Source organism: Bombina bombina, chromosome 7, assembly GCF_027579735.1.
Source record: "Bombina bombina isolate aBomBom1 chromosome 7, aBomBom1.pri, whole genome shotgun sequence".
NCBI lineage: Eukaryota > Metazoa > Chordata > Amphibia > Anura > Bombinatoridae > Bombina > Bombina bombina.
The window spans coordinates 211,559,509-211,631,597 of NC_069505.1; positions in this window are offsets into that span (position 1 = coordinate 211,559,509).

A 72,089-nucleotide genomic window follows, 5' to 3' on the forward strand; every position below is an offset into this window, starting at 1 on the left:
CCTCTTCATCCTCCCCAAAGCCACATTCCTCCTCTGACTCCTCTTCCTCACAATCCTCTTCCTGCGTTGCCGCAGGTCCAGCAAGCAATGCTGATTCGGCTGTTTGTGGGGGTGATGGACACCACAACTCTTCCTCTTCACGCTCATCTACTGCCTGATCCAGCACTCTTCGCAGGGCACGCTCCAGGAAGAAAACAAATGGTATGATGTCGCTGATGGTGCCTTCGGTGCGACTGACAAGGTTTGTCACCTCCTCAAAAGGACGCGTGAGCCTATAGGCATTGCGCATGAGCGTCCAGTAATTTGGCAAAAATATCCCCAGCTCCCCAGAGGCTGTCCTAGCACCCCGGTCATACAAATACTCATTAACAGCTTTTTCTTGTTGGAGCAGGCGGTCAAACATTAGGAGTGTTGAATTCCACCGTGTCGGGCTGTTGCAAATCAAGCGCCTCACTGGCAGTTTGTTTCAACGCTGGATATCAGACAAGTGCGCCATGGCCGTGTAGGAACTCCTGAAATGGCCACACACCTTCCTGGCCTGTTTCAGGACGTCCTGTAAGCCTGGGTACTTATGGACAAATCGTTGTACAATCAGATTACACACATGTGCCATGCACGGCACATGTGTCAACTTGCCCAATTTCAATGCCGCCACCAAATTACTTCCATTGTCAGAAACAACCTTGCCAATCTCCAGTTGGTGCGGAGTCGGCCACTGATCCACCTGTGCGTTCAGGGTGGTCAGGAGTGCTGGTGCGGTGTGACTCTCCGCTTTCAGGCAAGTCAACCCCAAGACGGCGTGACACTGCCGTACCCGGGATGTAGCATAGTACCTGGGGAGCTGGGGGGGTGCCATAGATGTGGAGCAAGATGCAGAAGTTGAAGAGGACTCAGCCGAGGAAGAGGTTATGGAAGAGGATGGAGTAGGAGGAGTAGAGGAGGTAGCAGCAGGCCTGCCTGCAAGTCGTGGCGGTGTCACCAACTCTTCTGCAGAGCCACGCATTCCATGCTTGTCAGAAGTCAGCAGGTTTACCCAATGCGCAGTGTAGGTGATATACCTGCCCTGACCATGCTTTGCAGACCAGCTATCCGTGGTCATATGGACCCTTGCCCCAACGCTGTGTGCCAGACATGCCATAACTTCCTTTCTCACAACAGAGTACAGGTTTGGGATTGCCTTTTGTGAAAAGAAATTTCTGCCAGGTACCTTCCACTGCGGTGTCCCAATAGATACAAATTTTTTGAAAGCATCAGACTCCACCAGCTTGTATGGTAAAAGCTGGAGGGCTAAGAGTTCAGACAAGCCAGCTGTCAGACGCCGGGCAAGGGGGTGACTTTGAGAAATTGGCTTCTTACGCTCAAACATGTCCTTGACAGACACCTGACTGTGGGCAGATGACCAGGAACTGCTACGTAAGAGAGACTGAGTGGAGGATGGTTGAGAGGGGGCAAGGAGGACAGCACTGGTTGACGTGGCTGAAGATGCTGGAGCAGGAGGAGGAGGGCGGCTTTCACTTTGTGTGCTGCTTCTACTCATGTGTTCTTCCCATCGGCCTTTGTGATGGGAGACCATGTGCCTTCGCAAAGCAGTTGTACCTAGGTGGCTGTTGGACTTCACACGACTCAGTTTCTTTTGGCACAGGTTGCAAATGGCATCGCTGTTGTCAGAGGCAGACACACATAAAAAATGCCACACTGCTGAGCTCTGCGATGACGGCATTCTGGTGGTGGCAACAGCATGCGTTGATGGGCGTCGGCGGGCTGTCTGGCTGACCCCTGGTGACGATGCATGCTGTCTGACTGTGCCACTAGCTCCTTGAGACGACCTCCCCGTGCTTCCAAATCGTCTCCTCCTCCTCTCTGTCTGCCCATCTGAACTTTCCCCCTCTTCTTCTTCTCTTCTAGCAGGCACCCACGTGACATCCACCGACACATCATCATCAACCGCTTCACTTGTATCTGAAACATCAAGAAAGGAAGCAGCAGCGGGTACAACATCACCATCATCATCACACCGTACCTCCATGTCGGTAATGCTGCCTGACTGAGACTGATCACCATTATCTACATCCTCTGTCAATGATGGTTGCGCATCACTCATTTCTTCAAAATGATGTGTCAATAACTTCTGTGACAGATCAAGTGAAGCGGCTGTGGTGCTAGTGTTGGTGGTGGCGACAGGCGGCGGAGTGTCACTGGTCACTTGAGACCTGCCCAAAGCACAGCTGGACTTAGATGGTGCGTCAAGGTTAGGAGGACTAGCAGCGGAAGCTGAAGAAGATTGGGTTTCCTGTGTTAGCCATTCAACTAGGTCCTCCTCAGAAGTTTTTGCATCCCCCCTGGCACCCGGCGTCTGAACAATGTGCATATTTGTAGGGTCTAAAGGAATCACAGCACCACGACCACGGAACCTGCGGGGTGGCCTGCCTCTGCCTGTCATTTTTTTTTAAATGGACACTAACAATACTATTACACCAATTGAGTGGTGGCACTGTGAAAGTGGGCACAGTATACGCTGTGAGACTGACAACAACAAAAAAGACAGATGTTTTAAAAATCACAAATTGTTAATTTTTTGAAATATTACTAGTACTGTGGCAACAAATATGATTGTTTGGCACTATTTGGCAAATGAGCCTGTCTGGCACACACGATAGGAGAAAGGAAACTGCAATTCAATGGCACCAGGAGACTGAAGAATCACAGTCAAAACAGTTATGATTAACAAAAATTCCAATCCTGTTACAATAAATATGAGTGGTGGCACTAATTGGCTAGTTGGGACTGGCACACAGGCAGGCAGGCAGGAGGAAAATGCAATTCAATGGCACTAGTAGACTGCAGATTGACAGTCAAAACAGTGTTGATTGACAAATTTTGCAATACTGTTAAAAGAAATATGATTGCTAGCACTAATTGGATAGTTGGGCCTGGCACACAGGCTGGCAGGCAGTAGAAAAGTGCAATTCAATGGCATAAGCAAAATGAGGATTAAGATCAACCATCAAGATTTTTTTTATTTAAATTAGTAACTATACTGTGACAACAATTAGGATTGGTGTAAATAGTTGGCAAGACGGCCTGGCACAAAAGGATGGCAGGCAGGAGGGAGATGCAATTCAAGGACACTAGGAGACTGATTAATGACAGTCAAAACAGTGATGATTGACAATTTTTGCAATACTGTTAAAAGAAATATGATTGCTGACAACAATTGGCTAGGTGGGCCTGGCTCACAGCAGGCTGCAAGGCAGGAGGAAAGTGCTATTCAATGGCACCAGCAAACTGAGGTTTCAAATCACAGCAACTATTACCAAAAATTTTAATTTTTAATTATTAGAATACTGTCACAACAAATATGATTGGTGTAAATATTTTTTAAGTAGGCCTGGCACACAGGCTTGGAAGGCTGTAGAAAAGTGCAATTCAATGGCACGAGCAAACTGAGGGTTAAGATCATCAACAATAAAGATTTTTTTAATTTTAATTAGTAACTATACTGTGACAAAAAATTAGGATTGGTGTAAATAGTTGGCAAGACGGCCTGGCACAAAAGGATGGCAGGCAGGAGGGAGATGCAATTCAAGGACACTAGGAGACTGATTACTGACAGTCTAAACAGTGATGATTGACAATTTTTGCAATACTGTTAACAGAAATATGATTGCTGACAACAATTGGCTAGGTGGGGGCCTGGCTCACAGCAGGCTGCAAGGCAGGAGGAAAGTGCGTTTCAATGGCACCAGCAAACTGACGATTTAAATCACAGCAACTATTACCAAAAATTTTAATTTTTAATTATTAGAATACTGTCACAACAAATATGATTGGTGTAAATATTTTTTAAGTAGGCCTGGCACACAGGCTTGGAAGGCTGTAGAAAAGTGCAATTCAAAGGCACGAGCAAACTGAGGGTTAAGATCATCAACAATAAAGATTTTTTTAATTTTAATTAGTAACTATACTGTGACAAAATATTAGGATTGGTGTAAATAGTTGGCAAGACGGCCTGGCACAAAAGGATGGCAGGCAGGAGGGAGATGCAATTCAAGGACACTAGGAGACTGATTACTGACAGTCTAAACAGTGATGATTAACAATTTTTGCAATACTGTTAACAGAAATATGATTGCTGACAACAATTGGCTAGGTGGGGGCCTGGCTCACAGCAGGCTGCAAGGCAGGAGGAAAGTGCGTTTCAATGGCACCAGCAAACTGACGATTCAAATCACAGCAACTATTACCAAAAATTTTAATTTTTAATTATTAGAATACTGTCACAACAAATATGATTGGTGTAAATATTTTTTAAGTAGGCCTGGCACACAGGCTTGGAAGGCTGTAGAAAACTGAATTCAAAGGCACGAGCAAACTGAGGGTTAAGATCATCAACAATAAAGATTTTTTTAATTATAATTAGTAACTATACTGTGACAAAAAATTAGGATTGGTGTAAATAGTTGGCAAGACGGCCTGCACAAAAGGATGGCAGGCAGGAGGGAGATGCAATTCAAGGACACTAGGAGACTGATTACTGACAGTCTAAACAGTGATGATTGACAATTTTTGCAATACTGTTAACAGAAATATGATTGCTGACAACAATTGGCTAGGTGGGGGCCTGGCTCACAGCAGGCTGCAAGGCAGGAGGAAAGTGCGTTTCAATGGCACCAGCAAACTGACGATTCAAATCACAGCAACTATTACCAAAAATTTTAATTTTTAATTATTAGAATACTGTCACAACAAATATGATTGGTGTAAATATTTTTTAAGTAGGCCTGGCACACAGGCTTGGAAGGCTGTAGAAAACTGCAATTCAAAGGCACGAGTAAACTGAGGGTTAAGATCAACACTAAAAAATTTTTTTATTTAAATTAATAACTATACTGTCTGACTGTGACAACAATTATGATTGGTGTAAATAGTTGGCTAGACGGCCTGGCACAAAAGGCTGGCAGTGGCAGGCAGGAGGTAAATGAAATTCAATGGCCCTAGGAGACTGAATATTTGCAGTCCAAAAAATTATGTTTTTTTTTTTTTTATTACTGTTACATGAATTGTGATTGGTGCCACTAATTGGCTACTTGGGCCTGGCAGACAGGCTGGCAGATATGAGTCGTGGATGGTAGGTAGGGCAGTAATTTAACACAGTATGCTGTGTAAGTGACAAAAACACAGGACTGATAGAAAATTAAGTTACATTACACTAGCAAAATATTTTAAAATTTTAGATTTTAATATTAAAATTATGTTAAGAAGTGCAATGCACATATGACTCTATGAGTGGTCGCACTGGCTGGCTGCTACGTAGGGCAGCAATTATAACAACAGTATGCTGTGTAAGTCAGATAGACAGTTAGACACAGGCCTGATAGAAAATACAATTAGATTACACTAGCATAATGATTTAAAGACTTTTTTTTGGAAATTTTAAGAAAAAGGTTAAGCACATACATATGAGTCGTGGCTGATAGCCTTGGAAGGGCAGCTATTAAAAACAGTAGGCTATATATGTCGGATACACACACGACTGATAGAAAATACTATTAGATTACACTAGAAAAATGATTGAAATTATTTTTTTTGGGGGGGGGATTAAAAAAAGGTTAAACACATATGAGTCGTGGCTCATAGACTAGGGAGGGCAGCAAGTAAACACAGTAGGCTCTCTATGTCAGCAAAACACACACGCCGGATAGAAAATTAGATTTGATTACACTAGCAAACAAATTTAAACTTTTTTTTTTTTATATTAAAATTAAGGTGAAAGAAAAATAGATATGAGTGCTGGGTGGCTGCCTGGCACAGACCAATTAACCAAAAGACTGAAAAAAAAGAGGTATATTAATGCTGAGTGAGCCTGACAGACACAGGCATGATAGTAAATGTAATTAGATTACGCTAGAAAAATATTTTTTTGTGTTTTTTTTTTAAAATTAAAAATAATGTTATAAACGGATATTAACACTGCTGGCTGGCACCGAGCAATGAACCAGAGTATATGCTGTGTGACACTGGCCTGATAGAAAATGAAAAAAAATTACACTAGAAAAATAATTATATTTTTGGGTTAGTTAAATTTAAACTAATGTTGTTAGGGAGATATCAGTGGTGGCAGTAGTCACAGCATATGCTGTGAGCCTTAAACACACAGCTGAAAGCCAGGCAAATGCTAATAAAAAACAAACAAACAAAAAAAAAACGGCACGAAATATAGCCCTAAAAAGGGCTTTTTGGGGTGCTGTGCTTGCAGCAGAGATGAGTGGAGTCCTTCTGGACTGTAAATACACTAGCCTAGCTATGTTTTTCCTATTAATGTCAGGAGCAAAAACACAACACGTCCTCTCATTAAAAAAGCAAGGTCGTTATGAGTCTAAAATGGCGGATTCCGAGTAGCTGGGAGTGTCTGTGAGGGAGTGTCTGATGTTGATTGGCTCTAATGTGTCAGGCGGCTGTGACATAAAGGGTCAAAGTTTCCACAATGATGACACATAGGGGCGGATCGAACATCGCCATGTGTTCGCCCACAAACGCGAACGCGAACAAGCTATGTTCGCTGTGAACCGTTCGCGGGCGAACAGTTCGGGACATCACTAGTAGCCAATAGACGAACAGATCTTAGTTTAAATAAGTGCTGTAAATACACCCTTTTAAGTGTGTACTCAGTATCTACAAAGTGAAAACCAGCTGATACTTAGTCATCTTATTTAGCAGTGACAATATATATCAATATTTTATCTGGAACTATTTTGTATTTTTTGAACTATTCCCTATCATTTTTTAGCAGTTGTGGCCACAACACTAATTAGAGGATATTGTAATACTGTGTTTTATATGTATTAAATTAAAATATATTTTATCTATGTTTGATTAAGATATGTTTTTTAGAGTACATTTTACAGCGTATTTATACATATACTATTAGGAGATTGCAGATTTTATATAGATTTAATATATTTCCATGCAGTGTATGGATAGTTGAGTCATCCTTATATATAATATTATCTACCTTCAGCCCATATGTTATATGGGCGCCACTCTCTATACTTTAATTGAATTTATTTCTATTTTGAACGTGTGTGAGAGGATAACGTTTTTCAAGAGTGTGCATTGAAGGTCCTATAGTTCAGTGAGGTCTAGAGAAAAAGTTTTTTGAGTCTGTATCTAGATCCCTTGATAGAATATTATATTTCAAAGCTTTATTAAAAAGAATTGCCACCCCTTTTTTTTTTCTAGTCAAACATGGCATTGCTATAACTTCCCCCACCCATCTCCCTTGAAGTTTAATTATTTCTAGCTGTTTAAGATGCGTTTCCTGCAACATAGAAATATCTGACCTGCATTTTTTAAGTTGTTTTAATATGCCTGTCCTTTTAATGGGGAGGAGATACCTCTCACATTCCACACAAAAAATGAATTTGTTCTTTCATTCAACAGCATTAATAGAATACATCTCAAAATATCCCAGTGAGAAAAAAAGAAAAGAAAAAAGCCTAAAGGCTAAATAAATAAGGAAAAAACACAGAAAACCCCCCACAAAAAACTTAAAATCTTTCCCCATTCAGGGATTACCACATTGTAAACCATAGGCAGAATTTATTTTCCTCAATATTTTAGACATAACTGCTAGGAAGCATTTTCTGCATTTTAACCCTTACTGGTACTCATTCTAAGTTTGTTCACTTTGGGCTTTTTCAGCAAATTTTTTAGCTTCCACTGCATTACTTAAAGGGACAGTTTACTAAAAAAAATTCTCCCCTTTAATTTGTTCTCAATGATCCACTTTACCTGCTGGAGTGTATTAAATTGTTTACAAGTAGCTCCTTTACCCTTATATTGGCATATGAAATTGTTAATTTAACATGTGGTATCCCCACCTATTCTGAAAGTTTGTGGCCGCGCGTACCAGCTATATAAACACAGCCAGCAGAAGAAATTACACTCCCAGTGAGATATAGCAGAGATAAGGTAATAAAATGTTGATTTTCCATTGTTCTCTCAAAGTACAGGTGATTGTTTTAAGGACAGATATAAGATAAAGAAGCAGGTATATGTGCACAATGTGATACAGTAATGAGATCTGATTATATCTACAAGCTCAACCCATTTTATGAGGTTGTGGCTTCAAAACACAAAATCAAAGCTTTAATATACACAAATAAACCTTAAAAATCTAATTTTCATATATTTTTTACTCTGCAGTTGGTAAAAAAAGCAATTGTAAACACATTAAGGGAAAAACTATTTTACAGTATACTGTCCCTTTAATATGACATTTCCCTGCTCGTTAAAGATTTTGATTTTAGCTGGATATATTATTGCTGCTTTAAACCCATTTTGAATTAAGTTTGTGCACCAAGGTGCCCTTTCTCTCCTTTTCTGAGAGGTCTTATCAGAGAAGTCCTGAAAGAGAAAAATAGTTTTACCTCTCAATGTGACTAGCATTTTTTGTTTGTACTGTCTCAAAATACATCATTTATCCTGATAGTTAAGACATTTAACAATTATTGGTATATCTCTTGTATTACCATCTGCATATTTTCTTATACTCCCTAGTCTATGTGCTCTTTCCACCTGGATACCTTGTTGTACTTGTAAACCCAGAAGTTGGGGGAGCTGGAAGGAGGTAAACTTCACCAAGTCCTGGAATTCACTGGACTCTGGTATGCCCACAATTCTAACATTGTTGCGTCTTGAGCGGTCTTCCAGCTCCTCCAACTTCATCTGGATCCCTATCAATTGGCTGGTTTGTTTTTTAATTGTTTCTTCCTGTCTAATATTCACATCTTCGAAGTCGGATATTCTATTCTCAACTTCAACTAGTCTACTTGAAAATTGTTTAACTTCCTGAGACAATAGTGATATCTCGTTTTTAACCTGCTCAAATTGAGGTAGCATTAAAGGGACGCTGAACCCAATTTTTTTCTTTCCTGATTCAGATAGAGCATGCCATTTTAAGCAACTTTCTAATTTACTCCTATTATCAATTTTCTTTGTTCTCTTGCTATCTTTATTTGAAAAAGAATGCATCTAAGCTTTTTTTGGTTTAGAACTCTAGACAACACTTTTTTATTGGTGGATGAATTTTTCCACCAATCAGCAAAAATGGGCCGGCATCTAAACTTACATTCTTGCATTTCAAATAAAGATATCAAGTGAATGAAGAAAAATTGATAATAGGAGTAAATTAGAAAGTTGCTTAAAATGTTGTGCTCTATCTGAATCACGAAACAAAAATATTTGGGTTCAGTGTCCCTTTAAGTCTGACATTTGTCTAACCAACTCTTGTGAGTCTACAGAGTACATTCTTGCTGGCTCAGATATGGTTTCATTTATTGGCTTATTGCCTGGTTTAGTTTTCCTCTCCCCCTTAGCTTTAGGCGGCATCACAGGTGACTTATTTTTAGAAGCAGTGATATATCTCTCCATGTGTGGGCAGACATCCCACAGAGAGAACGAAATATAGGCTTATATTTAATATCAAGGCTCTATTGACCTACGTGCCAGTGAATCTAACCTTATAGAGAAGTGACGTGATAAAGAAGTGCCGAAAAAGAAGAGAGAAAAAAAGAAAGAAAGTGATAATCAAAATATAGTGATATCAGCCGCCTAATCTGTTGATTTCTTAACACATATAATCTCTCCTGGGGAAAATCTAAGCTTAGATAGAGTTTAAACTACTTCTTCAGACAATCAGCGTTCTGTGATTTCAACCTCTCTCCCTCTTCCCTATCCAACCACTCAATTTAGACAGTTAAGCAATCCAGATAAAACATCTAAGCCCAAGTGTATAGTTCCAATACTTATAATCAATCAATCAACTCCCCTTCCACCAAATCCAGGAACATATATTATTACCCAGCTTTTAACATAGCATATAACATTACATGTAGCTTCTAAATCCAGCCTTAGTCATGTTAAATTAGACTCTTATTTTGGCTTTTGCATCAGCCACACCACTTATTCCACCTTACTACTTCTAATCTTTTAAACACAACCTCTTGATCTTGGTACTCTCCTATTTGTAGATACCACTAAGCAGTGTAGCTTGGCCAAGGAATGAACTTCTATCAACCACCCAGTCCTCACAACTTTAAAGTCCAGTTTAGAGTAGGTAATCCTCAGTAGCAGCTTAGTAGGTTTTCTTTATGTCCCAGGAAGAGAAAACACAAAAATAATAATAAAAAAAATCATCTCTTTCCTTCCTTCTCCCCCTTTTTCTTTCCTTTTCTTCCCTTCTTCCTCTTATAAACCCCTGTGGGGTAGACAAATAACGTCAAGCCAAAAACCTCCTGCGTGGTGTGTATTGGGGGGCCAGGGCTATATCTAGTGTAGCCTGTCCATATGAGTCTTTATGCCACCCCCAATACAGCTGTAGTCTCTAGTTGGCGTTTACCTACAAACCCAGTGGGAGGCCAACCAACTGCAACCAATTTCCATTGGGAGGTTCACACCTAGAATCCGTATCAGTCGCTGTCCTGCATCTTAGTTTACAAGCAAACCTTACAAAGTAAATGTTGCAGCTCCATAGAAGGATTCTTTCCTTTTAACCTCTTCTTCTATTATGTCCATTACGTATCTCAGACACAGACACTATCCACATATAAGCAGCTCTATAGCTAGGCAGCAGTTTTAAGTAGTTTTCCTTTATGCGTACTCATACATAGTTCACCGCACTTTAGCCCTCCCTCGGGCTTACCCCTATGTGGGCGTACACTGTTTAACTGCCTTGCTCCTATGTCAGCTCGTTGTCCCCAGCCTGTGGGTCTGTTTCGCTGAAGCTTGCACTAACCCTGTGTGTCTCCACTCACCCACTGCAGCACTTCTCTTCGATAACCAGCTTGGATAGTGTTTCCTGCTATTCTTGTCCTTGCCTTCTGCCTAGTACTTTGGCAAGTCGCTATGCTTCTGCCGCTGGCCCCGACTATAGGCCATTGGTAACGTCTGTTCTGGGATTTGGAATCTCCGCCGTCAGTGACGGCTTTGCAAGCCTCCCGTGGATCAGGGTATCGTAGGCAGGATTGCTGCCACCGCTAGCTTGTCTTCAGGCTCCTTTAGTTTGTGGGGTGTTTTTTGGCTTGCTCTCTCCCTTCACAGAGCACCGCTACACGCCGCCAGTCACATAGCTCCTCCCCTTCCTTTCGCCAAGCCTGCTTCTAAGTCGGGAGACACGTGTTAAAGGGACATTATACACTAGATTTTTCTTTGCATAAATGTTTTGTAGATGATCCATTTTTATAGCCCATACAGTTTTTAAATGTATAGTTTTGCTTATTTTTAAATAAAATTGCTCTGATTTTCAGACTCCTAACCAAGCCCCAAAGATTTAGGAGAATACCGACGTATTCCTACTCCAGCTTGCTTCTGTTTGTGTAAAGGGTCTTTTCATATGCAGAGGAAGGGGGAGGGGGGTGTCTGCTATTTCCCACTTACAGTAACCTTTTAAACAGAGCTAAACTGGAAGCTTCTAAGTAAGTTTTTAAACGGTTTTATACTGGACAAAGGCGGAATTAGCCTACCGATCTTTTTGTAATATATAATAAAGCAGCTTTAGCTAAATATGTGATTGACTGGCTAACAGAAGGAAATTATTATACAGATACAGAAGTTGAACAAGGAATTGTCTTTCCTTTTACAATGTCTGCTCTACCCCATATACAAATTAGAAATGTACCTATTATTTGTAAAAGAATGTCTGTTTTTAGAGAACCCATAAAAGAATGGCAAGACCTTTGCTCCCTAACTAATTCGAATTTCAGCTTATCAGAGTATTACCTCATACAGGGAAATCCCCAATTTATAGCTGGACTCACAACAAAGCCGTTTAAAGAATGGGCAAAATGGGACTGGTAAACTTTGCACAACTAATTAATACAAGAGATAATTCATATAAAACTTTTCAAGAACTTAAAGGGAGATTATACACTCATTTTTTCTTAACGCTATCGTGTGCAGCCTGTTACGTACATTAATTGAATCCCTGAATAACTTTTTTAAACCTAAAGGAAAAAGAAAATATTTGCAGCTGAATAGTGTGAATTTTTTGTTACTTATCAAGCCCATTGATGTTTTCAGAATACGTTCAGCTGCTTCTTGTATGCACACTCCTGTACAGACTCCTTCTTTTGCGCATGCGTGCCATTAGCTCTGCCATCATTTTCTCTTCAGCATGCAATTGCGGCTCTGCTGTGCGCGCTGCCGTGATCCAATGCTTCTCAATGGTGGTGATGTCAGTTCTATTGTGAGGAGCGCAATCAAATGATCCTCGCAGTAGAACTGTCAGCAGAATTTTTTTAATTATAGGATATTGTTGCTACGGAGCATACGGATCATCAGAATCCAAAGGATTTGTCTGGACTTAGCGACAGATAAAGTTTTGATAGGGACTCCTGCCATGGGATAGCCCTTTTTTATAGTGTATATCTTTCCCACACTTTCATGTCTTTTATCACAATTCCAGCTCCAGATGTGGTCAGAGGTCTGAATTATTGAAAAATACAATTCCCAAAGTTGACAGTTCCTTTGCGGGTGTAATACATGTGAATGAAGTGCAGGGTTTTCATATGTACACCCTATTTTCATATAAGTAGGTCTACATATGAAAACGCTGCACTTCATTCACATGCATCACACCACACAGCTTCTGTCACAGTCAGCGCTGTCTTTAACACAGGGCAAAACGGGCAGCTGCCCAGGGCCCAGTCTCTGTTGAGGGGCCCAAGAGTCCTTAAAAAAATATATATTATTTTTTTTATTTTATGGTTCATACCAGACTGCTGATGTGACATGGGGAACACACACATTCAGTCCTAATACTGTCACAGTCAAAAGTACTCTGCTTATATTTTTTTTTAAAAAAACTGTGCCAGACCGTGCCGGTGTCATGTGACATGCCAAGCTATTGCCATGTGCTGTTTTAGATGGGCACTGTGCAGCACTGAATGCAAAGTCCTAACTCGGCATCCAGCCATTTCCACTGCATCAGAAAAGGTCCTACTGGGGTTACCACTGTTACCAGGTAACTTCTCTGGTTGTGGGGATTGTTTCTGGGTAGGGCTGACTGTAGGCGCATGCAGCAGAAAGGAGGAGCGACAGGCACGTGAGGATTTGAGCATCTGTGCAGCTGCATACACTGCTCTCTTCAGTCTTGAGGCTGTGTGACTCATCTCACACTGTATCCATGCAGCCTTGGACAGACAGCATCCAGTCTACTGGTCCCCTTAGCCCTGCTCTTTCTGCTGTGGCCCTAAGATCAACTAACTGAAGTTTGTTAGGGGAACAGTGCTTTGTAGAAAGGTGTCAGTGGGAAGAATAAGTGAGTGCACACACGCCCCTACCCATGCAGTATTGTCTAGTGCAGGGTGAGAGAGAACTTGTTCCTAGCAAAGAAGCAACATGTGCTGCTGTGGCTGATGTATAGTGTCATGCTGATACTTCACACATTAATGTAAGGTTTATTTTTATAGTTTTTATTTTCTCTCTGTCTCAGATTTTACAGCTTCCCATAGAAGTTCTGCTGTTCCAGTCAGTAAACTTATATTTGTCTGCACCTACATGCTGCCTCCTCAGTCTTTGCCTTGCTTTGCTCCTGTTGGCTGCCCTAAATCTCTTTAACCAGCTAACCTCACACCAGAATCACATTCAAAAGAATATTAAATGAATCCACAGTGGAGTAATTTATATATTTACTTATTAGTACTGCTTAGGTCCAGTTTCACATATTGCAATTTATTTCATTTTTTTAAAATGATTAGCCCAGCAGTGGTCCAGTCAATATTAAAGACGGCCCTGGTCACAGTGTGTCAGTCAATCTTGAATTTGTGTGACAGCTAGCTAAATTTGAAGCGTAAATCAAAGCCGTGCGCGAGCGTGTCAGAGTGTACTTCAATGCGCAAAAGTATACCGTGCACGATAGAGCAGTGCACGTAAGTTATAGCACATGCGCAAATGTGAGGGGGAGTTTCAACAAATTCATTTGCATAAAACGTCCTTATTGGTCAGTTACTGATGCGTCAGCGTTTTAATCCTCCTACTTAGATCTCCCATTCCAGGAAGGCAGAGCATTATGGCGACGGCCAAACTGTGGAAATGTAAGTTATATTTTAACTTTGACATCGATTGCAATTACGTTTTAACACTGCATTGGGACACATTTAATAAACAAGATGCAATGTATACATACAGTCTGTATGAATATGAGTATATAATGGTCCTTCAAGCAGGAATTCGGAATTACAAATCATCATTGATTCGCTTATTATCAAACAAGAAGCTATATAATAAGATTACTAGAACAGTGTGGAAATAACTGGAACTCTGAATTTATGGGTAGAGTTTTCTCTCAATTCAGAAATAGAATTTTCTCAATATCTTTTCTTTATAAATTTATAATATATAAAAAAAGCAAGAAAATAACCGTGCAAAGCCATAATAAATGGGAAAACTTGCTCAATGTAACTCTTGCAGATAATATAATAACTAAACGTATTATAAGAGTAAAGAAGGCCTCACTTGCAGCCTATTATATGGAAGAACAAATAAAAATGATTTGTATGGCTTATTTAACACTTGAGATACTGACAACATTTGCTAGAACTAGAATGATTCATTGTAATGAATGTGGTCATAGTAGAGCAAATATATATTACATTGCTTCTGCTACTGATATAAAACATTTTGCCACGAAACTTTTAACTGGTTAAAGGGACATTAAACACTAAATACATGCTAGATAGGATGATGCATTCAAAGAAAAGATTAGTCCATGACTAACATGTAGATGTATTTTTTAAAGTTTCATTAGTTGTTTAAATAGTGACAAAAAAGTGTAAAGTTTTAGTATCTATAAAACACTGGGAGCTGCCATGTTGTAACTTGTGTTACCTTCTCTGCTGTGGCCAATTAGGGACCGTTATAAATAGGTCACTAGAGTGTGCAGCCAATGGTTGTGCTGGATTTAACAGTGTTCTGCACTTCCATTTCTAACAGGAACTGAAAAGCTTACAATTTCAGAATGGAATAACAGGCAAAGATGACAAAATAAATAATGAAAGTATATTGCAGAGTTGTTTTATATATACAATTTATCATTTTATTTTACCATCTCAAAGTGTTTAACGTCCCTTTAAGTACTATACCCCGGAAAAGAATTGACATGGAACGGAACTTGAAGATATTTTTTTTCTTTTGCATGGCTCTAAATTTACAGAGAATACCAAATTTCTGAATCTAACACAGTATTAATAGGAAGGAAACTGATTCTCTGACTTTGGAAATCTCGGAAGGCTCCTATGTTAAAAAACGTATTATCTGAACTCTGTAGTCAGCTAGTAATAGAACAACTAGATACCTTGGGGCCGATTTACTAATGTCTGTCCGACATGATACTCTGCAGCGTACATCCGCATTCAGCATTGCACAAGCAGTTCTAGTAAACTGCTTGTGCAATGTCGCCCCCTGCAGATTCAGGGGGTGTCAATCAACCCGAGCGTATAGGATTGGGTTGATTGCTGTACGCCGCTCAGAGGCGGTGGATACAGTTAAGGAGCAGCGGTCTTAAGAGCTCGCGCGGAAACAGGGTGATATGGCCCCATTCGAGCCATCATAAATTGGCCCCCTTATCTCTTCCAGATAACGGCCTAAAATATTTTATTCAGAAGTGGGAGCAATTTATTCTGGTGCAAGAACCGGGATTCCTAAAACAAATTCTGTATCCTTTTATACATACAGATTTGCTGATGAACTTTAGACAGAGGACAATGGTTATTTTTAGATGAATGACCTGAAGGGAAAAAGGGGGCAGAGTGAGGCGAAATCATTATTATTATCTATATATATATATATATTTATTTTTTTTATTTTTATTTTTCCCTCCCCTTCTTTTTTTTGCAGCTGGAATAAGCTGAAAAATGCATCATTCATATTTTTCTTTACCATTATACAGATAATAATGAGTATATCTGAAAAGATTTATGTTTGTTTTTTTATTTTTATGTTTGTTTTTTATTTTTCTGATAATTAAGTGAATATTGATGCAGTTTTGTTGGATGTTATGTTTCAAGTGATCTGCGCATCATCACTTCTGTGAAAAATTGATCTCGCAATAAAAAGAATAAAAAAAAAAGGCTGTAAAATCTTATGTAGTAGAGCTGAGATCTTATTGTTTGTAGAGTTGTAATTTTATTTGTTGTAGAGCTGTGATGTTATTGGTTGTAGAGATGTGATGATATTGGTTGTAGAGCTGTAATCTTATTGGTTGTAGAGCTGTGATATTATTGGTTTTTAGAGCTGTAATCTTATTGGTTGTAGAGCTGTGATCGTATTGGTTGTAGAGTTGTGATCTTATTTATTGTAGAGCTGAGATAATATTGGTTGTAGAGCTGTAATCTTATTGGTTGTAGAGTTGTGATCTTATTGGTTGTAGAGCTGTGATGTTATTGGTTGTAGAGCTGTGATCTTATTGGTTATAGAGCTGTAATCATATTGGTTGTAGAGCTGTGATGTTATTGGTTGTAGAGCTGTGATGATATTGGTTGTAGAGCTGAGATATTATTTGGTTGTAGAGCTGTGATGGTATTGGTTGTAGAGCTGTGATCTTATTGGTTGTAGAGCTGTGATATTATTGGTTGTTAGTTATTTCTGTTATGATGTCACTGTGTGTTTGCTGCTACTTGGGATTTAGTAAATCGTCCTCTCTTGCAATTAAATGGTTTGCTGATAGTTTAATTGTAAGATAGTTTATGTTGTCAGATAGTTTAGTTGTCATATAGGAATATGGGTTATTATAAATAAGTTTAACAAAATTTAGGAACCCTCCTGTGAACCTAAATAAGTGCTCCCAACTAATTGAATCAAAGGCTTTTTCAGCATCTAGTGTCAGTGTCTTCATATCTTGTTTGGGGGCTCTCTGACCATTTTTAAGCCTATTGCAAAAACATTTTTAGTTGAGCTTCTACCTCTAATAAATCCTGTTTGATCTATGTGAATTAAATCATTTATGTATTTCTTAAGTCTATCTGCAACTATGGATGTTAATAACTTATAGTCAATATTCAATAATGAAATAGGGTGGTAAGCACTAGGCATCTCCGGATCTTTGTCTTTTTTTGGAATAAGAGTAACTACAGACGCCGTAAAGAAACTCGAGTCCATCTTATTATTATAGTAATATTTGTTAAAAAGATTAAAGGGACAGTCAACACCAGATTTTTTGTTGTTTAAAAAGATAGATAATCCCTTTATTACCTATTCCCCAGTTTTGCATAACCAACACAGTTATAATAATACACGTTTTACCTCTGTAAATACCTTGTGTCTAAGCCTCTGCAGACTGCCCCCTTAACTCAGTTTTTTGACAGACTTGCACTTTAGCCAATCAGTGCTCACTCCTCTGTAAATTCACGTGTGTGGGCTCAATGTTAGCTACATGAAACACATGTGCCCTCTAGTGGTGAAAAACTGTCATAATGCATATAGATTAGAGGTGGCCTTCAAGGTCTAAGAAATTAGCATATGGACCTCCTAGGTTTAGTTTTCAAGTAAGAATACCAAGAGTACAAAGCAAAATTGGTGATAAAAGTAAATTGGAAAGTTGTTTAAAATTACATTCCCTATCTGAATCATGAAAGTTGTTTTTGGACTTGACTGTCCCTTTAACCAATATATCAAGAATATTTCCCTTCATCATTTTATAAAATTCAGCGGGAATCTGGTCGGGGCCTGGGGATTTGTTAATTTTGGCTTTCTCAAAAGCTGTCAAGACCGCTGCTAGAATTGATTGGTTTAACTCCTGGAGATCTTCAAGGGACAATTTAGGAAGGATAATTTTACTCCAGAAAGATTCTTTCGATTTATCGTTGACTTTCCCTGACAAATAAATTTCTTGGTAATATTCATACATTATTTTTCTAATATCTTGAGATAATTTCAATCTTTTATTACCATTTTGTATGCTAGCTATATTTTTCTCACCTTTCCCTGTTTTAATTAATTTAGACAGGAACTTAGCTGACCTATCATGATAACAGGAGAAAAAGGCCTTTTGTTTTTAAGTCTTCCTTGAGACTTTTTGCTTAAGAAACATATCTCTCTCTGTTTGGTCTCTCCTGTATTTATCACACATAATCTCACTAGAATTAATTATATATAAGCTTTATAGGAGTTCCTCAACTGGTTAGTTAGTTAAAGGTCCCTAGCAGTTTTTTCTTTCATTTCCATGATCTAATCGACCCACAGAGGACCGCATTGGCTGCTTTCCAAAAAATCTAAATTTTGTGGCAATATTCCCTATTATTAATACAGTATTCTTTCCAGCTTTGTTCTAAAAATGGTTAAAATCATTATCATGTGTAGAAGGTGTTTAGGAAAGAAAAAAATATTATTTTGATCACACTGACTTCTAGCTCATTCTATGTAGAACGTAATAATTGTGTGATCCAAAATCAAAATATCCCTGATATTGGGATTTTAATTCTAATCTTAACATTTTGGGGTAGATTTATCATGCAGCATATGCTGCTGTTTCCACGCAAGCGTTCAGGCTCGCCGGAAACATAACTGAAGAAGCAGTGGTTGTAACTAGTTTATGTTGTCAGTTTATGTTGTCTGATAGTTTATGTTGTCAGTTTAGTTGTCAGATAGTTTATGTTGTCAGTTTATGTTGTCTGATAGTTTGCCATATAGTTTAGTTGTCAGATAGTTTATGTTGTCAGATAGTTTAGTTGTCAGTTTATGTTGTCAGATAGTTTAGTTGTCAGTTTATGTTGTCAGATAATTTATGTTGTCAGTTTATGTTGTCTGATAGCTTAGTTGTCAGATAGTTTAGTTGTCAGATAGTTTAATTGTCGGATAGTTATGGTGTCAGATAGTTTATGCTGTCTGATAGTTTAGTTGTCAGTTTATGTTGTCAGATAGTTTAGTTGATAGTTTATGTTGTCAGATAGCTTAGTTGTCTGATAGTTTAGTTGTCAGTTTAATTGTCAGATAGTTTAGTTGTCAGTTTATGTTGTCAGATAGTTTATGTTGTCAGATAGTTTAGTTGTCAGTTTATGTTGTCAGATAGTTTATGTTGTCAGTTTAATTGTCAGATAGTTTAGTTGTCAGTTTATGTTGTCAGATAGTTTATGTTGTCAGTTTAATTGTCAGATAGTTTAGTTGTCAGTTTAATTGTCAGATAGTTTAGTTGTCAGTTTATGTTGTCCGATAGTTTAGTTGTCAGTTTAATTGTCAGATAGTTTAGTTGTCAGTTTATGTTGTCAGATAGTTTATGTTGTCAGCTGCTATGAGTTATGGTCTGTGCAGTATCAGCTGTGGCTTATTTGTTTATGACAGAACAATAAAAAGTTTCTAGGTAGGTATCTGGAACACTACATGGCAGGAAATAGTGCTGCCATCTAGTGCTCTTGCAAATTGATAACATTCTTGCAAAACTGCTGCCATATAGTGCTCCAGACATGTGCACGCTCTTGAGCTTACCTCCCTGCTTTTCAACAAAAGATACCAAGAGAACAGAAAAACATGCATCCTCTATCTGAATTGTGATTTTTTTTTTTTTATTTCCTTTTAACATTTGATGCTACTATCCAATGAGCCACTGTTCTCTTTCTTAAGTGATGAACTCATAATTTATTAGTGAATATGAAAATGTTATTAGCTATAAATTATGTTATGTTAGTTATGAGCCAGGCATCTGACCTTCACCACTTGACTTGCATATATGTTGCATGGTCCTAGACTGACGTTTGTACACATCCAGATGGCCTAGAAACATGTGGGCTGTTACGGTTACCCTTAGTCTCGCTGAGAGATGGACCGCTTAGTAGCCTGGATCCCTATTGCTAAAGAGGGGAGAAGCTGCTTTCCATAGTATTCTATATGAGTCTCGCAAATATAGAATAATCTCCCTTAGCTGCAGTACAGCTAGGATACCCTTCTGCCCACAAAAACGAGTCAACGCTGCGATTGAGGGTCAAACAAGAACTCAGGACTGGGATGCCCAGCCTGCTTTTTATTAAGGTTACATGCACACAGGGCACTCCCAGGGGGAGAGGGGGGGAAGCACAAAATCCCCCATCACACATTTAGATAGAGAGCACTGTCCTTTGACAGGCCACAATAGGATTACAGTACTTAAGATAACAAGTTTACAAGTTCATCTTATCAATTAGCAGTCTGGCTCCAGAGGTGATTAGACAATAGTTTCTAAAAGCTGAAAAAAAAGAGTTAACTCTTTATGAAATGAAACTTGTTACGGTTTTCTTGGAGCCCTTCTTAGGCGCTGGCTTGCTGGTTCAGGCATTGCTGCTGGGAAATAAGCTCTTCACAACAAAATAACTAATGCTTCTGTAACATTGCTCCCTTTCTGTGGAACACTCTGGCAGACACGGTCTGACCCCTTTTCGGGGCAGACTAAGGCTGTCCAGACCGCTGGTTATGCGGGGCTGAGGTCGGTTTGTCTGGACAACCCGTCGGCGTTGCCATTCTGTTTCCCAGGTCTGTAAGTAATGGTGAAATTGAAGGTTTGCAACGATAAGCTCCAACGTAATAGCCTGCCGTTATCTCCAGAGACCCGGTTCAGCCACACCAACGGGTTATGGTCGGTGACCAGAGTGAACTCCTGACCATATAAATAGGGAGTCAATTTCTTTAATGCCCACACCAAAGCCAAACACTCCTTTTCGACCGCTGCATAGCTGACTTCGCGGGGCAGGAGCTTCCGGCTGATGTAGGCAACTGGATGCTCCCCTCCATCTTCGCCTACTTGGCTGAGGACGGCTCCCAGCCCGAACATGGAAGCATCTGTATGGACGATAAAACGTTTGTTAAGGGCTGGGGCCGCCAAGACAGGAGCGTTAATTAGAGCATTTTTGAGAGCCTGGAAAGCCGTTTCACAGTGGGGAGACCACAGGACCTGTCGAGGTAAGTTCTTCTTGGTCAAGTCAGTCAGGGGTTTGGCAAGTGTGCTGTAGTCTGGTACGAACCGTCTATAGTACCCTGCCGTGCCCAGGAAGGCTAGGACCTGAGTCTTAGTGATGGGGGTTGGCCAATTGGCGACAGCTTCTATTTTGGCCGGCTCTGGTCGCTGCTTTCCACACCCCACCCGGTGACCCAGGTACTGTACCTCGGCCATCCCAAAGTGGCATTTTTCTGGCTTCAGAGTCAGGCCAGCAGCCCGGATCTGATCCAGAACCATTCCCACATGAGCTAAGTGGTCCTCCCAGGACTCACTGTGGATCGCTATGTCGTCCAGGTAGGCGCAAGCAAAACTCTGGAAGCCATCCAGGAGCCTATCCACCAAGCGCTGGAATGTAGCTGGGGCATTCTTCATCCCAAACGGCATTACCCTAAACTGATATAAGCCGAATGGGGTGACGAATGCCGACTTGGGGATAGCCTCCGGGGCCAGGGGAATCTGCCAGTAACCTTTGCAGAGGTCAATAGTGGTCAGGTAATTTCCCCTGGCTATACGATCGAGTAGCTCGTCTACCCTGGGCATAGGGTAAGCGTCCGTCACAGTATTTTCATTGAGCCTCCGATAGTCTACGCAGAACCGGGTGGTCCCATCTTTCTTGGGCACCAAGACAACTGGGGAGGCCCAGGGACTATCGGAGGGCTCAATTACCCTGAGCTGGAGCATCTCATCGATCTCCTTCTTCATTCCTGTCCTAACTGCTTCGGGGATTCGGTACGGAGCCTGGCGCAAGGGAGCTTGTCCCGGAGTATCTACCTGGTGGGTGGTTAAAGTAGTGTACCCTGGCTTCGGGGAGAAGGTGAGGTGTTTGGACTGGAGGAGTTGGTTGAGCTGCTCCCTTTCAGTGGGGCTAAGTCGGTCCCCTATCTGAACCTGCGCCACTATACCTGTGGGGAGGCTCTTTTCTAATAGGTCTGGAATGGGTAAACTGTCGGGGTCTTCCTGAGGGGAACAACATACGGCCGTCACGTTCTCTGGTCGCTCAAAATATTCCTTGAGCATGTTTACATGGAATGTCTTTCTAAGATTGTTGTCGTGGCAGCTAGCTATCACATAAGTGGTGTCTCCCCTTTTCTCTACGATCTGGTAGGGACCCTGCCAGGACGCCTGCAATTTGTCTGTCTTCACCGGCTTAAGTACTAACACCTTTTGTCCTATGGTGAAGATTCTCTTTCGGGCCCCCCGATCGTACCATACTTTCTGTCTTCTCTGGGCCAACTGGAGATTAGCCCGCACGGATTTGGCTAATTGCTCCATTCGGTCCCTGAGTTCCAGCACGTATGGCACAATTGGGACAACGTCAGCCTCCATCTCTCCCTCCCAGTGCTCCCGGATCAGGTTTAGGGGTCCCCGTACCTTTCTTCCGTAGAGCAACTCGAAGGGAGAGAACCCTGTCGTTTCCTGGGGCACCTCCCGATAAGCAAATAGGAGGTGCGGCAGGAAGCGTTCCCAGTCTCGGTATTCCTGAGTGAACGTCTTGAGCATTTGCTTGAGGGTCCCATTGAACCTCTCACACAGCCCGTTCGTCTGGGGGTGGTATGGGGAGCTTAGGAGGGACTTAATTTTGCAAACCTGCCAGAGTTGTTGGGTCAATTCAGCCGTAAATTGGGTGCCTCGGTCGGATAGGATTTCTTTTGGAAATCCTACCCGGGAGAACACCTGTACTAGTGCATTCGCTACCGTATCCGCTTGTATGTTGGATAGGGCGACAGCCTCTGGGTACCTGGTAGCGTAGTCCACTACGGTAAGAATGTATCGCTTACCGGAGGGACTAGGGGTAGCCAGTGGTCCCACTAGGTCAATAGCAACCCGGCTGAAGGGTTCCTCTACAATGGGCATATTTACTAGCTGGGCTTTAGGGTGATCGCCTCGCCTTCCTACTCGTTGACACACATCGCAGGTGTTACAGTAAGTTCTAACGTCAGCGTGCACCCCTGGCCAAAAGAACGTGTGAGTAATGCGGTGTAGGGTACGGGTAACGGCTAGGTGGCCTGCTAAGGGGATGTCGTGGCCTATTTTGAGGATTTCTTGACGGTATTTGTGGGGCACTACCAGCTGTCGCCTATGCTGTCCCCTTTTCTCTGTCCAGCGGTATAGTTTCCCTTTTTCCCATAAGAATGTTTCGTTATCTGCCCCGCCCCCTCCGGTCTCTGCTCGTTCCCGGTACTTTTGTAAGGTCGGGTCAGTCTTAGACTCTGCCTCGAAAGCATCTGGGGTGTCCCAGGGTATGGGGCCTAACCTGTCAGGCAAGGTCGGGGTAGGTCTTACCTGTGTCTCCCGCACTGGTGAAAGCTCTCGCTCCGTCCGGGCTTGGGCCCGTGTAGTCACTGGGTCCGCCTCGTTGTTGCATACTGGAGCATAGGCAGAAGTCATGGGGCCCAAATCGTTGCCCAGTAGTACTTCGGCAGGTAAATTATCCATTAGGCCCACGTTCACAGCCCCCTTTCCCGCTCCCCAATCAAGATGCACTTTAGCTGTTGGAATTTTGTACACATCCCCCCCCGCCACTCTAACGGCCACCGTCTGTCCGGATCGCTTGTGCTCTGGCACCAAATGACTCTGTACCAGCGTGATAGTAGCCCCTGTGTCTCGCAATCCCTCGGTAGATCGCCCCTCGAGCCATACCCTCTGCCGATGGTGCTGGCGGTTATCTGAGGCAGCATATACAGGGTCTGCCTCGTGAAGCGGCCCCACATATCCCTCCATAGGGGCCTCTTGGTTAACACAGAGGGCCCGGGCCGGACGATAGGACCCAGAGGGGTAATTGTAATTCCTGGGTGTCTGGTGCGTATTAAGGGGGCAGCTAGCCATGAAATGCCCTGGTTGCTTGCATCGGTGGCAAGTCGGTCTGGGACGCTCAGAGCTGTTATTGGGTGGTCCTGAGTGTCGGACGGGCCCTGTGGGCACCGGGGCTCGGAATTCAGCACGAGGGGGTGCACGGTAAACCTCTCTGGGTTCGACCCGTGCTGGAGCTCGGTAGTTCATGGGTTCGTGAAGACGGGAGTCATAATGTTCATCGGCCAATTTGGCTGCTTCTTCTAAGGTAGAAGGCCGCCTGTCTCGCAGCCATTCCTTCCCTTGCTGTTCCATGCCATTATAAAAATGTTCTAAGAGAAACAATTGTAAAATTTCCTCCCCAGTCACCGCTTTACTTCCGCTCAGCCAGTGATTTGCCGCTCTCCGCATTCGGTGCGCCCATTCCATATGGGTATCGTTAGGCTTCTTTTCCGTGCCCCGAAACTGTCGGCGATACGTGTCCGGAGTTACAGCGTATCGTCGCAACAGTGTCTCCTTAACTAGCTCATACTGTGTCACTTCATCAGCACCCAGAGTACGAAAGGCTTCCAGGGCTCGCCCGGATAGTTTCCCAGACAATATCGTGGGCCACTCTCTGTTGGGAATCTGGTGCAGGGCACATTGCCTTTCGAAGTCCGCCAAATATTCATCAATCCCTGTCTCGCTCTCTAGGAAGGGTCGAAATGCCGCATAGGGTATCTTGGGCCTCCCAGCATTTTCGACAGGGATGATTACCTGCGGGGCTTCAGCATTGCGGTGTGCGTTCGCTAGGTTGAGTTCGTGGGCTCGAGTCTCTCGTATATCCTTGTCCGCCTCCACCATCAACTGCTGTACCAATTCCATGGAGGGGTTCGGCCCGTATAATGAGAGCCTTTCCCGAACAATCCTGGTTTTTTCGTCACTAATCGTGGTCGGTGTTTCCGCCATTGTGAAGCTCTGATCCAGTTCGGTCAATTCTGTGATCAGCTCTCTCCTCGGCCGGTTGCTGGCGTACCCCCCTATGCTTTCAAGTAAATCCTTTAGGGTTGTACGCTTCAATTTTTCGTAAGCGCTCTCCATCCGTTCTGTACCTCTCCTAGGAAATCCAGGAAAATCCCGCCGCTGCCGCCAAATGTTACGGTTACCCTTAGTCTCGCTGAGAGATGGACCGCTTAGTAGCCTGGATCCCTATTGCTAAAGAGGGGAGAAGCTGCTTTCCATAGTATTCTATATGAGTCTCGCAAATATAGAATAATCTCCCTTAGCTGCAGTACAGCTAGGATACCCTTCTGCCCACAAAAACGAGTCAACGCTGCGATTGAGGGTCAAACAAGAACTCAGGACTGGGATGCCCAGCCTGCTTTTTATTAAGGTTACATGCACACAGGGCACTCCCAGGGGGAGAGGGGGGGAAGCACAAAATCCCCCATCACACATTTAGATAGAGAGCACTGTCCTTTGACAGGCCACAATAGGATTACAGTACTTAAGATAACAAGTTTACAAGTTCATCTTATCAATTAGCAGTCTGGCTCCAGAGGTGATTAGACAATAGTTTCTAAAAGCTGAAAAAAAAGAGTTAACTCTTTATGAAATGAAACTTGTTACGGTTTTCTTGGAGCCCTTCTTAGGCGCTGGCTTGCTGGTTCAGGCATTGCTGCTGGGAAATAAGCTCTTCACAACAAAATAACTAATGCTTCTGTAACATGGGCTTTTCCAGCTCCCTAGTAACTTGTGTACTGTCCCTTGAAACACCCAGAGAAGCTGTTACATAACACAGCATGACAATAACCAACTTTGGATTTTGACGTACAGTCCTTAAAGAGTTAATTAGCGAGCTGACTAGCAATAAACCTGAAGGTTAAATAAGGTAAGACCTCCCATAGCAACTGGTCTTATTAAAGGGAAGTAAAGCTGCAATACAAAATGAGCATTTTCTTTTTATGCTATTGTTTGCTTATATATGCTCAGCTGCTGTGAAGCTAAACTTAAAGGGAAACAAAACAAAGTTTTTCTTTCATGATTTAGTTAGATAAGGTGTATACTTAAAAAATAAAGTTCAAAATGACTTCTTTTATCATATTTACTTTGTTTTCTTGGTATCCTTTTTTGGAAAACATACCTAGATAGGCTCAGGAGATTGTGATAAAACTGCTGCGACCTAGTGCTCAAAAGCATTCCTGAACAAAAATCTGCCAGATTTTTCTGTAGACACGTGCACAGTAACTACAGGATTGTCCTACTGAGACTTCCCAGTGGGCTGCAGCAGCTACAACTTAAAGGGACAGTTTACTCAAAAAATTTCTCCCCTTTAATTTGTTCCCAATGATCCACTTTACCTACTGGAGAGTATTAAATAGTTTACAGGTATTTCCATTACTCTTGTATTGGCATTAGTTTATTTAGAAAACAGGGTATCAAAATATAAAATGAGAGGGCGCTAAAAGCAAGAATAAATACCACACTTAATCTCTAAAAAATTATAGGTTTAATAAAAATAATTATACATATATATAACAAGTAAAAATTACTAACATCAAAAATTGAAGGGACGTCTCCCTATAAAAAAATAATCTTAAAAATACCACCAATATATTCCAAAAAAATTAATTGTTAAAATTGCATTTATCATCCGTTTGTATAAGGACCATAGAGTATAGTCAAATCGATGTAGGCCACTGGTAATTGCAATAAAATTAATCCGCAAATATTCAGGGACCAGCAGTTGGTAGTGATCCAAAAATGATTAACAATGTTGCATAACAATTTAGGTCACTTTGTGGCAGTTCTTAAATAGATAAGTGCCTGAAGTTTAAAGACAGTGTTCCACCTTTTATATGCAATTATCGAAGATACTTGTGTATATATTAAGAAGGTTGCTCCAGGGCGTCTTACCGTTTTCTTCTGTCGGCTAAAAGCAGGCCGCTCAGCTTTTGTGGTAAAGGTTCACCCGTGGTGATTAAGTGAAGTTCAAGCTTCCAGGTAAACTCCCACTCAGGTTTAGCCGTCTCACAGCAAGCCGCTCTGACCACACTGGTGGCGGTTTCCTCTCGGTGGTTGAGCACGGTTTGTAGCCGTAGTGGTCCGTGTCACTGGCTGGATCTGTACTGACTGAGGTTAACACCTCACTTTGTAACTGTTAGTAACAGCGGCTCCAGGACCAAATTGAAATTCTGGCAGCATAAAATATCGAAGAATGTCAGTGTGTCCCGCACTTAGCGTGTATCACGCGCGGGGTAAAAAGACTAGGTACCTAGTGTCAGTTAGTTGCTCTTAACAGGATAAGCAACTCTCCTTCTACGCGTTTCACCCAGCTGTGGGCTTTTTCAAGATAAAAGTTGCTCCCAGAACAAAGTTTAAAAACCTGCTGCTTCTCTTCTATTGGTCCGAGTTCTAATTGCTTTTGAAGGTGGACTTCATTTTAAGGTGGATTGTCCGTTTCTTCAACATACTTTAAATTTGGCACTTATTTAACCATGTTGGAATGTTTAAAAATATTGTAAATATTTTGCTTAAAGAAATTGATGTTACTTTTAAAACATTTTAAACACTAATATTGCATTTGGTGGTATTTAAAATTGATTGGTGGTATTTGTAAATATTTTAAAAAACTAGATCTAATAAATAATAATAACATTCACAAAATTGCAGTAATATATTTCAACATAGAGTTTATTATTTAAAAAATAAATAAATAAATAAATTAAAGGATTTGTGGAGGATCAAGACCTTATTTCTCATATTGGCATTATATTTGATTATTGATATAGTTACATAATTGTTATCATATGGATTTATGTGTAATCCATATATCATAGATTATTTCTTAATATATTAGGAATACGCATGATTGGGACAAGGAATTTCTCATAATTGGGACAATGATAAAAATATAAAAATATATAGCGGTCTAGCATCCTCAAATCATAATATGTGTAAGGATTTATAATGAGTTTATCATAACTATCTCTGAAAAAATGCACAGGTGTCACAGATTTATATTCCTAAAAAAGGGGACAGATCCATTTCTGAATTTAGCCCAGCAGGGTGAAGGGAGTTATACTTATAAATAAATTCAGCTTCTTTTTTGAGGAGTTTATTTTCGAAATTTCCTCCTCTCCAATCCCCTTTTACTATGTGGATACCCCAGAATTTAAAGTGTTCCAAGTTATTATTATGAATGTCTCTAAAATGTTTATAAAGGTGAGTGTCTAAATTACCTTTCTCAATATTGCATAGGTGTTCCCTTATCCTGTCACGTAACATTCTTGTTGTTTCTCCAAAATACACTAAATTACATGAACATTTTATAACATATATCACTCCCTTCTGTGAGCATCTTATTATATTTTTAATATCTAGCTTTTCCATTTTTTCGGTTATGGTTATGGAGCTGCTCTTCGTACTATATTTGCATGCTCTACATAAATGGCATGGAAAGAAACCCTTCAAATTATGTCCATGTAGGTCTCTATCGGATGAGGTTATTGCATCTCCTTTGAGTTCACTGGGTGCTAAAATTTGTTTGAGGTTTTTGGCTTTTCTAAAAATAACAGTTATTTAGCCTGTGGTATCCCCACTTATCCTGAAAGTTTTTGGCCTCAAGCCCAAGCTGTGTTAACACAGCAAGTAGAAGAAATTACACTCCCAGTTTTGCATAAAAAACACAGTTATAACAATACACGCTTTACCTCTGTAATTACCTTGTATCTAAGCCTCTGCAAACTGCCCCCTTTTTTCAGTTCTTTTGACAGACTTGCATTTTTAGCCAATCAGTGCTCACTCCTAGGAGCTTCACGTGCGTGAGCTCAATGTTATATATATGAAACACATGAACTAACGCCCTCTAGTGATGAAAAACTGTCAAAATGCTTTCAGATTAGAGGCAGCCTTCAAGGTCTAAGAAATAAGCATATGAACCTCCTAGGTTTAGCTTTCAACTTAGAATACCAAGAGAACAAAGCAAAATTGGAAGGTATATCCCAGTAATCCCCTTGGTGTGTGTGCATTCTACAGTTTCTCCAGGGCTGCTTTTTATTTCCAGTCCATCCCTGCTACCTACCAAAATATGCTCTGAATCATAGGGGGAAGCAACTTTGGGTTTGTTCAGTAGAATTGTATAATCAACAAGTGCACAATAAAAAGACATTGCAATAGCCCTTAAATAGGAAATATATTTTTTTTTTCTGACAAATTTCAATATTTACTTAAAGTTGCTGGCCCCCTGTATCGCGTGACAACCATCAGCCAATCACAAACTCATATACGTATACACTATAAACTTTTGCACATGTTCAGTAGTAGCTGGTACCTCAGAAAGTGTGCATATAAAAACACTGCACAATTAGATGATAGAAGTAAATTGAAAAGTCTCTTAAAATAATTGGTATGTGTGAATCATGAAAGTTTACTGTTTATATTAGCAGCCCTTTAACCCCAACGCAGAAGATAAACACATAAATACAGGCAATCAATAGAGGAATAAGAAAATGATCTAATGAGTATTTTATTGTAGCTTGATGTCCCTTTAAATATAAAGCCTCGTTTTGAATTTAACATGCAGTAGGATCTCTTGTGTAACTCACTTGATTAATCCTGATGTATTGACAAACAGCTTGAGAAACACACTGATATTAAACAGAAGTGCTCTTGCAAAACCACCAACAAAAGACGTCACTTTGCTTACATGAAACAACTGCACTTTTGCTCACATTATCACAAGCTTCTATAGATTTGTATCACTTCCCATCATGAGAATCCCACCCCCTGTGCAGTGCTCTGAATACATTTGTCTAATTCCTCTCCCCCCTATTGTTAATGCACTATAGAGCTATAGGCCGCCCAGATGAACTATTTCACCCTTGTTAGCTTATATTAAAATATTGTCAATAAACTGGAGGTCATTTTTTTGCAACACGCTTATTACTAAAAGAACAAATTTGCACTTTCAGCAGAACAGGATTTGTCAAGTTGAGTTTTTATCACCGTTGCCTTAAAAGGACACTTGAAAGAGAAAAAAGCACACAACCGGGAGAATATTTTCTGGAAAACCTTCTGCGCTAATGGGTGAAGTCATTGCACCTTTGCCCTTGAAACAAACGCACAAGGTATTTTCTAATCCTTCAGGAATGTGACCCACACTCCCTGTTGAGTCATCTATGAAGTCTTTAGAGAGGATCTTCCAACATATTTGTCCTAAACACAGTAAAATATGCACATACAATAAAATACACATATATTACAAATGAATGTAATATTATTATTCACCTCTATAATACAAGTGCAAATCTAATGGTTTATAAATGCATTATTTATTGTATTTACTTGAATTTTTCAGACACAAATGTGCAAAGAACAAAACAAGAAAAATCAGCGCCTTTAAAATTATCTTCTTACAAAAACCCTCCACAAATGTGAAAGATCTCAGTGTACTAAGATTCCCCAATTCATAAATTTTAAAAAACAAAACAAAAACAAAACAGAATAAGTTAATAACTTTATTAATTAAATTACCAATTAAATACAACAGAATTACATAATCGACAAAATGCATAACAAAATACAATGCAAATGCACACGTCTGAATTTAAAATGAGTAGTAGATTTTTTAAAATATTTTTTAGTTAATTAAAATTTCCTTTCCCTTGCACAAAATGCATATATATATATATACATACATACACACATACATACACACACAGGTAGCCCTCAGTTTACGCCAGGGTTAGTATCCAGAAGGAATGGTTGTAAATTGAAACCGTTGTAAACTGAAACCCAGTTTATAATGTAAGTCAATGGGAAGTGAGGGAGTTAGGTTCCAGGCCCCTCTCAAAATTGACATAAGTAACACCTAATACATTATTTTTAAAGCTTTGAAATTAAGACTTTAAATGCTAAACAGCATTATAAACAGTATCAAATAATCACACAACACAGAATATATAATTAAACTAAGTTAAGTTAACAAAAACATTTGCTAAAACAGTATTATAACCTAATAAAATAATCACACAACACAGAAAATATAATCAAACTAAGTTTAATGAAAAAAACGTTTTTTTAATTGCATTTTTCTGCAATCAGTTCTCTGCATTGTTAGCATGTTAGATAATATTGGTTCTGCACCTATTCTATGCATTTCAATCTGCAGTGATCAATAAGCAGTTAGGCACCCTCACCTCAAGCAGCTGGACAGGAAGATAATAGGGAAATGGCTGCTATATCTTGTTGCTCGATAGCTCTGGTCTGATCTGTGTACACAGATCAATTTCAGGCTGTTAAGCTTGCTTAACTTTGCTGCAACACAAGCGGACAGCTCCACCTACTGGCTATTTTAATTAGTGCACTGCTTTTCAATGCATTTCAATAGCAGTCACATGGCTGAATAAAAAGGTTGTTATTCTGAAACAACTGATATCAGTTGTTTAAAGCTGTGTCAGTTTGGACTATGCTTTAGTCTGTTTTTATTACTTGGATCAATAAAGCTCTTTTTTTACATTACTCTCCGGGAAGTGCCTGAGTTACCTTTTGTATTTTTCTACATACCTGTACTGTGAGACGAGCAGTACTTACTCAGCAGCATATCCGGGAGAGTTGATGACGTCATCCCCCCCCACTGGAGCTCCAAAAGTGCTGTGAGAGTGTGTATGGCGGGTAAGATAGAGCGCGACGCTGCAACTGCTGTGGAGTGTGTGTGTGTGTATATATATATATATATATATATATATATATATATATATATACATACATACATACATACATACATACATACATACTTTACCTAATTGGGTTTTTAATCTTTAAGATTGTGGTCAAGAAGTGCAAAACCCTACTCTAAAACTGAGGGGGAAAAAAGGCATCTAAAAGATAAAAAACACGTATTTATGATTTTCTTATCCCATTTAACATAGCCTATTCATTACAGATGGATCATATTAGTTTGCCTGAGAAGCGCAAATGTGATTGTGAGATTGTGGTATTTTTTGCACTTTATTCCATATTACAAATGGTGCAGTGTTTAAATTTCTGCAAATTTGTTTGTGTGAACTCGCAGTAATTTACGCTCCCTATATTCTCAAACCTTTAACATGAACTCAAAGGTCACATAAAGAGTTTAGGCTGAGATTTTTTTTTTTCTAAGCACCCCTAAACTCCCACATAGGCCACCGCAAATTACCCAGCTACACTATTAACCCCTAAACTCCCACATAGGCCACCGCAAATTACCCCGCAACACTATTAATCCCTAAACTCCCACATAGGCCACCGCAAATACCCCGCTACACTATTAACCCCTAAACTCCCACATAGGCCGCCGCAAATTACCCTGCTACACTATTAACCCCTAAACTCCCACATAGGCCACCAAAATTCATCCTGCTACACTACTAACCCCTAAACTCCCACATAGGCCACCGCACATTACCCCGCTACACTATTAACCCCTAAACTCCCACATAGGCCACCGCAAATTACCCCGCAACACTATTAATCCCTAAACTCCCACATAGGCCACCGCAAATACCCCGCTACACTATTAACCCCTAAACTCCCACATAGGCCGTCGCAAATTACCCCGCTACACTATTAAGCTCGTATTAATAGCTCAAATGCAATCACATATTACACTCAAACCTTTAACATGAACTCAAAGGTCACATAAAGAGTTTAGGCTGAGATTTTTTTTTTACTAAGCACCCCTAAACTCCCACATAGGCCACCGCAAATTACCCAGCTACACTATTAACCCCTAAACTCCCACATAGGCCACCGCACATTACCCCGCTACACTATTAACCCCTAAACTCCCACATAGGCCACCGCAAATTACCCCGCAACACTATTAATCCCTAAACTCCCACATAGGCCACCGCAAATACCCCGCTACACTATTAACCCCTAAACTCCCACATAGGCCGCCGCAAATTACCCTGCTACACTATTAACCCCTAAACTCCCACATAGGCCACCGAAATTCATCCTGCTACACTACTAACCCCTAAACTCCCACATAGGCCACCGCACATTACCCCGCTACACTATTAACCCCTAAACTCCCACATAGGCCACCGCAAATTACCCCGCAACACTATTAGTCCCTAAACTCCCACATAGGCCACCGCAAATACCCCGCTACACTATTAACCCCTAAACTCCCACATAGGCCGCCGCAAATTACCCTGCTACACTATTAACCCCTAAACTTCCACACAGGCCACCGCATATTACCCCGCTACACTATTAACCCCTAAAATCCCACATAGGCCACCGCAAATTACCCCGCTACACTATTAACCCCTAAACTCCCACATAGGCCACCTCAAATTACCCTGCTACACTATTAACCCCTTAACTCCCACATAGGCCACCACAAATTAACCCGCTAACCCTAAACTCCCACATAGGCCAGTGCAAATTACCCCGCTACACTATTAACCCCTAAACTCCCACATAGGCCACCTCAAATTACCCTGCTACACTATTAACCCCTAAACTCCCATATATACCACCACAAATTAACCCGCTACACTATTAACCCCTAAACTGCCACATGGGCCACCGCAAATTACCCCACTACACTATTAACTCCTAAACTGCCACATAGGCCACCACAAATTACCTGTTACACTATTAACCCCCTAAACTGCCGCATAGCCCACCACAAACTACCCTGCTACAATATTAACCTCTAAACCACCACATAGCCCACTGCAAATTAACTCACTACACTAGTAACCCCTAAACCACCACATAGCCCACCACAAATTACCCAGCTACACTAGTAACCCCTAAACTCCCAAATAGCCCACCGCAAATAACCTCACTACACTATTAACCCCTAAACTGCCACAAGGCCCACTGCAAATGTACCCCCCTACACTAGTAACCAATAAAACAACAACATAGCCCACCACTATAAACTCCCTAAACTTGTAACCCCTAAAATGTCACAACCCCCATCGCAAATTATCCCACTATTCTAATAACACCCTATCCACCACACCTCTATCACAAAATACCCCTTAACCGCCACAACTCTCTATTGCAAATTACCACTAAACTATTAACCCCCTAACCATCATAATAACCCATTGGAAAAAAAACAGAATTTAGCCAGCAGGATTTAGCCATCAGGAGGAGGCAAAGAGCACCACAGTTAAACTGCTAAGTATTACTCCCTTACCCTGCTAAGTATCACTCCCTTACCCACAACCTCTAGTCTTTCTAGTAACAGGCTTACAAGCCTGAATCATGGTCTCAATGACCGACTCAGAAAAACCACGCTTAGACAGAATTAAAAGTTCAATCTCCAAGCAGTCAGCTACAGAGAAACTAGAATTGGATGAAGGAAGGGATCCTGATTCAGGAGGTCCTTCCTCAGAGGTAGTCTCCAAGGTGGGAGAGATGACATCTCCACTAGGTGTGCAAACCAGATCGTGGAAGGCCATGCAGGGCCTATTAGAATCACTAATGCTCTCTCGTGTTTGATACGAGCAATAACTCGTGGAAGGAGAGCAAATGGAGGAAACAGGTATGCCAACCTGAAAACCCAAGGAACTGTGGATCTCTTGACCTTGAATCGTACCTTGGAAGCTTGGCGTTCTGAAGGAACGCCATCAGATCTAACTCCGACACACCCCCATTTGAGGACTAAGCTGGAAAACACCTCTGGATGGAGTTCCCACTACACGGGATGAAAAGTCTGTCTGCTCAGAAAATCCGCTTCCCAGTTGTCTACTCCTGGAATGTGGATGGCAGATAGACAGCAATTGTGGGTCTCTGCCCACTGAAGAATACATGTAACCTCCTTCATAGCTAAGGAACTCAGAGTTCCTCCCCGGTAATGTAAGCCACAGAGGTTATGTTGTCTGACTGGAACCTGATAAACTGGGCTGAGGACAACTGAGGCCAAGCCAATAGATGATGGGAAGAGCAGTCTTCTCCCGAGTCCAAAGGCCCTGAGCTTTTAACTTGTTCCAGACTGCTCCCCAGCCCAGCAGGCCTGCGTCCGTGGTCACGATCACCCAGGAAGGTCTCCGAAAGCATGTGCCCTGAGACAGATGTTCCTGAGAAATCCACCACGGGAGAGAGTCCCTTGACAACTGATCTAACTCTATTCTCTGAGATAGATCCGCATGGTCGCCATTCCATTGTCTGAACTTGCACAACTGGAGAGATCTCAAATGGAATCGAGCAAAAGGAATGATGTACATGGAAGCCACCATCAGACCGATTACCTCCATACATTGAGCCACTGAAGTAGCCTTAAGAGAGAGGCAAGATGAAATTATTTTGTTTTTCCTGACCTGTCTTGAGAGATAGAATCTGCCTCTGGGAGGAAAAGTCTTGAATTCCAATTTGTAACCCTGGAATACTATGCCCACAGTCCAGGGATCTGGGACATCTCGTATCCAGGCTTGAGAGAACTGACAAAGTCTGCCCCCCACATGATCCAATCCTGGATCGGGGGGCAAACCCTTCATGCTGATTTGGAATCAGCTGCGGGTTTCTTTGATTTTTTCCCCTTATTCCAAGACTGATTTGGTTTTCAAGAAGACTTGGATTGTTTCTGCTTGGAAGAGGAAGGCTTTCCTCTGAAGTTACGAAAGGAACAAAAATTACTCTGACGTCCTTTAGGCCTATTCTTCTTATCTTGAGGTAGAAATGACCCTTTTCCATCCGTAATATCAGAGATAATTTCTGCCAAACCGGGTCCAAACAAGGTCTTGCCCTTGTAAGGAATCGCCAGAAGCTTGACTTTAGAGGAAACGTCCGCAGACCAGGATTTCAACCATAACACCCTGCGGGCTAGGACAGCGGAACTAGACGTTTTAGCTCCTAGTCTAACAACCTGTAAAATGGCATCTGCAATAAAGGAATTGGCCAACTTAAGAGCTTTAATCCTATCTTGAATTTCATCCAAGGAAGTCTCTACTTGAAGAGAATCAGACAAGGTGTCGAACCAATAAGATCCCGCACTAGTCACGGTGGCAATACACACTGCAGATTGCCATTGGAGAGCTTGATGAACATAAATCTTTTTCAAATAAGCCTCCAGCTTTTTGTCCATTGAATCCTTAAAAGAGCAGCTATCCTCAATAAGAATAGTGGTTCTTTTAGCCAGAGTGGAAACATTTTCTTAAAAATGGGAGACAGGGAAAAAAGACACCCCTGGTTACTCCCATTCCTGTGAGATAATCTCCCTAGCACGGTCCGGCACAGGAAAAACCTCCTGAAATTGAAGGTTCATCAAAGAAACTATTAAGTTTACTAGATTTCTTAGGAGTGACAAAGACAGGCATATCAGAGTCATCTAAAGTAGCTAAAACCTCCTTTAACAATACATGAAGGTGTTCGAACTTAAATCTAAAAGGATACCACCTCGGTCTCAGAGGTAATTATACTGTCCGAATCTGAGATTTCACCCTCAGAAATTCCCGATGTATCTTCCTCATCAGACTTATGAGAAAGGGCAACTTGGGAGGCAGAACTGAGGACAGACACCCTTCTTTCTGAATTTCTAGGTTTCCTCTTGCATTTTCCCTTTAATCTGGGAATGGCAGCTAATGCCGCAGATACCGCTGAAGATAGCAATTTCTACTTTTAAATAAACTCCACTAGAAGTTATAGAGGAACCGCAGGGCACTGCATGTGACACCATTGAGGCTTGGGACGTAGCAAGAGAAAGCTGAGGTATTATTTTAACAGCATCATCCTGAGAGACATTAGGCTCAAACATTTTACCTTAATTTTGCAAGGTTTTCTTGACACTTGAAGAACAAAATTGCATAGGAGCTGCAATTTGTGCATCTAAACATAATAAGCATGAATTCATGAGAGCAGGCTCTTGCTCCATATCAGACATGTTGTGAAACAGTAAATAAACTTGTACAGATAAGTTTCAAAGATTTTAATATTCAATTAAAATAAACCAAGGAAAAAATACATTTTAAATTTTATCCCAAGTTAGGATCAATCTGCAGCTAAAATTATGTGAGAAAAGTTAAGAGAAAACATTTAATAAAATACCCCTCAGGCAACCCCACACCTCAATTACTGAGGTGCCTTACCGCTACCAATTAAGACTGGATCACCCAGAAATGGAGAAAAACATAAATTATGCTTACCAGATCATTTCATTTCCTTCTGTATAAGGAGAGTCCACGGCATCATTCCTTACTGTTGGGAAATACTGAACCCAGCCACCAGGAGGAGGCAAAGACACCCCAGCCAAAGGCCTAAATTTCTCTCCCACTTCCCCCATCCCCCAATCATTCTGCCGAGGGAACAAGGAACAGTAGAAGAAATATCAGGGCATGAATGGTGCCTGAAGAAATTTTTTATTTATAGGGCCGCCCATAGGAGAACACGGGACGGAGGCCATGGCCTCTCCTTATACAGAAGGAAATTAAATTATCTGGTAAGCATAATTTATGTTTTCCTTCTTGATATAAGGAGAGTCCACGGCATCATTCCTTACTGTTGGGAAACTTATACCCAAGCTCTAGAGGACACTGAATGATAACGGGAGGTACAAAAAGAGAGGTGGACCCTAATCTGAGGGCACCACAGCCTGCAAAACCTGTCTCCCGAAAGCAGCTTCAGTCGAAGCAAAAACATCAAACTTGTAAAATTTTGAAAAAGTATGTAAGGAGGACCAGGTAGCTGCCTTACAGATCTGATCCATAGAAGCCTCGTTCTTAAAGGCCCAAGAGGAAGCTACTGCTCTAGTAGAATGAGCCATAATCCTCTAAGGAAGATTTATGTCCCGCTGTCTCAAAAGCAAAGCGGATAACACTCCTTAACCAAAAAGATAAGGAAGTCGAAGAGACCTTCTGATCCTTACGCTTCCTAGAATAGACAACAAACAAAGAAGAAGTTTGTCTAAAATCCTTAGTAGCCTGAAGATAGAACTTCAAGGTGCAAACCACGTCCAAATTATGAAGCAAACATTCCTTCGCAGAAGGAGGATTGGGACACAAGGAAGGAACCACAATCTCTTGATTGAAGTTGCGGTCTGACACAACCTTAGGAAGAAAACCTAACCTAGTACGTAGTACAGCCTTATCAGAATGGAACACCAGATAAGGAGGCTCACATTGCAAGGCGGCAATCTCAGATACACTGCACGCAAAAGCAATAGCCAGTAAAAAAAGAACCTTCCAGGACAATAATTTAATGTCAATCTCATGCATAGGCTCAAACGGAGCCTGTTGCAAAACCTTAAGAAAAAGATTTAGACTCTAAACACAGATCTGATCTTAGTCAGAGCTTTAACAAATGACTGTACTGTGCAGTAAAACAGACAGGGTTAAAATCTGTTCCCTCAAGAAACTGGCAGAAAGGCCCTTCTTCAGTCCATCCTGGAGAAACGATAGGATCCTGGCAACCTCAACTTTATGCCAGGAAAAGCCACGCTCTTCACACCAAAATAAGTAGGTTCTCCACACCTAATGATAGCTGCAACAAGTAACCGGCTTATTAGCTTGAATGAGAGTATCAAAAACCTCTATTGGCTAGAACTAAGCGTTCAATCTCCACGCATTCAGCCTCAGAGAATATAGATTTTGATGAACAAAAGGACCTTGTTCCAGCAGATCCATGTGACAAGGTAACTTCCAAGGAGGTTGTCAGGGTGCCAGGAATCAGACTGAGACGAAAAGTGCAAAAATAATCACACCTTTATTAATAGCAAAAAATAATAAAAAAAAAGTCCACAAGTCAAATAACAAGCCAGGAATCAAAACCAGAGCTGGTAGTCAGACGAGCCGAGTCAGGAGCCAAAGCGAATAGTCAGACGAGCCGGAATCAGGAACAAGGAAAACAGCAGAGTCAGGAACAAGCCAGGGATCAGGAACCAGGAAGGACGTCAGGCAGCCAGGTAATACACAGGAACTCTCACAAACAGGTCTGAGACAACGCAAAGGCAAAGCATACTGAACAGAGGCCCTTTAAATAATAAGTGATGACATCACAATTCTGAGACTGCATCCTGTCTCACATGGATGATGCACACCAGTCTGGCCATAAAAGGAAGTGCAGGAATTGAGCAGCATCCTCCACAATGCACCATAGTCAGGAAGAGAGGTGAGTAAAATGGCTGCCAGCAGCACATGGCAAACACAACAGGGAAAAAACCCTGACAGTACCCTCCCCTCAACGACCCCTCCCCAGCGGGAGGACAAAAGGCTTATTGGGGAAACGGGCATGGAAGGCACGGAGGTGGGCAGGAGCATGAACATCAGAGGAGGGAACCCAAGAACGCTCCTCCAGACCGTAGCCTCTCCAGTGAACCAAATACTGTACACGACCCCTGGACATATGAGAGTCAATAATGCTGCTGACCACATACTCCTCATGGTTGTCAACAAAGATAGGATGGGGACGAGGCAACACAGTGGTAAACCGATTACAAACCAATGGTTTCAAGAGGGAGACATGAAAAACATTGGAGATGCGCATAGCAGGAGGAAGGTCAAGAGCGTAGGCCACAGGATTAACCCGTCGGAGTATTTGAATAGGACCAACATAATGGGTAGCCAATTTATTGGAAGGCACACGAAGGTTCAAGTTGCGGGAGGACAGCCAAACTCTCTCACCAACCTGGTAGGAAGGTGCAGGCAGACGCCTACGATCAGCCTGGAACTTTTGGTGCTGCATAGAACGATGAAGGCAATCCTGAATCTGCACCCACGTGGAACGAAGTTGCCGGAGATGCTCCTCCAAAGCTGGAATACCCTGAGACATGAATGAATCGGACAACAAGGATGGTTGAAACCCATAATTTGCCATGAACGGGGATAACTTGGAGGAAGCATTAATAGCACTATTACGAGCAAACTCTGCCCAAGGTAACAGTTCAGACCAATTATTGTGGTGATCTGAGACATAGCAACGGAGGAACTGTTCCAGAGCTTGATTAGACCGTTCCACAGCCCCATTGGATTGAGGGTGATATGCCGAGGAGAAGGAAAGCTGGATCCCCATTTGAGCGCAAAAGGAACGCCAAAATCTGGAGACAAACTAGCTACCCCGGTCCGACACTATCTCCTTGGGTAACCCATGTAAACGGAAGACCTCCCGGGCAAAAATTGAAGCAAGCTCCTGAGCGGTAGGCAGCTTCATCAAGGGAATGCAATGTGACATTTTAGAAAAACGGTCAACCACCATAAGGATAACAGTATTGCCATTGGAAACAGGGGGCTCGACAATGAAGTCCATGGAAAGATGTGTCCAAGGACGTTCACCATTAGCAATAGGTTGAAGAAGACCCACAGGAAGACGTCGAGGAGTCTTATTCTGTGCATAAACTGAGCAGGAGGCAACATACGCAGCAACATCAGAACGAAGACCTGGCCACCAGAATTGTCGAGTGACAGACCAAATCATTTGGTTCTTGCCTGGGTGACCTGCGGCTTTAGGATAGTGGTAAGTGTGCAAAAGTTTAGTTCGAAGATTCTCAGGAACAAAACACTTACCACTAGGTTTCTCAGGAGGTGCATTGGTTTGTGCAGCCAGGATCTCCTCCCCCAAGGGAGAAGTCAAATTAGTACGTATGGTAGTCCTTGGACAGAGGCGAAAATTGTCGAGAGAGGGCATCAGCCCTAACATTCTTACTACCAGGCAGGTAGGACACCACATAATTAAACCAAGACAAAAATAGCGCCCATCTGACCTGTCGGGGCGACACACGTTTTGCTTCAGATAGATAAGTTCTTGTGGTCAGTAAGAATGAGCACTGGCACGCTAGTACCCTCGAGAAGATGCCTCTATTCCTTAAGTGCCAAAATTATTGCCAGTAATTCCCTGTTGCCATTTTCATAATTGCACTCCGCTGGAGACAATTTCTTAGAGAAGAAACCACACGGATGCAAGGAATCATCAGGTGTAGGACGTTGAGACAAGAGGGCACCTACTACTCCAGTTTCAGACGCATCAACCTCAAGAACGAAAGGCAGGACAGGGTTAGGATGAGCCAGAACTGTAGCGGCAGCAAAGGCAGTCTTAAGACTATCAAAGGCCTTAATGACAGTAGGTGACCAATGGAGTGGATCATTCTCTTTACGGGTCATGTCTGTGATAGGTTTAACCAAGGAAGAAAAGTTTTTAATAAACTTTCTATAGTAATTGGCGAACCCCAGAAAACGTTGAATAGACCAAAGACCAACTGGGCGAGGCCACTGCAGAACTGCAGATAACTTGTCAGGATCCATGGAGAACCCTGCAACGGAGATAACATAACCTAGGAAGGTTACTTGAGTCTGATGGAACTCACATTTCTCAAGTTTACAAAACAGGTCATTCTCACGTAGTCTCTGAAGAACCCGTGTAACATCAGAACGATGAGCCTCAAGTGTAGGTGAGTGTATGAGGATGTCATCTAAGTACACCACAACACACTGTTGCAACATATCTCGTAGGACATCATTAATAAATTCCTGAAAAACAGCAGGAGCATTACATAGGCCAAAGGGCATTACAAGATACTCATAATGCCCACTCCTGGTGTTAAATGCTGTTTTCCATTCGTGACCCTTGATCCTAACGAGATTGTATGCTCCTTTCAAATCACGTTTAGTAAAGACCGTAGCTCCCTTGAGGCGGTCAAAGAGTTCTGTAATAAGCGGAATAGGGTAAGCATTCTTAATGGTAAGACGATTAAGACCCCTATAATCGATGCATGGTCTTAACTCACCACCCTTTTTCTTCACAAAGAAGAAGCCAGCCCCTGCAGGAGAGCAGGATTTGCAGATGATCCCCCGCAACAGAGCATCGGCAACATACTCCTCCATAGCACAATTCTCTGCAACAGACAGAGGGTACACCCGGCCCAGAGGAGGAATGGCTCCGGGTTGCAAGTGGAAATACATTGCGGGGACCACGACAATATTTTGGACCTGCGCCAGTCGAGACTGGGATTGTGCTTTTGGAGCCAGGGATAACCCAGAACAACCGGAAAATGCGGAGAGTTTATCACCTGGAACTGGAGGGTTTCAAAATGGAGAGCCCCAACAGCCATGGACAACGGAGCAGTTTCGTGAGTAACGAGTGTGGGCTGAAGGGGCCTGCCATCAATGGCTTCAATAGCAAGCGGAACGCACCGAGGCAAAACAGGAATGGAGTGCTTTGATAAAAAAGCACTGTCAATTAAATAGCCCGCAGCACCGGAGTCAACAAGAGCCTGGGTGACTATGGAGGAGTCCACCCAGGAAAGGACAACCGTGACCAAAGGTTTCTCCTTAAGTGGTTCTGGGGACGAGGATAAACCACCCAAGGTTTGCCCCCGACAGGGCCTTAGGTGTGAGCGTTTCCCGGCCGTGTAGGACAAGACTTCAAAAGTTGGCCCTGTAACCCACAATAGAGGCAGAGCTCCTCCCTCCTCCTAAAGGCCCTCTCTGCCACGGAGAGATGCGTGAATCCCAGCTTCATCGGCTCAGCAGTACCTGGTGACTCGGGACCAGGAGGCATGGGAGGAGAGGGAGGCATGGGTGGGAACGAACACATAGGAGACAACGAAACAGGAGGCTTCAGCAAGCGCTCCTTGAAAGAGGACCTCTCTCTGAGTCTGATGTCAATTAGGATAAAAAAAAGACACAAATGCCTCGAGATCCTCTGGTAAATCTGGCAGCAACTTTGTCTTTAATCGCATCAGAGAGCCCGTGAAAGAAGGCGACAACAAAGGGCTTCATTGTTCCAACCTACCTCTGCGGCAAACGTACGGAACTCAATAGCATACTGAGCAACAGATCTTGTACCTTGCTGAATGGACATGAGTCGTTTAGCAGCAGAGGAGGATCGAGCCGGAACATCAAATACCCTTCGAAAGGAGGCCACAAATTCAGGGTAATTTGAAATCACAGGTTTATTAACTCTGTCAGAGGGAAATGCCTGAGGTAACATCTCAAAGTAAATGCCCACCTGGTTCAAAAACCCTCTGCACTGAATAGGATCGCCTCCATATCGCTGAGGTAGAGGTGCAGAACCGGACATGCTCCTGGTAGGACTAGGTGCAGCAGCGGAAACAGCAGCCATAACTTGCGGGACACTTTGGTCCAAATGTGCAGTGCGAGTCAGCAGGGTTTTCAGGGCTAGTGCAAATTGATCCAAGCTGTGATCCTGTAATCCATCCTGGAAATGAAGGCAGGTAAAGGTGGATTATTAGCACCATCAGGATTCATGGCCTTTGCGTAATGTCAGGGTGCCAGGAATGAGACTGAGATGAAAAGTGCAAAAATAATCACACCTTTATTAATAGCAAAAAATAATAAAAAAAAGTCCACAAGTCAAATAACAAGCCAGGAATCAAAACCAGAGCTGGTAGTCAGATGAGCTGAGTCAGGAGCCAAAGCGAGTAGTCAGACGAGCCGGAATCAGGAACAAGGAAAACAGCAGAGTCAGGAACAAGCCAGGGATCAGGAACCAGGAAGGACGTCAGGCAGCAAGGTAATACACAGGAACTCTCACAAACAGGTCTGCTACAACGCAAAGGCAAAGCATACTGAACAGAGGCCCTTTAAATAATAAGTGAGGACATCACAATTCTGAGACTGCATCCTGTCTCACATGGATGATGCACACCAGTCTGGCCATAAAAGGAAGTGCAGGAATTGAGCAGCATCCCCCACAATGCACCATAGTCAGCAAGAGAGGTGAGTAAAATGACTGCCAGCAGCACATGGCAAACACAACAGGGAAAAAACCTTGACAGAGGTGTAACATTCTAATGTGTTTCTATGTTTATTTTTGCTATTATTCCTGTTCCTTTAAGGTCCAGTTCCCTCCCCCTGTAATCTCTTTAAATAGCCTTCAGTATGAACCTTTGGGGATAATTGAGACTTTTTTATTGCTAGAAAAGACTTTATTAAAGGAATACAAGACTTGGTGGGACAAGTGGGCCCTTGAGAAATACCTGCAACTTGATATGATCCCAAGAGGGTTAAGATTACATAAATATCCCACCTTCTTAGTGGAAGACCCAGACTTTATCACTACATGGAATGATATATTGAGTGACTGCTCTAAAAAACTAATGATGCTTATTATTAAGTTTAAAACAACTCAACTTGTTAAAATTAGAACAGAGCTTGAAAACATACAAACACAACTTAATGGCTTTGTTGATAACCAAAAGTATAATGAATTAGACAAACTTTTATGTAATACTGTCTCAAAATTTAGAATTGATTTAGACAACTTCAAATTGAGAAAATTTAAAAAAGAGACAATGATGATTATAGTAACAACAGGGTTTATACATGGTACATTAGAAGTAGCAAGGGTCACAAACAAAGGAGGTTTAAACCTAAGCCCCTAGCAAATATTTCTACCAATGATAATACTGTTGGTGCACCCCTCAATGAACCCAAAAAGAGAGTTACATTCTCTGATACAGAGGGTACAGATGATGAAGCAGGTGCACTATCAGCAAGGAGTGATTCTAGCGGTGAGAAGGACTATATACCCCCCCCCCCAAAAGTATCATCCGAAACACTAGTGAGAAATCACAAAGAGGTAGAAATAGTTTAAGACCAGATAACATTGTAACCTGGCAACAAACTAGATATAACAGAAGCTGCACTCCTACTAATCTGCCCACTTCTCGTGAGGCAGCTTTTTTGAGTGATAATGATGGTGATTATGGCACATGTAGCACAGTAGCACATACATGAGCACAGCCCCAAGAGACTCAGGTTTTTCACCAGGGCCTACACCAAAGAGAAGAAGGAGGGGGACCCCGAGGAAGAGGTCGAAACACAAGGGCCCAAAGAGGCAGAGCTCATTACAACAAATACCAGATATAAAAGTGATTAACTTATCTAGTAGAGTCCCAACACCTCACGAATTGGAGGTCTTAGGCATGGGCCTAAGTTTTGTCCCTACCAGATCATTTAATCTGTTCGAACCCATCACAGATGTTAATAGATTGGTGAGGGATCTCACCCTTAAGAAATATTTCTGGCATAATGACACCAATAGTGACAATGATAGTCAGCCTGGTAATGCTGCAAATGAAAATTCTGCTGATATATATCCCAGCATCTCAGATATCTTTGATTTTGAAGAGGCAAGAGACTTTTACACTTTGCAGGATTTAGGTTCTCATTATTTGAGAGACCCTGCACATGTAAAGGTCTCACATGAGCAATTCAAACCCAAGTCTATTTTTTACCCTGTAGGAATGAGAGGTCCCTTTTTGGAGGCCTTTCATCATAAAGCTGTCCAATAGTAAGGTCACTTATCCAAACCTACGGCCTGAGCTACTCCAAGCACTGGCAGATTTACAGTCTTATGATGACATAGTCATCAGGCGGGCTGATAAAGGCGGGAGCATTGTCGCTCTAGATAGAGCTTCATATATACAAGAGGCCATGAGACAGCTAAATGACAAGATGTATATACAAGACTTTTGAGAAATCCTACGGATGTTTTCAAATAGGACCTTATGGATTTGCTTGATGATGGTGTTCAGGAGGGAATCTTTGACCAAGACATGTTCAATTACTTACTGATATCTAACCCTGTCATACCAATCTTTCATCACCTCCCTAAGGTACATAAATCCTTGGAGGAGGTGAGAGGTAGACCCATAGTGTCTAGCATAGGTTCCCTCTTTGAACACCTCTCTAGTTGGGTGGAAACCCTTTTACAACCCATGGTTTTTCAATTTCCCTCTTATCTACGTGACACCAAACATCTAGTGTCTAATTTGGATAAGATATACTGGGACACTGCATCTTCCTGGCGAACAATAGATGTGGTTGGCTTATACTCGGCAATTCCACACAAACTAGGTTTAGATGCAGTAGCAGAAAACTTAGAAGATTTCAGTAATTATGATCATCCTTTAAGGATGTTCATATGTAAAACATTGGATTTTCTCTTGACCCACAATTTTTTTTGTTTTGAGGGTGACTTCTACCTCCAGAGGCGTGGGGCCACGATGGGTGCTAAGTTTGCACCATCTTACGTCAACATCTACATGGGATGGTGGGAGCGGTCCCACGTCTTTGGAGGTGGGAGCCCCTATCAGGACAAGATTAAACTATACAAGCGCTTTATTGATGACCTCCTCTTCATATGGCAGGGCACTGAGGAGGAGGCTATTCAATATGTTGATTATTTGAACATGAATGCAGTGGGTTTACAGTTCATGTATCAATTTGAAAAGACCAAAATCCCCTATCTAGACATAGTCTTAGAGGGAGTTACCGAAACCAATAGTATTAAAACTACTCTCTACAGGAAACCTATTATGTCCAACACAATACTTCATGCTAGAAGCAGCCACCCAAAACATACAGGTTTTGGGGTGGCAAAAGGGCAGTTCATGCGCATTAAAAGAAACTGCTCTGAGGATAATGATTTCCTGATAGAGAGTAATAAATTCAAGGAGTCTCTGTTACAGAGAGGGTATCGGCCCAAGACCATAAATCGAGCACTCTTAGAAGTATCACGTATGGACAGGGCAACTCTCATAAGTGATACAACTACTAATCACCCAACGAGATTTGACCACTCAAGACCGACTTTTTCAACCACCTACAGTCCCCAATTTAACGACATTTGCAGCATCATCAGGAAACATCTGCCGATAGTATCGGCTGAAGATAGCCTAAAGGATTATGTTGAGGGGGGATGCAACTATGTGTCTAGGAGAGGGTGCACCATAGGGAATTTGTTATCCCTGAGTCAATTGAAAAAAACTGGTACACAGATGAGTAGTTGGCTCACAGTAAAAGGCCACTATAAATGTAACTATGCCAATTGTATTGCTTGCTCGTATGTACGAACTGGCCAAACTTTCCAGTCACGTGTTACTAATAAGGTTTATAATCATGAAAATTGTAGTACTTGCCGTAGTACTTATGTCATTTACCTTATTGAATGTGTTAATTGTAGGTTACAATACACAGGGTGCACCACTAGAGAGGCTAGAACAAGAGTGAGGGAACACCTGAACGATATTAAAAACAAGATTGAATGCTCAGATTTGTCACAACATTTTATTAATTTTCATAATCAAAATGTCACTTCTTTTAGTTGGCAAATCATAGAGACAGTGAGACCTAATCCAAGAGGAGGTGATAGAAACAGTCGGCTTTTTTATAGAGAAGCTTTCTGGATCTTCCAGTTACAAACCAGAAGACCATTGGGCTTGAATATTGAAGGGGATGTTATTAATTTCTGGAAAAGAAATTAAAATCAATCTCCACGTCTGATTATTTTCTAACATCAACACAGGGCCTTATTATAAGAAATTTAATTCAATTTCTACATCTGGTTATTTTCAAACATCTAAATAGGGCCTTATTCTGGCAGTATCAGGCTACTATATAACATTGTTCACCACATATAAGTTTCTCACCTTAATTATAAGGATGTTATATATATCATTAGGCTCGTCTTATATATCTCACAATTAAAATTATACTACAAAGCATCATGTATTGGATATATATATATATATATATATATATATATATATATATATATATATATATATATATATATATATATATATAAAAATCTTTTTCCTTTTTGATGAGTAGTTTAGTTGAGTAAATAATTACAGAATATAAGATATCAGCCATTTATTCCCTTAAGACAAGAGTATATTTTGAAAATGATAGCCAGTTTATATTAATATTAAGCTGAGTATCTTTTTTCTACTATAATGTGTATCATATTATACATTAGAATTTAAACTAGAAACCCAGTGTAAACTCATCTTATCTTGACCGATAATAAAAATGTTATAGGTGACACAAGGACATATTATATATATATATATATATATATATATATATATATATATATATATATATACATACACATTAAACTATAAGTAGTTGATAATTTATTTTAAAAGGCACAATAAAGCTTTACAGGTAATACACAGATAAGATTTAGAGCTGGCAATGGAAAGGTTAAAACCACACAAGTGTTTCCAACTGAGCAATTAATGTCCAGGCAAATTAAATCACAGCAAATCTCAGGAGCCATTTTGGCTATCATGTATATAATGAGGGCATTTACAACACAATTTTATGTCTATGAATAAGGCCAGGGGGCCGAAACGCGTTAGACAGCTATGGGGATGAGCTGTGACTAACATTTGGATTTTAAGCATGTTTTTCCTGCAATGAATAAAAAATTTTTTTTTACCCAAGCGCTATATGTCTGACTCGCTGGTGTTCTATTTCCTTCAGTACCTTCCCTGCTCAGTATTGCGTTGTCATTCTTTGAGTCAGGTAGCCTGAAAGCTAATCTCTTGTGATTTATGGACTTACTTGCTACGGTATGTGCACATTCCATTTGTCTGGAACATCCTATTCATCCTAGTGTGAAGAATTGTATCCTTTTCAAAGCTCTACACTCCGTGTGCTTTGTGAACTATTTATAGTCTGTTTCCTCTGAGTCTCTTACCGGACCTTTTTGCTTCAAGTGCCGTCCCTCTCAGCTGCTGTGTTACGTCATCTACAGCTGATCTACCCGGAAGTCTTGAGGACTGTGTCTCCTCTGAACTTTGGTAAGCACTGTACCGCTTCTAAATCTTTTTTTTTACTTCTTGTGTATACATTCTATGTATTGCTCCATCCAAATCTGATATCCGTAACACCATACACATTGAGGATTTGATTGTTTAGATTATATGTTTCCCGTTTCCCTTTGGTCATATTAAAAATGATATTTACTTGCTGCAAGGTACCTAAAAGAAATTGGTAATTTTGCAACAAGTTGATTGAGTATCCAGTTATTACTAATAATACTCTCACCATCAATTTGAGCTACAACTCCTTTATAAAAACTATTTGACACTTCAGGTTGTATAATTTGGTACATTTAAAGAGACAGTAATTACTAACAACTTCTAGCAGACCGCAGTTGTGATTCTTAATTACAGTGAATCTTTCCACAGATTCCTTGAAAGTCTTACAGGAGGAGATGATGACATCCCCACCAGATCCTTGAACCACATCCTTCACGGCCATGATGGAGCAATCTGTATCACTGATGCCTGCTTCTGCTTGACGGGGGCCCCTAAATGAGGAAGGAGTGGTAACCGTGGGAAAAGGTAAATTAGACTGAACCTCCAGTTCCTCCTGAGACCACAGGCCCTGTGCCTTTTTGGTACCCCAAACAGCTCCCCATCCTGATAGACTTGTGCCTGTAGTCACAATCTCCCAGGATGGTCTTAAGGATGTCCCTTGGGACAGATGATCTGGACAGTGCCACCAAGAGCAATTATTTTGACCGGTTGTCCAGAGAAATCTGTTGAGACAGATCCAAATGATCGCCGTTCCATTGCCTTACCACGCACAGCTGCAACGGTCTGAGACAGAACCTGGCAAAGGGAATGATGTCCATGCTGGACACCATGAGACCAATCACCTCAATACACTGAGCCACAGAGGGCCTTAAGGAGGTCCGAAGGGCAAGATATGCCGACGCTAGCTTGCAACATCTATGGTCTGTTAGAAAAATCCTCATGGATATGGAGTCTATGATAGTACCCAAAAATTCTACCATGGTGCTTGGAATAAGAGAACTCTTTTCTAGGTTTATCTTTCATCCACGAGATCGAAGAAGAGAGAGAAGAGATTCCGAATGGTCCTCCGCCAGACAAAAAGATGGTGCTTGTACCAGAATATTGTCCAAGTAGTGAGCTACTGCTAAACCCCAGGTTTTTGCAATGGCTAGAAGAGCCCCTAGAACCTTCGTAAAAACCTTGGAGCAGTAGCTAGACCAAACAGAAGTGCAATGAACTGGAAGTGCTGGTCCAGGAACGCAAACTTTAGGAACTGGAAGTGATCCTTGTGAATTGGAACGTAAAGGTAAGCATCCTTCAGATCTATAATGGTCATGAACGGTCCCTTCCTGAACTAAGGGAAGGATGGACCTTATCGTCTCCATCTTGAATGAGGGGACATTTAGAAATTTGTTTAAGCACTTTAGGTCCAGAATCGGGTGGAAAGTTCCCCCCTTCTTTGGGAGCACGAAAAGGTTTGAATAGTATCCCAAACCTCTTTCTGCGATAGGTACTGGAACAATGACCCCTAAGGTGGACAGATCCCGCATTCACACCACAGAAAGGCTTCCCTCTTTTCTGGTCTGGAAGACAGGCTTGAGAGGAGAAATCTGCCCTTGGGTGGATGAGACTTGAAACCGATCTTGTATCCCTGAGCTATGACCTCCAGGACCCATGGATCCTGCATGTCTCTGAACCAAGTGTCTGAAAAGAGCGACAGTCTGCCCCCTACACAATCCAGCGCCGGATCGGGGGCCGCCCCTTCATGCCAATTTAGTTTTGGCTGGCTTCTTGCTCTGCTTGGATTTATTCCAGGACTGAGCCGGCTTCCAAGTACTCTTGGTTTGCTCAGGCTTAGTGAAGGGTAGCTGTCGTTGCGACTTATCAGAATGAAAATTAGAACTTTGTCCCTTAGACTTGTTCTTTTTATCTTGCGGTAGGAAGGCACCCTTGCCCCCTGTAACCGTGGCGATGGAGTCCAGGCCTGGACCAAATAAAATATTTCCCTTAAAGGGGGGGGGGGGGGAAAGAAGTCTGGACTTAGAAGTAATATCCGCAGACCAGGACTTCAGCCAGAGCACCCAACGGGCCTGAACCGAACAGCCAGAAACCTTAGCATTTAGGCGAATAATCTGCATGTTTGCATCACAGATAAAAGAATTAGCAATTCTCAAGGCTTTAATTCTTTCCTGGATAACGTCGAGGGGACCCTCCACCTCGATCAAATCTGATAAGGAGTCATACCAGTAGGTAGCTGCTCCAGCAACCGCGGCAACGGCCGCTGCCGGTTGAGACAAGTATCCCGTATGTTAAAACATCTTTCTTAGAAGAGTTTCCATCTTCTTATCCATCGGCTCTCTGGACAACCGAGCTATCCTCAAGTGGGATAGTAGTACATTTGGCAAGTGTGGAGATAGCGCTATCCACCTTAGGAACAGAACCCCACAACTCCAATTGAGAGTCCGGGACCGGGAATAATTTTTTAAAGTAAGACGAAGGGGAAAAGGAAGATCCAATTCTGTCCCATTCGTTCTTAATAATGTTCACCATTTTTACAGGTACAGGAAAAGTTAAAGGCACTACCCTGTCCTCGTAAACTCTGTCTAATTTAGGAATCAAAGGTACATCAGGCAGCTTGGCCTCTGGAATCTCTAATGTAGAGAGTACTTATGAAGAAAACATAAGTGTTCAATCTTAAATCTAAAAGCTGGCTCCTCCGCAGTAGGAGGCGTAGAGGCAGCATACTCCGTCCCAGAAAGTTCACCCTCTGAAGCCTCAGAGTGCGACTCATCCTCGGATAACTGAGACAGAGCTGAGAAATCTAATAAATTAACCTGATGACCCCTGAGAAGGAGAGCCATGTTTAACCTTTTGCTTGCATTTAGCAGGGCGAAGTAAAGCACTGAGGGCCTCAGACACCGCCATTTTAACTGCGCAGTAAAATCTGATGGTAAAAGGCCCCCTCCAGATAGAGGATCAAGCGTGCTACAGGAAGCTTCATGTGTAGAAGGAGATGACTGTTGGGTATGCACCTCACGGGGTGGCGAGCCCTCAGAGGTGGACGGCTCATTGGTACTAAAGGGGTTAACCTTCTTTGACCGAATAACGTTGTCAAGGCATGTGGAACATAATATAGAGGGCGGGCATACCAAGGCCTCCTCACAATATAAACAGGTATTACTATTTGGAATAGAGGGAGTACCCTCTAGGATCTCAAAATCATCCTTAGCTTAAGCTAATGACAGTAGGACACAGAAACTAAACAATCTTTATTTCTCAAAACAACACCTTTATACTCCCAGTGGCTGGGGCACTCACCAACTCTTAGACCCAGACAATACAGAGAAAAAGCGTCTTCTCCGACAGCCATCTCGGTCAGGAAAGAGGAAATGAAAGCAAGACCACTCCCGGTCACATGGTGCACAAGGCAGGACCGCCCCTACTATGAGAAAAAGCACGCCAAGCTACAAGCTGCACAGCACTCAACGTGAAAGTAAACACCTGTGCGTTCCAGCCATATAACAAACACACATCTCACACATAAAGCAGCATAAAATCAAAGCATCACATTTGATTAATCCCCACTGTTCAATAATCCCACTCAGGAGATATTAACCCATAATTCTATTAAGATAAAAGGAGCCACACTGTGACCCTGTCTTCTAGAATTTTTAACATATGTAAAAATTGAAAGTATCTTACCAGAATCCATGCTGTGGAACAGAAACACAGCCTTTCAAGTGTGACGGTCTTGTAGCATCATTCCTGACATGGACTTGAGTGAGAAAAACAAGCAGCCAGTGAAACTCGTCAACACTGATTGCTTAGGAACCGTTAGCAGGCAGTTTGGATGGGTTTGCAGAAATACTCTCCCTGCATCTCCAGATTCTAACTTTCGTCAATGCTCTCACTGAGAGGCTGTCAAGACTACTTAAACTCCAGTCCCATATCGAAGGGCAGATATTCTTCCTAAGCAACTACCCTGAAATCTTCTGACACTTCTCTTCCATCCTCCTGTGATGAAAGTCACAGAATGACTGGGGGATGGGGAAAGTGGGAGAGGTATTTAGGTCTTTGGCTCGGTGTCTTTGCCTCCTCCTGGTAAACCGGGTTCATTATTTTCCCAACAGTAAGGCATGATGCCGTGGACTCTCCTTATATTAAGAAGGAAAGCAACCTTTTCCTCAGAAACGTTATGAAGTAAAGCCGGTCATGTGACACTACTTACTGGTACACTGAGTACCAGAAATAACCAATTTGTCTTCAAACCTGACAGTTTAAAATGTTGCATTGTTTTATTTTAAAGCAAAGGGGAAACAAATAAGCTGCTGAAATAGAATATTCAGCCATACTTTCAGTTTTAAACTGTTTTATCAAGTAAATATGTGTCATAAAATAAAGTCTAATAAAAACATTTTACCCTTTTTTAAAAAAAAAAAAAAGAGTTTAAATGTTTAAATGTCTCACACATGCTACAGTGCCTGCTTCATGCCCCAGTGTAACCCATACAACAGGATTATCTATGTCCCAATAAAAAGCAGTGTCTTTTAATTTGTTAAGTGCATGGTCTCCCCAACTGGAAGAAAAAGCACTTACCTGCTCCACTGTCCAGCATGTAGACAGTTACAAGGTATGAGAGGACACAGTTCCCTTACAGAGACTTTTGAAAAAGAAAGAACAGAGTAGCCAACTCTGGCTTTCTAAACTAGGGCAGCAATTGTTAGGAAAACACAGTAAGTATGTCTTTACAATTTCCTAACTGCTTTAAATCCACCACTACCCGACTGCAAATAATGATGTGGAATACGGCTATACTGCAAAACTTGCTTGTAGATGACATCAAAATTTTGCTTCAGACACCTAAACTTCACCTCCTCCATGCCCCGAAGGCAAAGAGAATGACTGGGGGGTAGTTTAACTGTGGTGCTCTTTGCCTCCTCCTGCTGGCCAGGAGTTATATTCCCAACAGTAATTACTCAAGCCTTGGACTTACCATATCTTAGGAAAGAAATACCCCCTAACCTCTTTACAGCTAAACACCCCAAAACCCCAAACCTAAGACCCCATAAGTTGCAAAACAATAAACATTACAAAAATAAAAAACACTAGCATTATACAATTATTTTTTACCAAACTCCCCCCCAAAAAGAAAAATTAAAGACCTATCGTAAAACCAAAGTCCCGTTTAAAAAATGCCTACCCCTAAAAAAATCCTAAACTAACAATAAAACCGAGGGCCCAAGTGGAAATGACTATAATTCTTTTGCATAAAGAAAACCCTATCCTAAAACCAAAGTAACCTCTCCTAAAAAATTGCCCTAAAAAGGGCATTTGTCGGGTAGTGTCCTAAAGTAATCCTAGCTCTTTTACTTTAAATAAAATTTGTAAAACATACCTATGCTAAAAACCTAACTGGCAAAAACTTATGCAGTGGAAAAGGGCATAAGTGATTATAGCACTTTTGCCAGTAAAAAAAAAAAAAAAAAAAAAAAAAGATTCTAAACAAACCCAACACTAAAAAAGCCTAACTGGCAGATTCTTCAAATATAATTTCAAATCAGCCAGTAGGGAAATATTTTATTCTATTGGATGTGAAAACCAGCCAATAGAAATGCAAGGGCACCCCTATATAAGGGGGAACCTCTCATTCAATCTTCAGTGTGCTGCGGCGACAGCATGAAGAGGACGTTGAATGGAAGACATCAGAAGAAAAGAAGATGGATCAAAGATAGAAGAAGAGAACAACCCCTGAGGAGCGCCGCCATGGAACAAGACAGAAGAGGAGCGCCGCCATGGAACAAGACAGAAGAGGAGTGCCGCCATGGAACAAGACAGAAGAAGAGCGCTGCCATGGAACAAGACAGAAGAAGAGCGCCGCCATGGAACAAGACAGAAGAAGAGCGCCGCCATGGAACAAGACAGAAGAAGAGCGCCGCCATGGAACAAGACAGAAGAAGAGCGCCGCCATGGAACAAGACAGAAGAAGAGCGCCGCCATGGAACAAGACAGAAGAGGAGCGCCGCCATGGAACAAGACAGAAGAGGAGCGCCGCCATGGAAGAAGACAGAAGAAGAGCGCCGCCATGGAACAAGACAAAAGAGGAGCGCTGCCATGGAAGAAGACAGAATAGGAGCACTACCAGAGCTGCTCACCTTAGGAGCCGAATTTAAGTTTTGTGAGTACCATCTTTGAGGTTTAGCAATAGGGTTTTTTTGGGGGGTGGGTTTATTTTTAAGGATAGGATTATTTAATTTTTTTACTGGCAAAAGAGCTATATTAATAATAATGTTTTTTTTGTTTTGTACTGTATAATGCTAGTGTTTTTTTTATTTTTTGTAATGGAAGTTTTTATTTTTTTGTAGCTTAAGGGGTCTTGGGGGGGTTAGCTGTTAGAAGGTTAGGAGGTATTTAGCGATGTGGATTGTGGCAGTTAGGGGTTACTAGAGAAGTGTAATAGTTTGTGGTGGGTTATGTGACAGTTTAGGGGTTAATTGTGTAGCAGGATCATTTGTGGCGGCTATGTGACGGTTTAAGGGTTAATAGTATAGTGGGATAGTTTGTGGTGGGTTATATGGTGGTTAATAGTGTAGGGAGTTTATTGTGGTGGGGGTTGTGGTGGTTTAGGAGTTATTAGAGTAGAGGGCTTATTGCGATGGGGGTTAACACGCAAGTGTAGGTGTTGTTTTAACATCGCTGCTCCTTTGATTTAAATTTGAATACTGTGATATTGCAAACACGATACCCTCTGGTTAACTTTTTGTGAGCGTCAGGTTTCATGCAAGCACAAATGTTTTACTTTCAACTTGTAATACCAGCTCTACCCGAATTTAAATGAATCTAATAATTTTGTCAAAGATGCTATCTAAATTTTTGGGAAAAAAACTAAGGCCTAGATTTGGAGTTTGGCGGTAGCCGTGAAAACCAGCGTTAGAGGCTCCTAACGCTGGTTTTAGGCTACCGCCGGTATTTGGAGTAATTTAAAAAAGGGTCTAACGCTCACTTTTCAGCCGCGACTTTTCCATACCGCAGATCCCCTTACGTCAATTGCGTATCCTATCTTTTCAATGGGATCTTTCTAACTCCGGTATTTAGAGTCGTGTCTGAAGTGAGCGTTAGAAATCTAACGACAAAACTCCAGCCGCAGAAAAAAGTCAGTAGTTAAGAGCTTCGTGGGCTAACGCCGGTTCATAAAGCTCTTAACTACTGTGCCCTAAAGTACACTAACACCCATAAACTACCTATGTACCCCTAAACCGAGGCCCCCCCACATCGCCGACACTCAAATAAAATTTTTTAACCCCTAATCTGCCGACCGCCACCTACGTTATACTTATGTACCCCTAATCTGCTGCCCCTAACACCGCCGACCCCTATATTATATTTATTAACCCCTAACCTGCCCCCCACAACGTCGCAGCCAGCTACCTACAATAATTAACCCCTAATCTGCCGACCGCAAAGAGCCGCCACCTACATTATAGCTATGTACCCCTAATCTGCTGCCCCTAACACCGCCGACCCCTATATTATATTTATTAACCCCTAATCTGCCCCCCTCAACGTCGCCTCTACCTGCCTACACTTATTAACCCCTAATCTGCCGAGCGGACCGCACCGCTACTATAATAAAGTTATTAACCCCTAATCCGCCTCACTAACCCTATAATAAATAGTATTAACCCCTAATCTGCCCTCCCTAACATCGCCAACACCTAACTTCAATTATTAACCCCTAATCTGCCGACTGGAGCTCACCGCTATTCTAATAAATGTATTAACCCCTAAAGCTAAGTCTAACCCTAACACTAACACCCCCCTAAATTAAATATAATTTTAATCTAACGAAATTAATTAACTCTTATTAAATAAATTATTCCTATTTAAAGCTAAATACTTACCTGTAAAATAAATCCTAATATAGCTACAATATAAATTATATTTATATTATAGCTATTTTAGGATTAATATTTATTTTACAGGTAACTTTGTATTTATTTTAACCAGGTACAATAGCTATTAAATAGTTAAGAACTATTTAATAGCTAAAATAGTTAAAATAATTACAAATTTACCTGTAAAATAAATCCTAACCTAAGTTACAATTAAACCTAACACTACACTATCAATAAATAAATTAATTAAAATACCTATAATTATCTACAATTAAACCTAACACTACACTATCAATAAATAAATAAATTAAATACAATTCCTACAAGTAAATACAATGAAATAAACTAACTAAAGTACAAAAAATAAAAAAGAACTAAGTTACAAAAAATAAAAAAATATTTACAAACATTAGAAATATATTACAACAATTTTAAACTAATTACACCTACTCTAAGCCCCCTAATAAAATAACAAAGCCCCCCAAAATAAAAAAATGCCCTACCCTATTCTGAGTTACTAAAGTTCAAAGCTCTTTTACCTTACCAGCCCTGAACAGGGCCCTTTGCGGGGCATGCCCCAAGAAGTTCAGCTCTTTTGCCTGTTAAAAAAAACATACAATACCCCCCCCCAACATTACAACCCACCACCCACATACCCCTAATCTAACCCAAACCCCCCTTAAATAAACCTAACACTAAGCCCCTGAAGATCTCCCTACCTTGAGTCGTCTTCACCCAGCCGAGCCAAATTCTTCATCCAAGCGGAGAAAGAAGAGGTCCTCCATCCGGTAGAAGTCTTCATCCAAGCGGGGCAGAAGAGGTCTTCCATCCGATTGAAGTCTTCATCCAAGAGGAATCTTCTATCGTCATCCATCCGGAGTGGAGCGGCAGCATCCTGAAGACCTCCGACGCGGAACATCCATCCTGGCCGACGACTGAACGACGAATGACGGTTCCTTTAAATGACGTCATCCAAGATGGCGTCCCTCGAATTCCGATTGGCTGATAGGATTCTATCAGCCAATCGGAATTAAGGTAGGAATATTCTGATTGGCTGATGGAGTCAGCCAATCAGAATCAAGTTCAATCCGATTGGCTGATCCAATCAGATTGAGCTCGCATTCTATTGGCTGATCGGAACAGCCAATAGAATGCGAGCTCAATCTGATTGGCTGATTGGATCAGCCAATCGGATTGAACTTGATTCTGATTGGCTGATTCCATCAGCCAATCAGAATATTCCTACCTTAATTCCGATTGGCTGATAGAATCCTATCAGCCAATCGGAATTCGAGGGACGCCATCTTGGATGACGTCATTTAAAGGAACCGTCATTCGTCGTTCAGTCGTCGGCCAGGATGGATGTTCCGCGTCGGAGGTCTTCAGGATGCTGCCGCTCCACTCCGGATGGATGACGATAGAAGATTCCGCTTGGATGAAGACTTCAATCGTATGGAAGACCTCTTCTGCCCCGCTTGGATGAAGACTTCTACCGGATGGAGGACCTCTTCTTGCTCCGCTTGGATGAAGAATTTGGCTCGGCTGGGTGAAGACGACTCAAGGTAGGGAGATCTTCAGGGGCTTAGTGTTAGGTTTATTTAAGGGGGGTTTGGGTTAGATTAGGGGTATGTGGGTGGTGGGTTGTAATGTTGGGGGGGGGTATTGTATGTTTTTTTTAACAGGCAAAAGAGCTGAACTTCTTGGGGCATGCCCCGCAAAGGGCCCTGTTCAGGGCTGGTAAGGTAAAAGAGCTTTGAACTTTAGTAACTTAGAATAGGGTAGGGCATTTTTTTATTTTGGGGGGCTTTGTTATTTTATTAGGGGGCTTAGAGTAGGTGTAATTAGTTTAAAATTGTTGTAATATATTTCTAATGTTTGTAAATATTTTTTTATTTTTTGTAACTTAGTTCTTTTTTATTTTTTGTACTTTAGTTAGTTTATTTCATTGTATTTATTTGTAGGAATTGTATTTAATTTATTTATTGATAGTGTAGTGTTAGGTTTAATTGTAGATAATTATAGGTATTTTATTTAATTTATTTATTGATAGTGTAGTGTTAGGTTTAATTGTAACTTAGGTTAGGATTTATTTTACAGGTAAATTTGTAATTATTTTAACTATTTTAGCTATTAAATAGTTCTTAACTATTTAATAGCTATTGTACCTGGTTAAAATAAATACAAAGTTACCTGTAAAATAAACATTAATCCTAAAATAGCTATAATATCATTATAATTTATATTGTAGCTATATTAGGATTTATTTTACAGGTAAGTATTTAGCTTTAAATAGGAATAATTTATTTAAGAAGAGTTAATTAATTTCGTTAGATTAAAATTATATTTAATTTAGGGGGGTGTTAGTGTTAGGGTTAGATTTAGCTTTAGGGGTTAATACATTTATTAGAATAGCGGTGAGCTCCAGTCGGCAGATTAGAGGTTAATAATTGAAGTTAGGTGTCGGCGATGTTAGGGAGGGCAGATTAGGGGTTAATACTATTTATTATAGGGTTAGTGAGGCGGATTAGGGGTTAATAACTTTATTATAATAGCGGTGCGGTCCGGTCGGAAGATTAGGGGTTAATAAGTGTAGGCAGGTGGAGGCGACATTGTGGGGGGCAGATTAGGGGTTAATAAATATAATATAGGGGTCAGCGGTGTTAGGGGCAGCAGATTAGGTGTACATAGGGATAATGTAAGTAGCGGCGGTTTACGGAGCGGCAGATTAGGGGTTAAAAATAATATGCAGGGGTCAGCGATAGCGGGGGCGGCAGAATAGGGGTTAATAAGTGTAAGGTTAGGGGTGTTTAGACTCGGGGTACATGTTACAGTGTTAGGTGCAGACGTAGGAAGTGTTTCCCCATAGCAAACAATGGGGCTGCGTTAGGAGCTGAACGCGGCTTTTTTGCCGGTGTTAGGTTTTTTTTCAGCTCAAACTGCCCCATTGTTTCCTATGGGGGAATCGTGCACGAGCACGTTTTTGAGGCTGGCCGCGTCCGTAAGCAACTCTGGTATCGAGAGTTGAAGTTGCGTTAAATATGCTCTACGCTCCTTTTTTGGAGCCTAACGCAGCCATTCTGTGGACTCTCAATACCAGAGTTATTTTAAAGGTGCGGCCAGAAAAAAGCCAGCGTTAGATACGCGGGTCGTTACCGTCAAAACTCTAAATCTAGCCGTAATATTTTTAGGGCACTTTTTGTGTTTCACTAACCCCAAGGTATTTTCAGAGCCTGATATTAGCCTTTAAAACTTGATATAGTTTATTGACAATAGTGTGTTACCAAGACAAAGATCTGAGGTCATTAAAGGACCAGTAAATACAATAGATTGGCATAATCAATAACTACATGATAAAAACACAATGCAATATCACTTGGTCTAAACATCAAATAAGATTTTTTTTTCTGACAAATTTCAAAATTATATCTATTTCCACTCCTGGTCATGTGACAGCCATCAGCCAATCACAAATGAATATATGTGAATTCTTGCACATGCTCAGTAGGAGCTGGTGACTCAAAAAGTGTAAATATAAAAAGACGGTGCACATTTTGTTAATGGAAGTAAATTGAAAACTTGTTTAAAATTGCTGCTCTATCTGAATCATTAACGTTTAATTTTAGTTTGAGTATCCCTTTAACAGGATAAGTAGCCTTGTAAAGAAATATAGTTTTATAAGTAATAATTGGAACATTAAAGAATGGAAAATGCATGGCATTAGATAAAAAAATCTTCTGTGCGGCCTAAAGACGTTATTGGACTACCTTGCAGGTAAATTAAGTGTGCTGTGCAAAAGTTATGCTAATAGAATAAATTCAGGGGTCATACAAGCTGGGAGTGGATTCTCTCACCCCCTCTAACCTGCTCTGGGATTTTTATGTATGCAGTGGGGAAAATTAAGCAGAAAATTGTAATTTGCTGGAGACAATTTTTTTCTGAAATTGCATGAGTGACCCAGGATCTAAATCTCCTTGAGTAGGAACACCTTTACAATTGCTGGATTGTGAGTAGAGTGTGTAGAAAGTTTTAATCCTTTAAAAAAACAAAAACAAAAACAACTGTTCTAATGCTCATGGGTAGTCTTGTTATCCCGGCGTTGAGCCGGAAAGATAGGGAATATCCCAGAGCAGAGAAAGTTAGTAAGATGAGGAAGGCGGCACTCACCACAGGCAGGGCAGTGCCCAGCGGCAACGGCAGAGCGGTCCAAGGATAAACCACTAGAATGGTCAGGCAGGCAGGGTTTGGCAACAAGAAAACAGTCCAAGGGCAAACCACTAGAATAGTCAGGCAGGCAGGGTTCGGCAACAAAGAGGCAATCCAGAACAACAGGGGTTAATAAGCAGAGCAGTCAGACAGGCAGAGTTCAGCAGCAGTATATCAATCCAGAAATTTTTGGGGTTAAAAGGCAGAGTAGTCAGACAGGCAGGGTTCAGCAGCAGTATATCAATCCAGCAATTTAGGGGTTAAGAGGCAGAGTAGTCAGACAGGCAGAGTTCAGCAGCGGTATAACAATAAGGCAGTAAGAAAAACATAATTTATGTAAAAACTTACCTGATAAATTCATTTCTTTCATATTGGCAAGAGTCCATGAGCTAGTGACATATGGGATATACAATCCTACCAGGAGGGGCAACGTTTCCGAAACCTCAAAATGCCTATAAATACACCCCTCACCACACCCACAATTCAGTTTAACGAATAGCCAAGTAGTGGGGTGATAACGAAAGGAGTAAAAAGCATCAAAGGAATTTGGAAAAAAAAATCATAACCACCATAAAAAGGGTGGGCCTCATGGACTCTTGCCAATATGAAAGAAATGAATTTATCAGGTAATTATGTTTTCTTTCGTGTAATTGGCAAGAGTCCATGAGCTAGTGAAGTATGGGATAGCAATACCCAAGATGTGGAACTCCACGCAAGAGTCACTAGAGAGGGAGGGATAAAAATAAAAACAGCAATTTTTTGCTGAAAAAAATAATCCACAACCTAAAATATAAGTTAATTCTCATGAAATGAAAAAACTTAAAAAACATAAGGAGAAGAATCATACTGAAATAGCTGCCTGAAGAACTTTTCTACCAAAAACTGCTTCCGAAGAAGCGAATACATCAAAATGGTAGAATTTAGTTAATGTATGCAAAGAAGACCAGGTTGCTGTTTTGCAAATCTGATCAACTGAAGCTTCATTCTTAAAAGCCCATGAAGTGGAGACTGATTTAGTAGAATGAGCTGTAATTCTCTGAGGCGGGGCTTGACCCGACTCCAAATAAGCTTGATGAATCAAAAGCTTTAACCACAATGCCAAGGAAACGGCAGAAGCCTTCTGACCTTTCCAAGAATAAGAAAAGATAACAAATAGACTAGAAGTCTTCCTGAAATCTTTAGTAGCTTCAACATAATATTTCTAACCACATCCAAAGAGTGTAAGGATTTCTCCAAAGAATTCTTAGGATTAGGACACAAGGAAGGGACAACAATTTCTCTATTAATGTTGTTAGAATTCACAACCTTAAGTAAGAATTTAAAATGAAGTCCGCAAAACCGCCTTATCCTGATGAAAAATCAGAAAAGGAGATTCACAAGAGAGCAGATAATTCAGAAACTCTTCTAGCAGAAGAGATGGCCAAAAGGAACAACACTTTTCAAGAAAGTAGTTTAATGTCCATAGAATGCATAGACTCAAATGGAGGAGCCTGTAAAGCCTTCAAAACCAAATTAACGGCTAGATTTGGAGTTTGGCGGTAGATGGGGTGCGTAAGCTACGCGTGGTTTATTTCTAACACACAGAGTTTTTTAACGCGGATATTTAGAGTTGAAAAATAACCATCTAACGATAATCCTAACGCGTGTATTTCACACGCGGAATCCCGCCCGCGTTAGACAGTCTCCCATAGAGATCAATGGAAAAACAAACACGCTTTTTTCATCTAACACTTGATCTCGCGAGAAATACGCACAGCTCGGTCATATGACGTATACCACATAATGCACAACAATAACACGCCGCATATGTCACAACAACAATCACAAAACAAAGCACATAAGCATTACACATTCAGAAGCGGGGGGAAATTTAATAAAATAAAATACCGGGAATACGCATATCATTTAAGATGCGGAAATACGGAAAATAACAACAAGGAAAATAAAAAAAAACAATCATACACTAGCAAAATACTCGCATTCAATATTACTATATATTAGGACAAACATACATATACAACACTTCACTAATACCACACCATCGCAAATTAACATTTACACATAATACTATGGGACAATGTTATAGAAAACGACCACTATGACATCATCGCATTCTACACATTCCACAAATACTAACTCGAAATGAGCATGCGCAAATTCACACACCTAATACACATTGCACAAATACTAATTACTAATAAAGTACACCTGAACACAATTTACAAGGCAAACCGGTACATCAAACATTTACACCGGGTATATAAGCACCACACAAGCATGGCTTCTTTGACTGTGTTGCTGTTGTTTTTTTGGAGATTGGAGCTTTGAGATTTGAGATTTAGTGCATTATTGTGAGTGAGTTAGTGTTAGTGTGAGAGAGTCAGTTAGTGTTATCGTGAGTGAGTTAGTGGTAGTGTGAGTTAGAGAGTTAGTGGTAGTGTGAGTTATTGAGAGTTAGTGGTAGTGTGAGTTAGAGGTAGCGTGAGTTATTGAGAGTTAGTGGTAGTGTGAGTTATTGAGAGTTAGTGGTAGTGTGAGTTAGTGGTAGTGTGAGTTAGTGAGCGACATTTGGTTTGGGTGAGTGTGTGAGTGCTTTTTCTGTACACTTAACACATTTACATGCAAACACATTCAATACATACATACACTTATCAATAACACTACATACACGCCATACCCCCTCATACTACACTCCATACCCCATTCCCTGTAGTCCCATTCCCTTTCATCCCATTTACTCTTATCCCATATCCCATCCCCATCCCATCCCCTAGTTACATTTAGTTTACATATCCTCCTTTTAGTCTTCTTCTTCATTTTGCTTATTTAAATACTCCTTACCCTCTTTTATTTATATTCCTTTCACACTTTCAGCACTTTTTTGGTCTTTTTAGTTCTTTATTTTGACCCCCTTTCATTTGATCACACTCACTTTTTGTTTGCTTATTTGGGGTTTAGTTTAGGGAAGAGATGGAGGGCAGGCAGGGGAGAGGTAGAGGGGGGAGGAGAGGGAGGGGGAGAGGAACAGGGCAGGAAGGGGGGCAGGAAGGGGGGCAGGAAGCGGGGGTGGACCCAGCCACTTGGTTCAAGATGAACAAGTGGCTGGGCCCAGTGGCGGACAGAGTAGGGCTTCACAGTCCGGGAAACAGAGGGCATCGTCACAGGGGAAGGCCAAGGCGACTAGGGAGGCGCGGTTTTCTATGGAGGAGAAGGAGGCCCTCGTTGAAGCCTATATGGCCAGGTATAGGAGGCTGCAGCATCAGAAGACCACCCCGACTGAGAAGAGGAGGCTCTGGCAGGAGATAAGGGATTCAGTCAATGCAGTGGGTGGACGGAATAGAGATATGGACTCTATTAAACATTGCTACCGGGACTGCAAGATGGATCTTAAGAAAAAGTTAAGCCGGGAGTCCCAACATGCCGCAGGAACCGGTGGTGGCCCTGCACTGGTAATCAAGTACTGCCGATGGCAGGAAATGTTGCGTCCCAGCATCTCCGGGGTGGATATAGTCGTATCGGAGGAATTGATACCGGGAACCTGCCATTCTCATCTGACGATAAGCTCATTTAAGAATAAATTAACATACGAATGTATTTCAAGGGACACTATACGCAAACATTTCCTTTCATGAATAAGGTAGAGAATACAATTTTAAACAACATTCCAATTTACTTATATTACCTAATTTGCTTCATTCTTTAGATATACTTTAATGAAGAAATAGCCATGCACACGGTGAACCAATCACAGGAGGCAGCTATGTGCAGCTACCAATCAGCAGCTGCTAAGCATATCTAGATATGCTTTTCAGCAAAGAATATCCAGAGAATGAAGCAAATTAGATAAGAAAAGTAAATTAGAAAGTTGATTATAATTGTATGCTCTTTCTAAATCATGAAAGATAAAACATTGGGTTTCATGTCCCTTTAAGGATAAGATTAATGCTATTACTCTGTTTAACACATTATTACGTAAATGCATTCACAATTATTTTGCGGTTACATTAGTATCTAGGCTATAGGTTAGGTGTGCATTTAAACAGACTGAAAACAAACGCTAAAACATTCAGATTGACCAGAGATATCACAAACACGGTTTAGAAAATGCGGAAATCGTATTGATTGTTAGATTTCAAAGTGGATTAATGAGGCTGCATTTGTAATTGTATTGTAAGCTAAATAATTTAAAGCTTTATTTAGAAATATGCTAATATATACATTTCTTTCTTTTTCAAATATACAGAGTCTGGGGAGGAGGCAGCACAGCAACTACAGGCTCCTCCTTTTCCCCGGGATGAGAGTGGTGGGGATGAATCTCCACCTCGGAGGGAAGAGGCCCCCCTTGACGAAGAGGCCCCGGAAGCAGAGGAAGAGGTCCCTCAAGCACCAGCAGGCCGCCGTGCACCAGCAGGCTGCCGTGCACCAGCAGGCCACCATGCACTGGCACCCCGCCGTGCACAACAAGAGGAAATAGCGGAGGTGCGGGTTCTACTAGACTACATTGACCAGATGCGTACCTCCCGGATCCAAAATATAGAAGGCAGAAATAGAATTATTGAAGGCCAAAACAAAATCATTGAAGGCCAAAACCAAATCATACACCTCCTTACTCGAATAGAAGAAGGCCAAAACAGAACCTTTCAACTCCAACAAGAGATGTTTAATTTCTTCCGGGGGGCGCATGCTGGTCTGCCTCCTGCTGGTCTGCCTCCTGCTGGTCTGCCTCCTGCTCCTGGGCCGCCATCTGCTGGGCCTCCTGCTCCTGGGCCGCCATCTGCTGGGCCTCCTGCTCCCGGGCCGCCATCTGCTGGGCCTCCTGCTCCCGGGCCGCCATCTGCTGGGCCTCCTGCTCCCGGGCCGCCATCTGCTGGGCCTCCTGCTCCCGGGCCGCCATCTGCTGGGCCTCCTGCTCCCGGGCCGCCATCTGCTGGGCCTCCTGCTCCCGGGCCGCCATCTGCTGGGCCTCCTGCTCCTGGGCCGCCATCTGCTGGGCCGCCATCTGCTGGGCCTCCTGCCAGGCCATCTGCTCCTGCCGGGCCATCTCCTCCTGCCGGGCCATCTCCTCGGCCATCTCCTCCTCCTCACCTTGGTCGTCCCAGTACTCTTCCTTCCACTCTTCCCACAACATCTCCAATGAGAACTCGTCGGAGTCGGCAGTTGCCCCTCTCAGAGCCTCAGCCCCGTGGGAAGAGGAAGTAAGTATTTGTTTTCATGTTTACTTATTTTTTATTTAATGTGTAATGGATAGGTATGTGATGATGTGGTTTTCATACACTTGTGGACCACACTCTGTATATAATCTACTTCTATGGGACCGGGTCCATGGAGGCAGATTGTTTGCAAAGTGTGGGTTATAAGTGTGTGAAAACCACATCATCACATACCTATCCTTGTTCATGATATTGATTGGTTTCTGTGATGTGATGTCCAAACTGTTTCCCTAATCGCAAACAAAATTACCATTACAATTATCCATGATGGCATATTACTGTTTGAATGCCAATAACACAGCTTAAAAGGGACAGTCAGAACATTATTGATTACAAAGAAAACACTGTATTACGCATTATCAAGTTTGAAACAACAAAACATGGAGAAATACGTGTGACTTATGAGCTTACCCTTGTATCTATGCCTATGAAAAATGACCACTTATTTGTTGTTCTGACCTAACAACATTTTAGACAATCAATGATCAATACATGGTAAATATGCTGTATGAGCTCAAGGTTTTATATATACAAATGCTCTCAAAATGCCCTCTAGTGGTCAAATTGCATTCTGATTACATGCACTCTTCAAGCTCTAAGAAATGAGCACACGAACCTCATAAGTTTAGCTAGCAAATAAAAATAAACACAGAAAAATTATTAATTGGTGAGAAACCTTTGATATCATTGATATTACAAATTTGTCTTTTTTAATAATGCAAAACATTATTTGTTTTCTAGACTGTCCCTTTAACAAAATTACATATGCTAACATATAATATTTGGTGATTGTTGGTATATCTACATGTACTTGTTCAAACAAGAAATATTGAAAAAAGATTTATATTGACGTGTTAAATAAAGTCTATTTTCTTAAAGAGACATTATTGTGTTTTTTTTTTTTAGAAAGACATTTGTTTTAACAATGAATATGGTTTAAAGTCCTTTTAGGAGTGAAAAAAAATAAATATGCTAACAATAATATATTTGGAGATTAACCAATGTGGAACTCATAGATGATACAAAAATCAACATTTGCATTAAAGGGACAGTATACAATCTTTTTAACAGAACTGCATGTAATAGACACTACTAGAAACAACAAGATTAACATATACTGATATCAAAATCAATATTAAAAAGCTTTAAACACTTTCAAAGAAAAATCGGGTTATCTCTATTGAAAATATAGATGGAAACCCCATTACAACCGTAAAACAAGACAATACCCCATCATTAACATATGAAAAGACCCTTTACACAAACAGGAGAAAGCTGGAGATGGTACTCACATGAAACTTTGAGGCTTGGCGAGGAGTCTGAAAATTAATTAAATTTTATTTGAACAGAAGCAAAAGTAGACGTGTATTTGGTAAACAATGGACTATATAACTAGAGACAAAATAAAATATTTTGGTTTTTAATGTGAGTGTCTAATGTGAGTGTCTAATATACGCCGAAATTACATTTAGAAGAAGTCGACATCATATATTTATCATATGATAAAGATAAATGCATATTGATTACTTTATTATAATACAATAGCGCATATTTATGAATTCGATATCTTTAAAATTAAACACAACAGTAATTTTTCATAAAAAGGAACATATTGTTGACAAACATTTTAAACAAGATGGATTATAGAGATTTGCACTTGCCTCGAAATATCTTATGCATGAAAACATTTTGCTTTCATTCGTTTATTCAACCAGACATCCAGCAAAAGAGAATGTGGTGGTCTTTATCAGCTATGGGTCAACAATGTAACATGATGCACACAATCCATATTCGCCATGGTTTTAAACTTGTCTTCTCATTCACAAACGTGTGTAACGTGCACAAACAAATATTGCGGGACTACGTAATACAATCAGACGTTTTCTACACCTTTGCATGTGACGTCTTAATTAACATGGCGCTTCCTTGATCACGTAAGAACGCAATCCAATAAAAGGCGCATCCTTGATCGCGTCAAAACGCCATCCAATAAAAGGCGCATTCTTGATCACGTAAAAACGCAATCCAAGAAAAGGCGCATCCTTGATCGCGTAAAAACGTCTGTCAATACAAGGAATCATTGGACAGCCTGGCAGGTGACGTCTTAAGCAACATGGCGCATCCGAGATCGCTGAAAAACCGCAGCCAATACAAGGACTCAATTGATAGCTTGGCATATCAATAAGAAACGTATTTATATTTTAGTAACTAGTATGTGTCTATATTGCTATCTAGGAATGTCACGATAGATAACGGAATACTGTGATCTATAAAATATAATACATTATCGAAAATAAGGAGATATTTCATTAGAAGCAGAGGATTTATAACTAAACTATTTAGCAAGCAGCATGTTTTAAGTACAAATTAAATCAATATTGGTTACACGATTATGTACGACATTGCAATTTTAAATATATTGTTACAATAAATGTAAATATTTGGATTATTGTGTTTCCTGTCCCTTTAAAAGAAAATTAATGCTAGGAGATGCATTAGTAAAATAGGGATGTGTTAGATATTATATGTTAAAGGGACAGTCAACCCCATAAATTGAATTTTTCAAAATATAGCTAATCCCTTTATTACACATTACTCATTTTTGAACAACAAACACAGTTATATATTAATATACATTTTACTTCTGTTATTATCTTGTATCTAAGCTTCTGATGACTGCCCCATTATTTAGGTTCTTTTGACAGACATGCAGTTTAGCCAATCAATGCTCACTCCTAGGTCACTTTACGTGCATGATCTCAATGTTATCTATATGAAACATGTGAACTAATGCCTTATAGTAGTCAATATTTTTAAAACATTAGAGGCAGTCTTCAAGGTCGTAGAACTTAGCATATGAACCTCTTCTGTTTACCTTTCAAATAACAATAACAAGAGAACAAAGCTAAATGTTGAATAAAAGCTAATTAGGAAGTTGGTTAAACTCGCATGCCCTATTTAAATCATGAATCATCTTTTCGGACTTGACTGTCCCTTTAACTATAGCTATGGTGTATATCTTTAACATTTAAAAGATACACATGGGAAATACATATGCCATTGATGTTTTAAGATATGTTTAGATTGTTTTGGAATAACAATAATGACACATGTATTGATCAAACGTGTCTTTTATTCAAGTTGAAATATGGTCAGCCTACCTCTAGCCATATATGGGAGGAGAAGTATTTTTTACAAATATTTTGAAAAACATATTCCTCATCTAAAATATGCGCATTACACACAGATATTGATTTGGTTACACTACTACAATAAGATGGTAGTAGCAACAAACACTGTGGGGGACTTTAAAAATGCATGGGACAAGCATAGGGCTACCCTACGAACTAGATAAGTTTATACTGTTAGGTAAGGTCGGGCAGACTTGCTGGGCCTATGGCTCTTATCTGCCGTCAATATCTATGTTTCTATGTTTCTATTAAGATAGAATTGAAATTGAAATACATGTGCTGTCAACATTACAATAAGATTGTTTATTAATAAGATTATATGTCCTTGTTCATGTAAAAAGGACAAAAACGCTTTAGAAATGGAAATCCATTCATTAACAATTGTGGTCATCATCACTTAAAGGGACATGAATTTTTTTTTTAAAAAAAAAGAGGATACACAGAGAGAATACTATTTCAAGAAAAGGAACACAGGGATACAGGGATTATCTCATTGTATCAATCCTCGGATCATTTGTTAAAGGTGCATCAATTCACGCAGAGTTTATAAATAAACACATGTATGTGAAATTTGCAATATACATATATATACAAAAATAACAAAATATATATATATATATATATATATATATATATATATATATATATATATATATATATATATATATATATATATATGAATTACTATGCTAATCATAATCATGCAATGATAAAGCTTTACGAAAAATATATAAAGACAAATAATAAAATTAAATTGGAGATGTTAATCTTAAAGTCATTTACAATTGTATTACATATATGATTCAGGAAACACCATTATTTTTGCTAAGGTCCCTTTAAGGATTAACAAGATAAACTAGAGATTTCAATCAATGACATGAATAAAGAGGACAAAGAATTGTGGAATGACATGTCTTTTATTAGTATGTCAGAAAACATCAACAACGTTTATAAATAATCTTTTAAAGATCCTGAAAATTGGAGCCATATGACAAGGTAAAAGAGTGCATCACAGTCCATGAAGAGAGTTGCCAAGGGCCAGGATAGCCCCATTGGAGCCATATGACAAGGTAACAGAGTGCATCACAGTCCATGAAGAGAGTTGCCAAGGGCCAGCATAGCCCCATTGGAGCCATATGACAAGGTAACAGAGTGCATCACAGTCCATGAAGAGAGTTGCCAAGGGCAAGCATAGCCCCATTGGAGCCATATGACAAGGTAACAGAGTGCATCACAGTCCATGAAGAGAGTTGCCAAGGGCCAGCGTAGCCCCATTGGAGCCATATGACAAGGTAACAGAGTACATCACAGTCCATGAAGAGAGTTGCCAAAGGCCAGCATAGCCCCATTGGAGCCATATGACAAGGTAACAGAGTGCATCACAGTCCATGAAGAGAGTTGCCAAGGGCCAGCATAGCCCCATTGGAGCCATATGACAAGGTAACAGAGTGCATCACAGTCCATGAAGAGAGTTGCCAAGGGCCAGCATAGCCCCATTGGAGCCATATGACAAGGTAACAGAGTACATCACAGTCCATGAAGAGAGTTGCCAAAGGCCAGCATAGCCCCATTGGAGCCATATGACAAGGTAACAGAGTGCATCACAGTCCATGAAGAGAGTTGCCAAGGGCCAGCATAGCCCCATTGGAGCCATATGACAAGGTAACAGAGTGCATCACAGTCCATGAAGAGAGTTGCCAAGGGCCAGCATAGCCCCATTGGAGCCATATGACAAGGTAACAGAGTGCATCACAGTCCATGAAGAGAGTTGCCAAGGGCCAGCATAGCCCCATTGGAGCCATATGACAAGGTAACAGAGTGCATCACAGTCCATGAAGAGAGTTGCCAAGGGCCAGCATAGCCCCATTGGAGCCATATAACAAGGTAACAGAGTGCATCACAGTCCATGAAGAGAGTTGCCAAGGGCCAGCATAGCCCCATTGGAGCCATATGACAAGGTAACAGAGTGCATCACAGTCCATGAAGAGAGTTGCCAAGGGCAAGCATAGCCCCATTGGAGCCATATGACAAGGTAAAAGAGTGCAACAGGCACAACAATAAGAACAAAAAGGCCAAATGGCAACCATAAAAAACAAAATCAACATGTGGACGGAGGATTCTTATCTGCGCCCTTGGAGCATCTCCAGATCCTCCACTTACTGGTCATCCCCTTCATCGTCCTGTGCCTGTCCAGCTACAGATTCAAGCATTGAATTGAACCGCATCATCTCACGCAGAGTCAAATGCTGAACCTGTAGCTGGGCCTGCATGGTGTCGTTCATCCCTTTCAGGACAGCTGCGTTCCTCAACACGGCCTGCTCTATGCGGGCTAGACCTTCTAGCGTGAGCCATGTTGAGTCACAGCCTAAAATAAAGAATAAATAAAATATTAATGATAATTACACAACAGAAAAAAAATAAGCAAAGATACATTGTCATCATAAAGACAAATCATTCTGTAAATTAATTTTTGGAAATTGATTATTTACACATGAAATATGTTATTCAGACAGACCTAAACCATTAAAGGGACAGATTATTCCAACATGTTGTCCCCTTTAATTGGTTTTCGATGATCCACTTTTACAGCTTGAGTGTATAAAATCTAGTAAAAGGATTTACATTGTACCTACATTAGCAATTTTAATATTTTAGTTATACTGTGGTAGGCACACCTATCCTTAAACATTTTGGCGTTGAGGACAAGCTGTGTAAACATAGCAACCAGAAGAAATTACATTCCCACTGGGTTATACAAGAGATAATGTATGAACATTTGTACATAAATTGTTGTATCCAAGTAGTGTTGATATGTAGTGATATCAAATTAAAGGGACACTAAACCAAAAAAAATTATTTACTAATTCAGATAGAGCATGACATTAAAAAATATTATTAATTTACTCCTATTCTTTAAATGTTAGAATTCTATAGCTATATTTTAAATGCAAGAATGTAAGTTTATAGGACAGGCCATTTTTGGTTATCAACTATGGTTGTCCCTGCTGATTGATGGATACATTCATCCAACAATAAAGAAATGATGTCCAGATTTTGTTTTATTTAAAAATAATTAGAGGCATTTCTTTGTTTCAATAAAGATAGCAAGAGAATGAAGAATAATTGATAAGAGTAGTAAATTATAAATTTGATTAACATTGCATGCTCTATTTGAATCACAATAGAAACAATTTGCCTTCAGTGTACCTTTAAGTATCTTATAATGTTGATTTTGAATGATACTTACAGCTGTGCCTGGGAAGGACAATCCGACACCCAGGACAATGAAGGTTGAGACAGGGGGGAGGGATGGGATTG